Raw genomic sequence first — 72,089 nt, 5'->3', positions numbered from 1 at the left:
ACATATGAGCAGAACACAAGTTGCTTGCCTCAACACACATTACAGAGATTGCAGACAGAAAAGGAAGGTCAGGCCAGCAGAGACATGAACAAGAAACAAGCAAACACATGGAGGGCAGGCACGGTGCGAGGCGATTCAGCAGCACTACGAGCATGCCGAGGCGGCGACGTCGCCGCTGCCGACGCGCTTGGCTGCGGCTGCACCGGCGTCACCTGCACCAACAGAAGCGAGACGAGAGCTCCACCGTAAGTTCACAAGAAACTTCGAAAGCAAACAAGATCCAAGGGCAGACAGAGTGATGGGTGACCCACCTGCGGTATCGCCGGCGGGGGGCTCGCCGGCCGCAGCGTCGGTGCCGGAGCCGGCGCCAGGCCCGCGGTGCCGTTCCTCATCAGCCCCGTCGGGTACGTCTCGGTGAGCGTGGTCTGAAAGAGGCCGAAGGACTTCTCCGACGCCTTCCCGGGCTTGAGGTCCTCGTCGTACACGGCGAAGAGGTAGGTGTCGACGGACTTGCCGGGCATCCGCGGCGTGCCGACCATGGACCGGAGGTGGGAGACGAGGTTGGAGACGAAGGCGCGCGCGTTCTCCACGGAGGCGCCGGCCTCGTCGGCGCCGCCGCTGTGCGGCCACCCGGTCTCGGCCACCACCACCTCCACGTCCTTGTACCCCTTGGCGTCCAGCGCGGCGCGCACGGCGTCCACCTGCGCGTCGAACATGCTGGTATAGGTGAGCCCGGACCCGGCGTCCGGCCGCCCGGCGTTGGGCTGGAAGAGGCAGAAGGCCAGCGTGTCCGGCCTGGGGTCGTCCTGGTACGCGAAGTAGGGGTACGGGTTCACCAGGAACGGCGAGCCGGTCTTGCTGAGGAAGGCCAGCAGCGGGTCCAGCGCGGCCGACAGCTCCGGCTTGAACGCCCCCGACGACGGCGGGTCCGACGACGCCAGCACGTCCATGGCGTTCACCGTGGACACCTTGATGCCGGAGCTGGCCGGCAGCGCGTCGTAGATGTTCTGCAGCGCCGGGACCAGCTGCGAGATGAGCGCGGCGTCGCCCGAGTAGAGCACCTCGTTGCCGACGGAGATGCCGTTCACGGCGGGCGAGGAGGACGACGGGAGGTGCGCGGCGACCCAGGCGGCGGCGGCCGACGGCGAGGATGCGAAGGAGGGGATGTCGGCGTTGGCGGCGCCGAGGAGCAGCGAGATGCTCGTCCCGGCGAAGGCGGCCACCACGGCCGGGTCGGTCCTGTAGAGGCGCACCTTGCCGATGGTGGTGGACTTCAGCAGCCGCGCCGTCGACGCCGGCGGCGGCAGGTTGTCGGCGATGTCGCCGTAGTTGATGCCGATGAAGGACTGCGGCGCTGCGACACGTGTCCCACCGTTAACAACACAAGTATATATACGGAGTAGTTTTTTTTAGTAAACAACATGAGTATAGTTGGCAAAATGCACTCCTAAGGTCACTGCACAGTAAATAAACTTGTGAAGAGCACAAGAAATCCCCGCGGAATTCAAAATTTCAAATGGGTAGACTTGGAAAACAAAGTGTGTCAGGTCGGTACAGCGCTAGTACAAGTCACCCTCACAACGACACGACGAGCGAGCACGTAGGATTTTATCACGAGTGCGCGTGCATAATTGGATTTTTTTTCGAATTGTTAACAATGTTGCACGGTTGAGAGCGCAGACACCGTTGTTTTCCACAGATGTAAGTAGGTTCATTTCACTGTCACCCACATTCTTTCCCGGGCTAAAAACAGAACCATGTCGACACGAAGGGGACGGTTGAAGAACCGACGCCACTTTTGGCTGAAGAACCTACGTGAAAGAGACGTCAGTTACTAGTACTTAGTTACCCTGTGATCTGAATTCCATTCCAAGAAGTAGAAGAAGAAAAGGTACACTACCAACGATTTATTTATTTTTCTCCTTGTCAGGGCTATGATGATGCTCCAGTGGCAGTAGGAAGGAAGGAATCGAACATCTGGACATGTGCTCGACTGGCTCAAATCTCAAAAGAGCGTACAGTACTAATGATAAAAGAAAGTGAGAAGAAGCTTCCAAAGTCGAAACACCGCAACGGCGAGAAGCCGAGAACAGAACCGAATTCAGATTAGCCGAAGAAGAAAGCAAAGAACCGGATGCAGGCGTAACCGACGGAGCCGAAGATCATACCAGCATACGGGACGTGGACGAGCAGCAAGAGCCCCAGGAGGAGGAGGGCAACCAGCAGAGGCCGCGGCATGCTCGGCCCTGCCATCGCCGCTCCGGCCGCGTGGTCGACCGAGCTCTTCTTGTCCCTTCTGCCCGCTTCCTCGTACTGCTGCCGCTACCTTGTGGCCGCGCACTCGCTCACTTGGCTACACCAGCTGAAGGCTGCGGTTTAACTAGTGGTGGTGTGGCACCACCACGGATGATGTGAGTTGAGCTGATGAGTTGCTTAGCGAGGAGGAGAAAGGGAGGCGCGCTGCGCTCTTCAATAATAAGGCTGGAAAGAGAGAGAGGGGGGAGGGAGAAAGAGGGAGCAAGCAAAGCGGAAAGCCCCTCTCCCCGGCCGGCCCGCTCCTCCTCTGCTGCAAAAGAGAAAGGAAAGCTTCCAGACGGGGAAGGAAGGAAGGAGCCGAGCCGCCGGATTTGAACTACCCGACCCGAGTGGGTGAGGTGGCCCAGGGAGCGGTGCGGGGATCCGACGGCCAGGGTTGCTCCGTGGGTGGGATCGGGGATTCGGTTCAGGCTCAGGATCGAGGTGGGCGCGGTGGCCGTACATGGTGAATCGGTGATGTATCTACCTGGATGCGACCAACTCCTCGTCCTGTCCTCTGTGTTAGAGCACGATGGCAAATCCGCCCTCTCAAACGCTCATCATGTACTCCGTTAGAGCCGTGACGGGCAAATTCGGCCTTCCAAACGCCCGCGGACACGGACATTGATCGCGCGCATCATAATTCGTTATCAACATCCGTGTATCTCATATCCGGCATCATATATCCATGCTACGCATGCAACGCGTTGAAATACTGTACGTGATCAAACAACGGACAAAAAAATCGACATCAAACGGACAATGAGATGCATAAACCCACTTTACATTATCCAAAAGATCACCGCAGTTCATCGCCGCACAAGTTCAACTACTAAAAACGATAATTAGACTTAAGAGGGAGCTTCTTCACCACTTCTTCGCCGGGCCTTTCCCCTTCCGATCACCGGCGTAGCTGTAGGCGTCCGCGGCTGGTGGAAGATCTTGGTCGTCGGAGGAGGTGGAGCTGCCATCGGAGTCGGAGCCAGAGAAGAACAGGACTAACAGCCCTTTCATCCAATGGATGGCCTTATCCTGTTGCCGCTTTAGTTTGGCGACCCGAGCCGCCTTCGCCGCTATCTCCTTCGCCTCCCTCTCCGACTACTCTATGGCTAGCCGAAGGTCCGTTGCGTTCTTTCGCCGGAGGCGTTGGGCGTCTGTCTCCGCCGTCATGATCGACCAACGGTAGACCTCGGCGAGGAGCCGCTCCTCCTCGTTGGGCTCTGCCGGCATCTCGCGCCGACGGCGCACGGCCCGCTCCGCCGCTCCCCCCCCCCCCCCCCCCGCCCCTTGCCCGCTGCCTCTCGCGGCAGGCGGCGCATGCCTCCTATTCCAGAGTGTGCGTGCGGGCCGGCGGCACAGGGATTAGCACCCACCGCTGCCCGCGCGGAGGAGCGGCCGGCAAGTAAGGAGACAGTGCAGGGGCGGTGCGGACTGCGCTGTCCTGGTGGAGCTCAGCGCGGGTCGGGAGGGTCCAGCTCCGGCGTCCGCGCTGCGCTGGCGCGGGAGCTGCGGCGACGCTGCGGATCTGGAGCTGCCCCTGGTGTCCATCTTGGACCACTCCAAGGCAATGCGGGGGGCTAGCTCCTCGTGAACGTCGAGGTCGGAGCCAGAGTCGCTGCCGGAGCTGGACATTGCACCCGGGTGAATCGGAAGAGGAGAGGACGGAGGGAGTGAGTCAGCTAGGGTTCCAAACGAGGAGCCGGATGGGGTTTTTTGTGGGGCAGCCGTGGGGTCGGTGGTGGGTTGGGCCTGTTAGCTTCGACCGGCGGACGCGCCCGGGTCGCCTAATATTTGTGCTATTCCCTCCGTTCCAAAATATATGACCTGATTTTGTATTAATTTTAATACAAAGTTGGGTCATCTATTTTGTAACAGAGAAAATAGATATAAAGGGTTCCAGACAGTATGGACGTTTGGAACGAGATTGAGGCATTCGTTTGGGTTAATTTTTCTTGACCGGTTAGTGATCAGACGGGCCGTCCGGACGTTTCAGGCCGGTTAGATGGTGTTTCCGTGTAGCCTCTCCCTGATCCCCGCCGATCGTACCTGCCGCCGGGCGGCCGGCCTGTAGTCAGTGGCGTGACGCACGGGGGTTCATACCGGACGCACGCCAATGGACAACGGGTGATACAGGTCGGGACGCCAAAGTGCGTGATGAATGTGCTACGAAACTGACATTTTAGCTGTTTATTTAGGCACGAGGGATCGGATGTTCGCGCGACACGCCCAGGTGCATCCCGTCGACGAGCCGACATGCACGCGCCATTCGTCCCCGGACGTCTCAAAAGAGAAGAAGCATTGATCTCTCCCCGGTGACACGGATTAGTCCACATGGGCAGATTGTTAGATCGGGACCTACGATAATAAATGGTGATCAGCACACGCACGCGATCACCCGCAGGCCGACACCTGGTCGCCAATGCGACGCGTGAAGAGGGTTTGATTGATCGATCGATTTGTGAGGTTTTTGTTTAGATAAAAGGTGTGATCAGTGAGGAGGTGATGCAAGATGCAACTCCTGCCGATTTGGTTTCTCCGGCTTCCTTTGCCACTGGTCACACCGGAGCGCCTTTTTCTCGTCATCACGCACAATCTCAGCATTATTGTGAGGTTCAGTGTGAACCATGGACCGAGCAGAAACAGAAATTTCAGGTAGAAAGGTAGCTAAATTTGACGGGAGAGTTCTAGGGTTCTAGCCACTCTCAGACGTGCATATATGAGGCTGGCCAGAACACGACGGATACAGTTTTATACAATACAAGCAATGGTGGCTTAGGACATCTCCAAGGAAGACCGACAAATAGCTTTGATATATGTCCGTTTTTATGTTCGGACATGGTCCACGGACATGATATGAAAAAGCGTCATTCAACTCTTTTCACAAATTAATCTTTATTTCTCCGGTTGGAAGAATAGAGAGGAGAGAGGATGATGCATGTGTGGAGAGAGAAACGAGAGGAGGACCACATGTTTCTTTTTGATGGTCAAGTGGATGACGCATGTATAGCTCCTCCATGTTTGTCTCGGTTGTGCAACAAAACAGACGTCCAGACCACTTCTCGTACCGATGAGGGTCCCATTGGATGACAAAATTTGCCACAAACGGTCGGACACCACAACTCACACATATACCGGAGTTTTGAGGGCCCCCTTTGGAGATGCCCTTACAACCCAAATCCTTGACACAACAACTCAGACATTTACCGTTTTCATTCATTAAGAAGTTTTAGACATATGCCCACAAAGATGGAGAAAAAAAGACTACTCTCGCGCCATTACATTAATCAAGTGTTTCGCGTCCACTAACGCCCAAACATGGGCTTCCTCCTTGATCTTCCTAACAACCACCATTCTGGGGGTGGAGGTGTTGCGGAAAACTCTTGCGTTGCTTTTCTTCCAAATCTCCCACGATACTAGCATCATCAACAAAGTGAGAGCCGGTCTTGACATTTGCCCAAACCATTGTAGAGAAAACAAGGAGACCAGGCCAATAGACCATTGTAGCAAAACTTGGCAAAGCTATCATCCCCAACAGTCACTCTAGTGGCAGCAGCACACAGATCACGGGACTCGGGAGAGCACGAAGTTCCTATGCTAAGCCAAGTCCTCGGTGGGTCGGTCCATTAACACCAACGCCGGCGGGGGCAGAGCGCCGAAGCAAACTTCTCAAGGTTAAGAACACCTAGGTCACCGTAGTATTGACCTTGCACGCCATCACCCAGTTCACCTACCTGGACCTTGTCGTGACCCACCCAAAGATACGCATGCCCGAATTCTTCACTTTAACCGACAAAGCAGGCGGCGTGTGACGATAGTTGGCAATCGCCGTGAGCACATACTTGACAAGAACATTGCGACCCAGATTAACCACATGCTTGCCTTGCCAAGGTGAAAGCTTGCCTTGCCAAGGTGAAAGCTTGTCTGCAATCCTATCTTCGAGGTACTACAAATGGACTATTTTAGTCTAGTGACCAAAAGAGGCATCCCGGAATATCTCATTGGAAATGTGGTCCTAATGCGGGAAGGAACGAAGGACATTATCGAGGTCAACATTGTCACATCCAATAGGCACCACAGGTTACAAGATGAAAGGATCGATATGGTTGACTAGAGGGGGGGCTGAATAGGCAACTACCAATTTTTAGCTTTTCTTTACCAAATTAAAGTTTGCATCAAAGTAGGTTGTCTAGATGTGCAACTAGGTGAGCAACCTATATGATGCAATAACAACAAGCATACAAGTAAGCAAGGGGAGAAACACTAAAGAGCTTGCACAAGTAAAGGTAAGAGATAACCAAGAGTGGATCCGGTGAAGACGAGGATGTGTTACCGAAGTTCCTTCCTTTTGAGGGGAAGTACGTCTCCGTTGGAGCGGTGTGGAGGCACAATGCTCCCCAAGAAGGCACTAGGGCCACCGTATTCTCCTCACGCCCTCAAAAATGCGAGATGCCGTGATTCCACTATTGGTGCCCTTGAAGGCGGCGACCGAACCTTTACAAACAAGGTTGGGGCAATCTCCACAACTTAATCGGAGGCTCCCAACAAGACCACGAAGCTTCACCACAATGGAATATGGCTCCGAGGTGACCTCAACCGTCTAGGGTGCTCAAACACCCAAGAGTAACAAGATCCGCTAGGGATGAGTGGGGGAATCGAAAATCCCTTGGTGGAAGTGTAGATCGGAGCCTTCTCAACCACTCCCGAGCAAATCAACAAATTTGATTGGCTAGAGAGATAGATCGGGCGGAAATGAAGCTTGAAGTATTTAATGGAGCTTGAGCAATAAATGGAGCTTAGGGGAGGAAGAGGTAGGTGAGAAGGAAGAAGGGGACTTCCTTTTATAGTGGGGGAAACAATCCCGTTGCCCCCCACCAACCAGCCCCGCACAGGGCGGTACTACCGCTGAGAGGGTGCGGTACTATCGCCAGGACAGCGGTACTGCCGCCCCAGCCAGCGGTACTGCCGCGCTGAGGAGACTAGTAGGGAACAGATCCAATTCTGCGGTACTACCGCGGTGGTAGGGCGGTACTACCGCTCCAGGAACGGTACTACCGCCACTACAACCGTGACTAGTGCCGCAAAACCCGACACGAGAAAAAGACCTCTTGAATCGAGGCGGTAGGAGCCAGACTGCCCAACGGTACTACGACAGTGAGGTCAAGGGCGGTAGTACCGCTGTGGAGCGGTACTGCCGCTTGTGACCCTTCGGCCGTAGTACCGCAGGCAGTGCGGTACTACCGCTGGGGAGAGAGGGAGAAGGGATCTCTCAAAGAAGCTGAGGACCAGGCGGAGGTGCCAGGCCCCCAGCGGTACTACTGCTGTGAAGCCACGGCGGTACTACCGCTGCGGAGCGGTACTGCCGCTTGTGGCTTCTCAGCGGTACTACCGCTGGGTACGCGGTACTGCCGCTTAGACCCAGACAGGACAAGGAAGAGAGGAGAGATCTCTTCAATGGACGGGAAAAGCTCGGAGGGCGAGAAGCTGATGTGTACGTGATGATTCCACCCATGCAAAACTCCAGCGGACCCCCTCTTGATAGTACGGTGCCCTCTACGCGACTAGTCCACCGAGAAAGAAACGAACGAGCTACACCGTCTTGAAATACACTCCGAGGGGAAGAAGGCGTCTCATGCCAGGGGAGAATCTGTGAATTATTCAAAGCACAAGATTAGACCGCAAACATGTTGTTATCAATCACCAAAACTACCTTGAGAGAGATATGCCGTAACAATCTCCCCCTTTTTGGTGGATTGATGACAACTAGGGATTTGCGCAAGGAAAAGAAATGAAACGAAGAAAACTAAGAACTACAAAATATAGACGGGCTCCCCCAGAATGTGTGCACCTAGAGATGGCACGACACACAGATTCGGATCAACACTCCCCCTATATTTTATAGTGCAACAATACTAAGCACAATATATATGAGAGAAGTGAGTAAATAGGACAAGCATGCATCTCACAATAAATTACAGTACTCTGAAATGACATAAGTAATAAGGTAGCGATAGGGAGCATATGTCTTACACCATATGACTAGAACTTAGATTTCACACCAAACCAAACCAAAGAAGGAACACACAAGAAAACACAAGACGACTCAAAGCACGACACAAGAAGCAAATCCCTACACTCTCTCCCCCTTTGGCAGCGAGACACCAAAAAGGACAGAGAGAGACACTACGACTCCAGGTGATGGGAGGAGGAAGATCTCAAACATCACATCTCTGCATCTTCATCGTGGGTCGAAAACTGCTCGGCATCGGAGTCGGTCCAGTGGCAATTCTGATGAATCCAGTCCTCTTCAGTGATCTGACCCTCAGACCCACTGGCAACTGTTGCTCCCATCTGACGCATGAGCTCCTTGTGGCGCATCCTGGCATAGAATTGAGCCACCAAATCCGCATCGAAATCCTTGTTGAATTGCATGATCCTGAGAATGTTCAGCTGAGTGCACATCTGAAGAGCTTCGCCAAAGTACTCCGGGTCCTTCTCCATAGCATCAGTGTCAATGGAGCGAACATCAACAAAAAGATTCTTCTTGGCCTTGATCACATCAAAGTAGATGGCAAACTGAAAACGGTTCCAGAACAGGCGGTTGACCAAAGTGGGTTCTTGGTCCACCGCATAGGGGTTGCGGCGACGCTTCTCCCAAAACTCCTTGTTGGTCATCTCAGTCACAGTCTTCCCTTTTGGCTTGTTGGCGGCTCGCTTCGATTGCTGAGGAGGTGGAGGAACACTTGCGGTGCGGTAGCGTTTTGATGTGGCACGCCCGGGGTTGATACGGCGACCTTGCTGCTCGGAAAGATCATCACCTGGAGCCAAACACAAGAACACGCAAAACAACCAGAAAGAACGAGCATAAGCCAACAAACTCAACAAAAGATCAAGGTAAGGCAGGAAAATGATGGAAATTGGCATTCAGCGGTAGTACCGTGACCTGCTCGTGGTAGTACCGCCCCAAGCGGTAGTACCGCCCCAAAGGGAGCGGTAGTACCGCTCTAGGTCAAGCGGTAGTACCGCTCCAAGAGGAGCGGTAGTACTGCTTGAGGCGGAGAAACAGCAGTTTCATATAGCACGAGGCGGTGAAACAGCGGGTTCTTACTACCGCAGTCAGATCCGGCACTACCGGCCTACCAAATTCAAAAATAATCCTACCAAACTCTAATCGAGATAGTCTAGTTGCCTTCTCCAACCAACTCAAGCCTAGATTTAGCTAAAAATCTAGAGATGCAACCACCATTGCCCCTAAGAAACAAGAACTGAAAAAGAGACAAAATGAAAGAAGGAACGGGGGCAATACCGGCATCCATGGCAAGAGGACGAGGCGGGGATCGACTCCACCAAAGGAAATGGAGAGGGACGCCCCGGAGACGGAGATCCGCCGAAGCCCTCCCGCGGCGAGAGGAGGCTGGAGAGAGGAAGAGAAAAGAGGGGCGAAGTGAATGGGTATGGGGGAGAAGAAACCTCCTCCTGCCCCTGACTTAACCCCCTGTTCTCGTCCCCCAGCGGTAGTACCGTGCTGGGGGGCGGTAGTACCGCTTACGAGTGGTAGTACCGCGCACCACCAGCGGTAGTACCGCCCAGCACGCCACGGCAACTAAACAGACACGGCTTTAGCTCGACGAAACGACAAAAACGGCAAACACACCAGCAAACGACCAAGACACACCTCTTCACAAGAGGGCGATGGCCGAGGCCACCTATGTTTGAGTCAAAAGGTATGGCACCGCGAAGATTTTAACCTTGGGCCCATGACCAAAACTTGTCTTTTAAGCACAAGTGCCATCAACAATGGCTAAAGTGAAAGACTTGATCAATTTATGCATAATGGGGGGAGGGAGAGTTCATTGAGAGAACAACACTCCCCCTATGTCCATGCCTACACCTAAACTAGACAACAAATTGAGCGTGGTAGGGTGTGCACGGGTTCAAGCCACATTGCTCGAATCAATGATATTTAGCTCATGCCTTAACTCGCGAAATCTTGCTTCATCCAAGGGCTTCGTGAAAACATCTGCAAGGTTGTCATGAGTGTTGACATAGTTGAGCTCGATCTCTCCTCGCCTAATGTGATCCCGGATGAAGTAATACCGAATCTCAATATGCTTCGTCTTGAAGTGTTGCACTGGGTTGAGAGAAATCTTGATGGCACTTTCATTGTCACACCAAAGAGGCACTTTGTCACAAGTGACACCGTAATCCTTTAAAGTTTGCCTCATCCATAGAAGTTGTGCACAACAACTACCGGTGGCAACATACTCCGCCTCAGTGGACGAGAGAGACACACAACTTTGCTTTTTGGAAAACCAACTTACCAAAGAGCAATCAAGGAATTGGCACCCTCCGGAAGTGGACTTCCTATCCACTTTGTCTCCCACCCAATCGGAATTCGAGTACCCTACAAGCTTGAAGTTTGATCCTCTTGGATACCATAAGCCAAAGTTTGGGGTATGAGCCAAATATCGAAAGGTTCGTTTGACCGCCACATAGTGACTTTCCTTAGGTGCGGCTTGAAACCGTGCACAAATTCCCACACTCAACATGATGTCCGGTCTAGATGCACAAAGGTAAAGCAAGGAACCAATCATGGAACGATATACCTTTTGATCCACCACTTTACCATTGGGATCTAAGTCAAGTTGGCACTTGGTGGGCATTGGAGTGGAGGCCGGCTTGACGTCACTTAGCTTGAATCTCTTGAGCATGTCTTGGGTGTATTTGTATTGATTGATGAAGGTTCCTTCTCTTCTTTGCTTCACTTCGAACCCTAGAAAGAACTTCAACTCTCCCATGGAGGACATCTCGAACTTTGAGGTCATGAGAGCGGCAAATTCCTCATTGAAAGCTTTGTTAGGAGAACCAAAGATAATATCATCAACATATAATTGGCACACAAACAACTCCCCTTTGACCTTCTTAGTAAAAAGAGTGGGGTCAATTAGCCCAACTTCAAAACCACGGTCTTGTAACAACTCGGTAAGGTGGTCATACCACGCACGTGGGGCTTGTTTAAGACCATAGAGTGCCTTATCGAGTCGATACACATGATCGGGAAAGTAGGGATCCTCGAACCCGGGGGGTTGCTTGATGTAAACCAATTCATTAATGGGACCATTAAGAAAAGCACTCTTCACATCCATTTGTTGTAACTTAAAGTTATGATGAGAAGCATATGCAATCAACATGCGAATGGATTCAAGACGAGCAACGGGAGCAAAGGTTTCACCGTAGTCGATACCCTCGACTTGGGAGTAGCCTTGTGCTACCAAACGAGCCTTGTTGCGAATGATAATCCCATGGGCATCTTGCTTGTTCTTGAATATCCACTTGGTTCCAATGACATTATGGTTCCCTGTTGGCCTTGGCACCAATCTCCACACTTTGTTGCGCTCGAAGTTGTTGAGTTCTTCGTGCATGGCATTGAGCCAATCCGGATCTTCTAGCGCCTCATAGACCTTGTGGGGTTCTACACAAGAGACAAACGCGTGATGCTCACAATAATTTGGTAATTGTCTATGAGTGCTTACCCCCTTTCTTAAGCTTTCAAGCACATTCGTTATGAGATGATCCTTGGTGGAGAGCTTGGAAGCAACCTTGGCGGCACGACGCTCTAATTCCTCCTCGGTAGTGAGTTGAGGAGCGGTTACTTGATCATCTTGAGCGCCGTCATGAACTTGTTCTTGATCTTGAACTTGCTCGGGGGAGAGAACTTGACCTTGGGCATCACTTGGTGTGTCAACACCGTCTTGAGTATGATCTTGCCCTTGGTCTTGTTCATGAGGTTGAGGGCCTTCACTTTGTTCTTCGGAAGCGTGTGGGCCTTGGGTTGGTGATGGCTCCACTTGAGTGGAGCATTGTCCTTCTCCTTCGGCCACAAGGGGTTCCTCAATGGGTAGGATGAAACCAACACCCATTCTTCTTATGGCTTGAGGAGGAATTTCATCACCTACATCACAAGTGCCACTTTGCTCCACTTGGGAGCCGTTATTCTCATCAAACTCCACGTTACACGTCTCCTCAATAAGTCCCATGAATTTATTGAGGACACGGTAAGCATGAGAGTTTGTAGCATAACCAACAAATATGCCCTCATAAGCTCTAGCCTCAAATTTAGAGAACCGAACACCTTTCTTGAGAATGAAACACTTACACCCGAATACCTGGAAGTACTTGAGGTTGGGCTTGTTACCGGTGAGTATCTCATATGGGGTCTTGTTCAAGCCCTTGCGGAGGTAGAGCCGATTGGATGCATGACACGCGGTGTTGATGGCTTCGGCCCAAAAGTTGTATGGAGACTTGAACTCCTCCATCATGGTCCTTGCCGCATCCATCAACGTCCGGTTCTTCCTCTCCGCAACACCGTTTTGTTGAGGGGTGTATGGTGCGGAATATTGATGCTTGATTCCCTAATCACTAAGGAATTCATCCAAGGTGTAGTTCTTGATCTCGGTGCCGTTGTCACTTCTTATTGTCAAGATCTTTGCATTGTGTTGACGTTGTGCTACATTTGCAAAGTCAATGACGGTTTTTTGGGTCTCGCTCTTCCTCTTGAAGAAATACACCCATGTGTACCTTGAGTAGTCATCCACAATCACCAAGCAATACTTCCTACCTCCAAGACTATCGAAGGATGGGGGCCCAAAAAGATCCATGTGAAGGAGCTCCAAGGGCCTCTTTGAATAAATGATAGTCGTGGGAGGGTGAGCCTTCTCATGTAGCTTTCCTTCGATACAGGCACTGCAAGCACGATCTTTAACAAAACTAACATTCGTTAGTCCACGGACATGGCCCCCCTTGAGAAGACTTTGCAAAGATCTCATATTGACATGGGCTAAACGGCGATGCCAAAGCCATCCCACATCAACTTTAGCCATTAGGCATGTCGCGGTCTTAGTGGGTCGCTCTGAAAAGTTAATCACATATAGACCATTCTCGACATGCCCAACAAAGGCTACTTTAAGAGTCTTGCTCAACAAGAGGGCCACGATATCGATATCAAAGAAAGTGGCAAAGCCCATGATTGCAAGTTGACGAACGGAAAGTAAATTGTATGCAAGGGACTCAACAAGCATGACCTTCTCGATCGTGAGATCATGAGAGATGACCACCTTGCCAAGTCCCAATACCTTAGAGGATGAGGCGTCACCCCACTCGACATTGGTGGGCATAGATGGAACTTTATGCACGTCCACCACCAAGTCCTTGCTTCCGGTCATATGATTTGTAGCTCTGCTATCGAGCAACCATGATCCACCACCGGAAGCAAACACCTACAAGAGATCAATGCTTGGTTTTAGGTACCCATTTTGTGATGGGTCCTTTGATGTTAGTAACAAGGGTCTTAGGAACCCAAATAGACCATTCAATATACTCATGAAGAGAACCAACAAATTTGGCATAAACATGCCCATCACTTGCACGGCATAACACATAAGAAGGATTAAAATCGCCGGCTTTGTTGGGAGGGGTGGCATTGCCCTTCTTGACATTGTTCTTCTTCTTCTTCTTCTCCTCGGGGACACTCTCTCCCTCCCTCACAAAGGTTTGCATGAGGGGAGGAGGTCCTTTGGTCTTGTCATTCTTCTTCTTGTTCTTGGAGTCGGGCACGTACCCAACCCCTTCCTTGGCCACACATCCCTTTTGGTTGATCAAGAGATCGTTGAGGTTCTTCTTGCCTTGTATGCAAGTCGCAAGACCTCTCTCAAGTTGCTCCTTCAACTTAGCATTTTCCTCAACAAGATGTATATGCTCACAACACGGGTTAGTAGCATTTGCATTATCAATTAAAACCATATGAGGAAAAGTTGCTTTCTCCTTAGTTAGCTTCACTTGGAGTTGATCATGAGACTCCTTGAGACTAGCGTGAATACCCTTCAAGGCCTTGTGGGCCTTGTCAAGTATATCAAACTCCTCTTTGAGTCTAGCAAGATCAACTCCGAGTTTGGCCTTGTCGGAATTTAGCACACGAGAAACAATAAGGGCATGATCATAATCTTTCTTTAACTTGGCATGATCAACGTTGTGTGACTCCTCAAGAGCCAAACGAAGACCACACTCTTCCTCAAGAGCATTGGAAAGATCCGAAATCTCATCGGCATAGTCACGACTGTGCCCTTCCATCTTAGAGATGGTGTCTTCGTGAGCCTCGATCATGTCATTGGCCTCACCAAGTAGTTCCAAGAGAGCAACAAAGTGCTTCTTGGATTTTCCCTTGAGTTTGCCCATAAAGGCCTCAAACTCGTTAGCCTCCACATTAGCTCCCTCAAGTTCATTAATGCTATCCATGAGGTACTTGGTGGTGATGCTCTCGTTGGGTGAGTTGAAGAGAGACACCCGTGACGTTGTTGCAATGGCAACGGAGGCCATGGCAACCGACTCATCATCTTCATCATCGTCATCATCCTCATTGTACTCTTCTTGCACAACCAAAGCCTTGGGAGGAGTCTTCTTGGTGAATTTGTTCTTGTTGGGGAACGACTTGACCTTGTCCTTTCGGATGAGTTTGCCACCATTGTCTTCCCTCTTCTCATATGTGAAGGAAATATGCCCTAGAGGCAATAATAAAGTTATTATTTATTTCCTTATATCATGATAAATGTTTATTATTCATGCTAGAATTGTATTAACCAGAAACATAATACATGTGTGAATACATAGACAAACAGAGTGTCACTAGTATGCCTCTACTTGACTAGCTCGTTAATCAAAGATGGTTATGTTTCCTAACCATGGACAAAAGAGTTGTTATTTGATTAACGGGATCACATCATTAGTTGAATGATCTGATTGACATGACCCATTCCATTAGCTTAGCACCCGATCGTTTAGTATGTTGCTATTGCTTTCTTCATGACTTATACATGTTCCTATGACTATGATATTATGCAACTCTCGTTTGCCGGAGGAACACTTTGGGTGCTACCAAACGTCACAAGTAACTGGGTGATTATAAAGGAGCACTACAGGTGTCTCCAAAGGTACATGTTGGGTTGGCGTATTTCGAGATTAGGATTTGTCACTCCGATTGTCGGAGAGGTATCTCTGGGCCCTCTCGGTAATGCACATCACATAAGCCTTGCAAGCCTTACAACTAATATGTTAGTTGTGAGATGATGTATTACGGAACGAGTAAAGAGACTTACCGGTAACGAGATTGAACTAGGTATTGGATACCGACGATCGAATCTCGGGCAAGTAACATACCGATGACAAAGGGAACAACGTATGTTGTTATGCGGTCTGACCGATAAAGATCTTCGTAGAATATGTAGGAGCCAATATGGGCATCCAGGTCCCGCTATTGGTTATTGACCGGAGACATGTCTCGGTCATGTCTACATTGTTCTCGAACCCGTAGGGTCCGCACGCTTAAGGTTACGATGACAGTTATATTATGAGTTTATGCATTTTGATGTACCGAAGGTTGTTCGGAGTCCCGGATGTGATCACGGACATGACGAGGAGTCTCGAAATGGTCGAGACGTAAAGATTGATATATTGGAAGCCTATGTTTGGATATCGAAAGTGTTCCGGGTGAAATCGGGATTTTACCGGAGTACCGGGAGGTTACCGGAACCCCCCGGGAGCCATATGGGCCTTAATGGGCTTTAGTGGAAAGGAGAAAGGGGCAGCCCAAGGTGGCCGCGCGCCTCCCCCCTCCCCTAGTCCTATTAGGACTAGGAGAGGTGGCCGGCCCCCCTCTCCCTCTTTCCCTGTTGGAAATATGCCCTAGAGGCAATAATAAATTAGTTATTATTATATTTCCTTGTTCATGATAATCGTTTATTATCCATGCTAGAATTGTATGGATAGGAAACTCAGATACATGTGTGGATACATAGACAACACCATGTCCCTAGTAAGCCTCTAGTTGACTAGCTCGTTGATCAATAGATGGTTACGGTTTCCTGACCATGGACATTGGATGTCATTGATAACGGGATCACATCATTAGGGGAATGATGTGATGGACAAGATCCAATCCTAAGCATAGCACTAGATCGTGTAGTTCGTATGCTAAAGCTTTTCTAATGTCAAGTATCATTTCCTTAGACCATGAGATTGTGCAACTCCCGGATACCATAGGAGTGCTTTGGGTGTGCCAAACGTCACAACGTAACTGGGTGGCTATAAAGGTACATTACAGGTATCTCCGAAAGTGTCTGTTGGGTTGGCACGAATCGAGACTGGGATTTGTCACTCCGTGTAAATGGAGAGGTATCTCTGGGCCCACTCGGTAGGACATCATCATAATGTGCACAATGTGATCAAGAAGTTGATCACGGGATGATGTGTTACGGAACGAGTAAAGAGACTTGCCGGTAACGAGATTGAACAAGGTATCGGGATACCAACGATCGAATCTCGGGCAAGTATCGTACCGATAGACAAAGGGAATTGTATACGGGATTGATTAAGTCCTTGACATCGTGGTTCATCCGATGAGATCATCGTGGAACATGTGGGAGCCAACATGGGTATCCAGATCCCGCTGTTGGTTATTGACCGGAGAGTCATCTCGGTCATGTCTGCATGTCTCCCGAACCCGTAGGGTCTACACACTTAAGGTTCGGTGACGCTAGGGTTATAGAGATATTAGTATGCGGTAACCCGAATGTTGTTCGGAGTCCCGGATGATATCGCGGATGTCACGAGGAGTTCCGGAATGGTCCGGAGGTAAAGAATTATATATATATAGGAAGTGCTATTTCGGCCATCGGGACAAGTTTCGGGGTCACCGGTATTGTACCGGGACCACCGGAAGGGTCCCGGGGGTCCACCGGGTGGGGCCACCTGCCCCGGGGGGGCACATGGGCTGTAGGGGGTGCGCCTTGGCCTATATTGGCCAAGGGCACCAGCCCCAAGAGGCCCATGCGCCAAGAGTAGAGGAAAAGGGAGAGTCCTAAAGGGGGAAGGCACCTCCGAGGTGCCTTGGGGAGGATGGACTCCTCCCCCCCTTGGACGCACCCTTCCTTGGAGGAAGGGGCAAGGCTGTGCCCTCCCCCTCTCCCTTGGCCCTATATATAGTGGGGGGAAGGGAGGGCAACCAAACCTAAGCCCTGGCGTCTCCCTCTCCCTCCCATGGCACATCTCCCTCCTCCCGCAGCGCTTGGCGAAGCCCTGTTGGAATCCCGCTACTTCCACCACCACGCCGTCGTGCTGTTGGATCTCCATCAACCTCTCCTTCCCCCTTGATGGATCAAGAAGGAGGAGACGTCGCTGCTCCGTACGTGTGTTGAACGCGGAGGTGCCGTCCGTTCGGCGCTAGGATCATCGGTGATTTGGATCACGACGAGTACGACTCCATCAACCCCGTTCTCTTGAACGCTTCCGCGCGCGATCTACAAGGGTATGTAGATCCACTCCTCCCTCGTTGCTAGATGACTCCATAGATATATCTTGGTGACACGTAGGAAAATTTTGAATTTATGCTACGTTCCCCAACAGTGGCATCATGAGCTAGGTCTATGCGTAGTTTCTATGCACGAGTAGAACACAAAGTGGTTGTGGGCGTTGATTTTGTTCAATATGCTTGCCGTTACTAGTCCAATCTTGATTCGGTGGCATTGTGGGATGAAGCGGCCCGGACCGACCTTACACGTACTCTTACGTGAGACTGGTTCCACCGACTGACATGCACTAGTTGCATAAGGTGGCTAGCGGGTGTCTGTCTCTCCCACTTTAGTCGGATCGGATTCGATGAAAAGGGTCCTTATGAAGGGTAAATAGCAATTGGCATATCACGTTGTGGTTTTTGCGTAGGTAAGAAACGTTCTTGCTAGAAACCCATAGCAGCCACGTAAAACATCCAAACAACAATTAGAGGACGTCTAACTTGTTTTTGCAGGGTATGCTATGTGATGTGATATGGCCAAAAGGATGTGATGAATGATATATGTGATGTATGAGATTGATCATGTTCTTGTAATAGGAATCACGACTTGCATGTCGATGAGTATGACAACCGGCAGGAGCCATAGGAGTTGTCCTAATTTATTTATGACCTACGTGTCAACATAAACGTCATGTAATTACTTTACTTTATTGCTAACCGTTAGCTGTAGTAGTAGAAGTAATAGATGACGTGACAACTTCATGGAGACACGATGATGGAGATCATGATGATGGAGATCATGGTGTCATGCCGGTGACAAGATGATCATGGAGCCCAAGATGGAGATCAAAGGAGCTATATGATATTGGCCATATCATGTCACTATTTGATTGCATGTGATGTTTATCATGTTTTTGCATCTTGTTTACTTAGAACAACGGTAGTAAATAAGATGATCCCTCATTAAAATTTCAAGGTGTTCCCCCTAACTGTGCACCATTGTGACAGTTTGTTGTTTCAATGCACCACGTGATGATCGGGTGTTTGATTCAAACGTTCACATACAACGGGTGTAAGACAGATTTACACATGCAAACACTTAGGTTGACTTCACGAGCCTAGCATGTGTACAGACATGGCCTCGGAACACAGAAGACCGAAAGGTCGAGCATGAGTCGTATGGTAGATACGATCAACATGAAGATGTTCACCGCTGTTGACTAGTCCGTCTCATGTGATGATCGGACACGGCCTAGTTGACTCGGATCATGTAATCACTTAGATGACTAGAGGGATGTCTATCTGAGTGGGAGTTCATAAGATGAACTTAATTATCCTGAACATAGTCAAAAGGGATTTTGCAAATTATGTCGTAGCTCGCGCTTTAGTTCTACTGTTTAGATATGTTCCTAGAGAAAAATTAGTTGAAAGTTGATAGTAGCAATTATGCGGACTAGGTCCGTAAACTGAGGATTGTCCTCATTGCTTCTTAGAAGGCTTATGTCCTTAATGCACCGCTCAGTGTGCTGAACCTCGAACATTGTCTGTGGATGTTGCGAACATCTGACATACACGTTTTGATAATTACGTGATAGTTCAGTTAAACGGTTTAGAGTTGAGGCACCGAAGACGGTTTTTTGAAACGTCGCGAAACATATGAGATGTTTCGAGGGCTGAAATTGGAATTTCAGGCTCGTGCCCACGTCAAGAGGTATAAGACCTCCGATGATTTTCTTAGCCTGCAAACTAAGGGAGAAAAGCTCAATTGTTGAACTTGTGCTCAGATTGTCTGAGTACAACAATCGCTTGAATCGAGTGGGAGTTGATCTTCCAGATGAAATAGCGATGGTTCTCCGAAGTCATTACCACCAAGCTGCTTGAGCTTCGTGATGAACTATAATATATCAGGGACATATATGATGATCCTTGAGATATTCGCGATGTTTGACACCGCGAAAGTAGAAATCAAGAAGGAGCATCAATTGTTGATGGTTGGTGAAACCACTAGTTTCAAGAAGGGCAAGGGCAAGAAGGGATACTTCATGAAACGGCAATTCAGCTGCTTCTCTGGTGAAGAAACCCAAGGTTGAACCCAAACCCGAGACTAAGTGCTTCTGTAATAAGGGGAACAGCCACTTGAGCAGAATTACCCTAGATACTTGGTAGATGAGAAGGCTGGCAAGGTCGATAGAAGTATATTGGATATACATTGTGTTGATGTGTACTTTACTAGTACTCCTAGTAGCACCAGGGTATTAGATACCGGTTCGGTTGCTAAGTGTTAGTAACTCGAAACAAAAGGCTACGGAATAAACGGAGACTAGCTAAAGGGGAGCTGACAATATGTGTTGGAAGTGTTTCCAATGTTGATATGATCAAGCATCGCATGCTCCCTCTACCATCGAGATTGGTGTTAAACCTAAATAATTGTTATTTGGTGTTTGCGTTGAGCATAGACGTGATTGGATTATGTCTATCGCAATACGGTTATTCATTTAAGGAGAATAATCGTTACTCTGTTTATTTGAATAATACCTTCAATGGTCTTACGCCTAAAATGAATGGTTTATTGAATCTCGATCGTAGTGATACACATGTTCATGCCAAAAGATATAAGATAGTAATGATAGTACCACCTACTTGTGGCACTGCCACGTAAGTCATATCGGTATAAAACGCATGAAGAAGCTCCATGTTGATGGATCTTTGGGCTCACTCGTTTTTGAAAAGTTTGAGGCATGCGAACCATGTCTATTGGTGTATATGCATGAAGAAACTCCATGCAAATGGACCGTTTGGACTCACTTGATTTTGAATCACTTGAGACATGCAAATCATACCATATGGGCAAGATGACTAAAGCCTCGTTTTCAGTAAAATGGAACTAGAAAGCAACTTGTTGGAAGTAATACATTTTGATGTGTGCAGTCCAATGAGTGCTGAGGCATGTAGTGGATATCGTTATGTTCTTACTTCACAGATGATTTGAGTAGATGTTGAGTATATTTACTTGATGAATCACGAGTCTGAATTATTGAAAGGTTCAAGAAATTTCAGGGTGAAGTTGAAAGATCGTCGTGACAAGAGGATAAAATATCTATGATATGATCATAGAGATGAATATCTGAATTACGAGTTTGGCACAGAATTGAGACATTGTGAAAATTATTTCACAACTAATACAGCCTGGAACACCATAGTGTGATGGTGTGTCCGAACATCATAACTGCACCCTATTGGATATGATGCATACCATGATGTCTCTTATCAAATTACCACGATAGTTTATGGGTTAGGCATTAAAGACAGCCACATTCACTTTAAATAGGGCACCACGTAATTCCGATGAGATGACACCGTATGAACTATGGTTTAGAGAAACCTAAGCTGTCATTTCTTAAAAGTTTGGGGCTGCGACGCTTATGTGAAAAAATTTCAGGATGATAAGCTCGAACCCAAAGCGGATGAATGCATCTTCATAGGACACCCAAAACAGTTGGGTATACCTCCTGTCTCAGATCCGAAAGCAATAAGGGATTGTTTCTAGAATCGGGTCCTTTCTCGAGGAAAAGTTTCTCTCGAAAGAATTGAGTGGGAGGATGGTGGAGACTTGATGAGGTTATTGAACCGTCTCTTCAACTAGTGTGTGGCAGGGCACAGGAAGTTGTTCCTGTGGCACCTACACCAATTGAAGTGGAAGCTTATGATAGTGATCATGAAACTTCAGATCAAGTCACTACCAAACCTCGTGGGATGACAAGGATGCGTACTACTTCAGAGTGGTACGTGATCCTGTCTTGGAAGTCATGTTGCTAGACAACAATGAACCTACGAGCTATGGAGAAGCGATGGTGGGCCCAGATTCCGATAAATGGCTCGAGGCCATAAAATCCGAGAGAGGATCCATGTATGAAAACAAAGTGTAGACTTTGGCAGAACGGCTCGATGGTCGTAAGGCTATTGAGTGCAGATGGATTTTAAAAGGAAGACGGACAATGATGGTAAATGTCACCATTAAGAAAGCTCGACTTGTCGTTAAGATGTTTTCCGACAAGTTCAAGGAGTTGACTACGATGAGACTTTCTCACTCGTAGCGATGCTAAGAGTCTGTTGGAATTATATTAGCAATTACTGCATCATTTATGAAATCTTGCAGATAGGATATAAAAACATTGTTTCCTCGATGATTTTTGAGGAAAGGTTGTATGTGATACAACCAGAAGGTTTTGTCAATCCTGAAATATGCTAATAAGTATGCAAAGCTCCAGCAATCCTTCTGAGGACTGGAGTAAGCATCTCGGAGTTGGAATGTATGCTTTGATGGGCATAGATGGAACTTTATGCACGTCCACCACCAAGTCCTTGCTTCCGGTCATATGATTTGTAGCTCTGCTATCGAGCAACCATGATCCACCACCGGAAGCAAACACCTACAAGAGATCAATGCTTGGTTTTAGGTACCCATTTTGTGATGGGTCCTTTGATGTTAGTAACAAGGGTCTTAGGAACCCAAATAGACCATTCAATATACTCATGAAGAGAACCAACAAATTTGGCATAAACATGCCCATCACTTGCACGGCATAACACATAAGAAGGATTAAAATCGCCGGCTTTGTTGGGAGGGGTGGCATTGCCCTTCTTGACATTGTTCTTCTTCTTCTTCTTCTCCTCGGGGACACTCTCTCCCTCCCTCACAAAGGTTTGCATGAGGGGAGGAGGTCCTTTGGTCTTGTCATTCTTCTTCTTGTTCTTGGAGTCGGGCACGTACCCAACCCCTTCCTTGGCCACACATCCCTTTTGGTTGATCAAGAGATCGTTGAGGTTCTTCTTGCCTTGTATGCAAGTCGCAAGACCTCTCTCAAGTTGCTCCTTCAACTTAGCATTTTCCTCAACAAGATGTATATGCTCACAACACGGGTTAGTAGCATTTGCATTATCAATTAAAACCATATGAGGAAAAGTTGCTTTCTCCTTAGTTAGCTTCACTTGGAGTTGATCATGAGACTCCTTGAGACTAGCGTGAATACCCTTCAAGGCCTTGTGGGCCTTGTCAAGTATATCAAACTCCTCTTTGAGTCTAGCAAGATCAACTCCGAGTTTGGCCTTGTCGGAATTTAGCACACGAGAAACAATAAGGGCATGATCATAATCTTTCTTTAACTTGGCATGATCAACGTTGTGTGACTCCTCAAGAGCCAAACGAAGACCACACTCTTCCTCAAGAGCATTGGAAAGATCCGAAATCTCATCGGCATAGTCACGACTATGCCCTTCCATCTTAGAGATGGTGTCTTCGTGAGCCTCGATCATGTCATTGGCCTCACCAAGTAGTTCCAAGAGAGCAACAAAGTGCTTCTTGGATTTTCCCTTGAGTTTGCCCATAAAGGCCTCAAACTCGTTAGCCTCCACATTAGCTCCCTCAAGTTCATTAATGCTATCCATGAGGTACTTGGTGGTGATGCTCTCGTTGGGTGAGTTGAAGAGAGACACCCGTGACGTTGTTGCAATGGCAACGGAGGCCATGGCAACCGACTCATCATCTTCATCATCGTCATCATCCTCATTGTACTCTTCTTGCACAACCAAAGCCTTGGGAGGAGTCTTCTTGGTGAATTTGTTCTTGTTGGGGAACGACTTGACCTTGTCCTTTCGGATGAGTTTGCCACCATTGTCTTCCCTCTTCTCATATGTGAAGGAAATATGCCCTAGAGGCAATAATAAAGTTATTATTTATTTCCTTATATCATGATAAATGTTTATTATTCATGCTAGAATTGTATTAACCAGAAACATAATACATGTGTGAATACATAGACAAACAGAGTGTCACTAGTATGCCTCTACTTGACTAGCTCGTTAATCAAAGATGGTTATGTTTCCTAACCATGGACAAAAGAGTTGTTATTTGATTAACGGGATCACATCATTAGTTGAATGATCTGATTGACATGACCCATTCCATTAGCTTAGCACCCGATCGTTTAGTATGTTGCTATTGCTTTCTTCATGACTTATACATGTTCCTATGACTATGATATTATGCAACTCCCGTTTGCCGGAGGAACACTTTGGGTGCTACCAAACGTCACAAGTAACTGGGTGATTATAAAGGAGCACTACAGGTGTCTCCAAAGGTACATGTTGGGTTGGCGTATTTCGAGATTAGGATTTGTCACTCCGATTGTCGGAGAGGTATCTCTGGGCCCTCTCGGTAATGCACATCACATAAGCCTTGCAAGCCTTACAACTAATATGTTAGTTGTGAGATGATGTATTACGGAACGAGTAAAGAGACTTACCGGTAACGAGATTGAACTAGGTATTGGATACCGACGATCGAATCTCGGGCAAGTAACATACCGATGACAAAGGGAACAACGTATGTTGTTATGCGGTCTGACCGATAAAGATCTTCGTAGAATATGTAGGAGCCAATATGGGCATCCAGGTCCCGCTATTGGTTATTGACCGGAGACATGTCTCGGTCATGTCTACATTGTTCTCGAACCCGTAGGGTCCGCACGCTTAAGGTTACGATGACAGTTATATTATGAGTTTATGCATTTTGATGTACCGAAGGTTGTTCGGAGTCCCGGATGTGATCACGGACATGACGAGGAGTCTCGAAATGGTCGAGACGTAAAGATTGATATATTGGAAGCCTATGTTTGGATATCGAAAGTGTTCCGGGTGAAATCGGGATTTTACCGGAGTACCGGGAGGTTACCGGAACCCCCCGGGAGCCATATGGGCCTTAATGGGCTTTAGTGGAAAGGAGAAAGGGGCAGCCCAAGGTGGCCGCGCGCCTCCCCCCTCCCCTAGTCCTATTAGGACTAGGAGAGGTGGCCGGCCCCCCTCTCCCTCTTTCCCTGTTGGAAATATGCCCTAGAGGCAATAATAAATTAGTTATTATTATATTTCCTTGTTCATGATAATCGTTTATTATCCATGCTAGAATTGTATTGATAGGAAACTCAGATACATGTGTGGATACATAGACAACACCATGTCCCTAGTAAGCCTCTAGTTGACTAGCTCGTTGATCAATAGATGGTTACGGTTTCCTGACCATGGACATTGGATGTCATTGATAACGGGATCACATCATTAGGGGAATGATGTGATGGACAAGATCCAATCCTAAGCATAGCACTAGATCGTGTAGTTCGTATGCTAAAGCTTTTCTAATGTCAAGTATCATTTCCTTAGACCATGAGATTGTGCAACTCCCGGATACCATAGGAGTGCTTTGGGTGTGCCAAACGTCACAACGTAACTGGGTGGCTATAAAGGTACATTACAGGTATCTCCGAAAGTGTCTGTTGGGTTGGCACGAATCGAGACTGGGATTTGTCACTCCGTGTAAATGGAGAGGTATCTCTGGGCCCACTCGGTAGGACATCATCATAATGTGCACAATGTGATCAAGAAGTTGATCACGGGATGATGTGTTACGGAACGAGTAAAGAGACTTGCCGGTAACGAGATTGAACAAGGTATCGGGATACCAACGATCGAATCTCGGGCAAGTATCGTACCGATAGACAAAGGGAATTGTATACGGGATTGATTAAGTCCTTGACATCGTGGTTCATCCGATGAGATCATCGTGGAACATGTGGGAGCCAACATGGGTATCCAGATCCCGCTGTTGGTTATTGACCGGAGAGTCATCTCGGTCATGTCTGCATGTCTCCCGAACCCGTAGGGTCTACACACTTAAGGTTCGGTGACGCTAGGGTTATAGAGATATTAGTATGCGGTAACCCGAATGTTGTTCGGAGTCCCGGATGATATCGCGGATGTCACGAGGAGTTCCGGAATGGTCCGGAGGTAAAGAATTATATATATATAGGAAGTGCTATTTCGGCCATCGGGACAAGTTTCGGGGTCACCGGTATTGTACCGGGACCACCGGAAGGGTCCCGGGGGTCCACCGGGTGGGGCCACCTGCCCCGGGGGGGCACATGGGCTGTAGGGGGTGCGCCTTGGCCTATATTGGCCAAGGGCACCAGCCCCAAGAGGCCCATGCGCCAAGAGTAGAGGAAAAGGGAGAGTCCTAAAGGGGGAAGGCACCTCCGAGGTGCCTTGGGGAGGATGGACTCCTCCCCCCCTTGGACGCACCCTTCCTTGGAGGAAGGGGCAAGGCTGTGCCCTCCCCCTCTCCCTTGGCCCTATATATAGTGGGGGGAAGGGAGGGCAACCAAACCTAAGCCCTGGCGTCTCCCTCTCCCTCCCATGGCACATCTCCCTCCTCCCGCAGCGCTTGGCGAAGCCCTGTTGGAATCCCGCTACTTCCACCACCACGCCGTCGTGCTGTTGGATCTCCATCAACCTCTCCTTCCCCCTTGATGGATCAAGAAGGAGGAGACGTCGCTGCTCCGTACGTGTGTTGAACGCGGAGGTGCCGTCCGTTCGGCGCTAGGATCATCGGTGATTTGGATCACGACGAGTACGACTCCATCAACCCCGTTCTCTTGAACGCTTCCGCGCGCGATCTACAAGGGTATGTAGATCCACTCCTCCCTCGTTGCTAGATGACTCCATAGATATATCTTGGTGACACGTAGGAAAATTTTGAATTTATGCTACGTTCCCCAACAGTGGCATCATGAGCTAGGTCTATGCGTAGTTTCTATGCACGAGTAGAACACAAAGTGGTTGTGGGCGTTGATTTTGTTCAATATGCTTGCCGTTACTAGTCCAATCTTGATTCGGTGGCATTGTGGGATGAAGCGGCCCGGACCGACCTTACACGTACTCTTACGTGAGACTGGTTCCACCGACTGACATGCACTAGTTGCATAAGGTGGCTAGCGGGTGTCTGTCTCTCCCACTTTAGTCGGATCGGATTCGATGAAAAGGGTCCTTATGAAGGGTAAATAGCAATTGGCATATCACGTTGTGGTTTTTGCGTAGGTAAGAAACGTTCTTGCTAGAAACCCATAGCAGCCACGTAAAACATCCAAACAACAATTAGAGGACGTCTAACTTGTTTTTGCAGGGTATGCTATGTGATGTGATATGGCCAAAAGGATGTGATGAATGATATATGTGATGTATGAGATTGATCATGTTCTTGTAATAGGAATCACGACTTGCATGTCGATGAGTATGACAACCGGCAGGAGCCATAGGAGTTGTCCTAATTTATTTATGACCTACGTGTCAACATAAACGTCATGTAATTACTTTACTTTATTGCTAACCGTTAGCTGTAGTAGTAGAAGTAATAGATGACGTGACAACTTCATGGAGACACGATGATGGAGATCATGATGATGGAGATCATGGTGTCATGCCGGTGACAAGATGATCATGGAGCCCAAGATGGAGATCAAAGGAGCTATATGATATTGGCCATATCATGTCACTATTTGATTGCATGTGATGTTTATCATGTTTTTGCATCTTGTTTACTTAGAACAACGGTAGTAAATAAGATGATCCCTCATTAAAATTTCAAGGTGTTCCCCCTAACTGTGCACCATTGTGACAGTTTGTTGTTTCAATGCACCACGTGATGATCGGGTGTTTGATTCAAACGTTCACATACAACGGGTGTAAGACAGATTTACACATGCAAACACTTAGGTTGACTTCACGAGCCTAGCATGTGTACAGACATGGCCTCGGAACACAGAAGACCGAAAGGTCGAGCATGAGTCGTATGGTAGATACGATCAACATGAAGATGTTCACCGATGTTGACTAGTCCGTCTCATGTGATGATCGGACACGGCCTAGTTGACTCGGATCATGTAATCACTTAGATGACTAGAGGGATGTCTATCTGAGTGGGAGTTCATAAGATGAACTTAATTATCCTGAACATAGTCAAAAGGGATTTTGCAAATTATGTCGTAGCTCGCGCTTTAGTTCTACTGTTTAGATATGTTCCTAGAGAAAAATTAGTTGAAAGTTGATAGTAGCAATTATGCGGACTAGGTCCGTAAACTGAGGATTGTCCTCATTGCTTCTTAGAAGGCTTATGTCCTTAATGCACCGCTCAGTGTGCTGAACCTCGAACATTGTCTGTGGATGTTGCGAACATCTGACATACACGTTTTGATAACTACGTGATAGTTCAGTTAAACGGTTTAGAGTTGAGGCACCGAAGACGGTTTTTTGAAACGTCGCGAAACATATGAGATGTTTCGAGGCCTGAAATTGGAATTTCAGGCTCGTGCCCACGTCAAGAGGTATAAGACCTCCGATGATTTTCTTAGCCTGCAAACTAAGGGAGAAAAGCTCAATTGTTGAACTTGTGCTCAGATTGTCTGAGTACAACAATCGCTTGAATCGAGTGGGAGTTGATCTTCCAGATGAAATAGCGATGGTTCTCCGAAGTCATTACCACCAAGCTGCTTGAGCTTCGTGATGAACTATAATATATCAGGGACATATATGATGATCCTTGAGATATTCGCGATGTTTGACACCGCGAAAGTAGAAATCAAGAAGGAGCATCAATTGTTGATGGTTGGTGAAACCACTAGTTTCAAGAAGGGCAAGGGCAAGAAGGGATACTTCATGAAACGGCAATTCAGCTGCTTCTCTGGTGAAGAAACCCAAGGTTGAACCCAAACCCGAGACTAAGTGCTTCTGTAATAAGGGGAACAGCCACTTGAGCAGAATTACCCTAGATACTTGGTAGATGAGAAGGCTGGCAAGGTCGATAGAAGTATATTGGATATACATTGTGTTGATGTGTACTTTACTAGTACTCCTAGTAGCACCAGGGTATTAGATACCGGTTCGGTTGCTAAGTGTTAGTAACTCGAAACAAAAGGCTACGGAATAAACGGAGACTAGCTAAAGGGGAGCTGACAATATGTGTTGGAAGTGTTTCCAATGTTGATATGATCAAGCATCGCATGCTCCCTCTACCATCGAGATTGGTGTTAAACCTAAATAATTGTTATTTGGTGTTTGCGTTGAGCATAGACGTGATTGGATTATGTCTATCGCAATACGGTTATTCATTTAAGGAGAATAATCGTTACTCTGTTTATTTGAATAATACCTTCAATGGTCTTACGCCTAAAATGAATGGTTTATTGAATCTCGATCGTAGTGATACACATGTTCATGCCAAAAGATATAAGATAGTAATGATAGTACCACCTACTTGTGGCACTGCCACGTAAGTCATATCGGTATAAAACGCATGAAGAAGCTCCATGTTGATGGATCTTTGGGCTCACTCGTTTTTGAAAAGTTTGAGGCATGCGAACCATGTCTATTGGTGTATATGCATGAAGAAACTCCATGCAAATGGACCGTTTGGACTCACTTGATTTTGAATCACTTGAGACATGCAAATCATACCATATGGGCAAGATGACTAAAGCCTCGTTTTCAGTAAAATGGAACTAGAAAGCAACTTGTTGGAAGTAATACATTTTGATGTGTGCAGTCCAATGAGTGTTGAGGCATGTAGTGGATATCGTTATGTTCTTACTTCACAGATGATTTGAGTAGATGTTGAGTATATTTACTTGATGAATCACGAGTCTGAATTATTGAAAGGTTCAAGAAATTTCAGGGTGAAGTTGAAAGATCGTCGTGACAAGAGGATAAAATATCTATGATATGATCATAGAGATGAATATCTGAATTACGAGTTTGGCACAGAATTGAGACATTGTGAAAATTATTTCACAACTAATACAGCCTGGAACACCATAGTGTGATGGTGTGTCCGAACATCATAACTGCACCCTATTGGATATGATGCATACCATGATGTCTCTTATCAAATTACCACGATAGTTTATGGGTTAGGCATTAAAGACAGCCACATTCACTTTAAATAGGGCACCACGTAATTCCGATGAGATGACACCGTATGAACTATGGTTTAGAGAAACCTAAGCTGTCATTTCTTAAAAGTTTGGGGCTGCGACGCTTATGTGAAAAAATTTCAGGATGATAAGCTCGAACCCAAAGCGGATGAATGCATCTTCATAGGACACCCAAAACAGTTGGGTATACCTCCTGTCTCAGATCCGAAAGCAATAAGGGATTGTTTCTAGAATCGGGTCCTTTCTCGAGGAAAAGTTTCTCTCGAAAGAATTGAGTGGGAGGATGGTGGAGACTTGATGAGGTTATTGAACCGTCTCTTCAACTAGTGTGTGGCAGGGCACAGGAAGTTGTTCCTGTGGCACCTACACCAATTGAAGTGGAAGCTTATGATAGTGATCATGAAACTTCAGATCAAGTCACTACCAAACCTCGTGGGATGACAAGGATGCGTACTACTTCAGAGTGGTACGTGATCCTGTCTTGGAAGTCATGTTGCTAGACAACAATGAACCTACGAGCTATGGAGAAGCGATGGTGGGCCCAGATTCCGATAAATGGCTCGAGGCCATAAAATCCGAGAGAGGATCCATGTATGAAAACAAAGTGTAGACTTTGGCAGAACGGCTCGATGGTCGTAAGGCTATTGAGTGCAGATGGATTTTAAAAGGAAGACGGACAATGATGGTAAATGTCACCATTAAGAAAGCTCGACTTGTCGTTAAGATGTTTTCCGACAAGTTCAAGGAGTTGACTACGATGAGACTTTCTCACTCGTAGCGATGCTAAGAGTCTGTTGGAATTATATTAGCAATTACTGCATCATTTATGAAATCTTGCAGATAGGATATAAAAACATTGTTTCCTCGATGATTTTTGAGGAAATGTTGTATGTGATACAACCGGAAGGTTTTGTCAATCCTGAAATATGCTAATAAGTATGCAAAGCTCCAGCAATCCTTCTGAGGACTGGAGTAAGCATCTCGGAGTTGGAATGTATGCTTTGATGAGATGATCAAAGATTTTGGGTGTATACAAAGTTTATGAGAAACTTGTATTTCCAAATAAGTGAGTGGGAGCACTATAGAATTTCTGATGAGTATATGTTGTTGACATATTATGGATCAGAAATGAAGTAGAATTTCTGGAAAGCATATAGGGTTATTTGGAAAGTGTTTTTCAATGGAAAGCCTGGATTAAGCTACTTGAGCATTGAGCATCAAGATCTATAAGGATAGATCAAAACGCTTAATGGTACTTTCAAATGAGCACATACCTTGACATGATCTTGAAGGTGTTCAAGATGGATCAGTCAAAGAAGGAGTTCTTGCCTGAGTTGTAAGGTATGAAGTTAAGACTTAAAGCTCGACCATGGCAGAATAGAGAGAAAGGACGAAGGTCGTCCCCTATGCTTTAGACGTAGGCTCTACAGTATGCTATGCTGTGTACCGCACCTGAAGTGTGCCTTGCCTTGAGTCAGTCAAGGGGTACAAGAGTGATCCAAGAATGGATCACAGGACAGCGGTCAAAGTTATCCTTAGTAACTAGTGGACTAAGGAATTTTCTCGATTATGGAGGTGGTAAAAGAGTTCGACGTAAAGAGTTACGTCGATGCAAGCTTAACACCTATCTGGATAGCTCTAAGTAGAGATACCGGATACATATAATGGAGCAACAATTTAGAATAGCTCCAAGTAGAACAGTTATTTGGAATAGCTCCAAATAGAACGTGGTAGCTGCATCTAGGAGATGACATAGAGATTTGTAAAGCACACATGGATCTAAAAGGTTCAGACCCGTTGACTAAAACCTCTCTCACAAGCAACATGATCAAACCCAGAACTCATTGAGTGCTAATCACATAGTGATGTGAACTAGATTATTGACTCTAGTAAACTCTTTGGATGTTGGTTACATGGCGATGTGACCTGTGAGTGTTAATCACATGGCGATATGAACTAGATTATTGACTCTAGTGCAAGTGGGAGACTGTTGGAAATATGCCCTAGAGGCAATAATAAATTAGTTATTATTATATTTCCTTGTTCATGATAATCGTTTATTATCCATGCTAGAATTGTATTGATAGGAAACTCAGATACATGTGTGGATACATAGACAACACCATGTCCCTAGTAAGCCTCTAGTTGACTAGCTCGTTGATCAATAGATGGTTACGGTTTCCTGACCATGGACATTGGATGTCATTGATAGCGGGATCACATCATTAGGGGAATGATGTGATGGACAAGACCCAATCCTAAGCATAGCACTAGATTGTGTAGTTCGTATGCTAAAGCTTTTCTAATGTCAAGTATCATTTCCTTAGACCATGAGATTGTGCAACTCCCGGATACCGTAGGAGTGCTTTGGGTGTGCCAAACGTCACAACGTAACTGGGTGGCTATAAAGGTACATTACAGGTATCTCCGAAAGTGTCTGTTGGGTTGGCACGAATCGAGACTGGGATTTGTCACTCCGTGTAAACGGAGAGGTATCTCTGGGCCCACTCGGTAGGACATCATCATAATGTGCACAATGTGATCAAGAAGTTGATCACGGGATGATGTGTTACGGAACGAGTAAAGAGACTTGCCGGTAACGAGATTGAACAAGGTATCGGGATACCAACGATCGAATCTCGGGCAAGTATCGTACCGATAGACAAAGGGAATTTTATACGGGATTGATTAAGTCCTTGACATCGTGGTTCATCCGATGAGATCATCGTGGAACATGTGGGAGCCAACATGGGTATCCAGATCCCGCTGTTGGTTATTGACCGGAGAGTCATCTCGGTCATGTCTGCATGTCTCCCGAACCCGTAGGGTCTACACACTTAAGGTTCGGTGACGCTAGGGTTATAGAGATATTAGTATGAGGTAACCCGAATGTTGTTCGGAGTCCAGGATGAGATCCCGGACGTCACGAGGAGTTCCAGAATGGTCCGGAGGTAAAGAATTATATATATAGGAAGTGCTATTTCGGCCATCGGGACAAGTTTCGGGGTCACCGGTATTGTACCGGGACCACCGGAAGGGTCCCGGGGGTCCACCGGGTGGGGCCACCTGCCCCGGGGGGCCACATGGGTTGTAGGGGGTGCGCCTTGGCCTATATGGGCCAAGGGCACCAGCCCCAAGAGGCCCATGCGCCAAGAGTAGAGGAAAAGGAAGAGTCCTAAAGGGGGAAGGCACCTCCGAGGTGCCTTGGGGAGGATGGACTCCTCCCCCCCTTGGCCGCACCCTTCCTTGGAGGAAGGGGCAAGGCTGCGCCCTCCCCCTCTCCCTTGGCCCTATATATAGTGGGGGGAAGGGAGGGCAACCAAACCTAAGCCCTGGCGCCTCCCTCTCCCTCCCATGGCACATCTCCCTCCTCCCGCAGCGCTTGGCGAAGCCCTGTTGGAATCCCGCTACTTCCACCACCACGCCGTCGTGCTGTTGGATCTCCATCAACCTCTCCTTCCCCCTTGCTGGATCAAGAAGGAGGAGACGTCGCTGCTCCGTACGTGTGTTGAACGCGGAGGTGCCGTCCGTTCGGCGCTAGGATCATCGGTGATTTGGATCACGACGAGTACGACTCCATCAACCCCGTTCTCTTGAACGCTTCCGTGCGCGATCTACAAGGGTATGTAGATCCACTCCTCCCTCGTTGCTAGATGACTCCATAGATAGATCTTGGTGACACGTAGGAAAATTTTGAATTTATGCTACGTTCCCCAACATTCCCCCTCGGGGAATCCTAGTCCAACTAGGATTGGGGGGGAGTCCTACTCCCGGGAGGAGTAGGACTCCTCCTACGCCCACCTCCTGGCCGGCGGGCCCCTCCCCCTTGGCTCCTTTATATACTGAGGCAGAGGCACCCCAGAAACACACAAGTTGATCCACGTGATCTATTCCTTAGCCGTGTGCGGTGCCCCCTGCCACCATAATCCTCGATAATACTGTAGCGGAGTTTAGGCGAAGCCCTGCTGCTGTAGTGCATCAAGATCGTCACCACGCCGTCATGCTGACGGAACTCTTCCCCGACACTTTGCTGGATCAGAGTCCGGGGATCGTCATCGGGCTGAACGTGTGCTCGAACTCGGAGGTGCCGTAGTTTCGGTGCTTGATCGGTTGGATCGTGAAGACGTACGACTACTTCCTCTACGTCGTGTCAACGCTTCCGCAGTCGGTCTGCGTGGGTACGTAGACAACACTCTCCCCTCTCGTTGCTATGCATCACATGATCTTGCGTGTGCGTAGGAAATTTTTTGAAATTACTACGAAACCCAACAATGCGGGCATTCCGCAACGAAATGACTCACGTTGCCGCAGTTGTAGCAAGTCCTTACACGTTGCTTGCCCCTTGTGCCACTCGAGTTGTTTTTGCTAAAGTTGGGCCTCGAGTTTTTCTTGCTCCAAAATTTCCTTGAAGCAAGTGCCATGTGTTCATGATATGCATACTTCGTATCTTCGGGGTTGCTCTCCTCTTCTTCCTCTTCTTCTTCTTCCACGGTGAGCTTGGCCTTCAAAGCAAGGTTAGGCTTCTTTGCCTGTTGAGAACGGAGCACCGCATTGTCGGCGGTCTTGTCCAAAATGTTCATGGCCACAAACTCATCCAACACTTCGCTTGAGGTCAAAGTGTGGAAGTCCGGTCTTTGACGAATGATGGAGGACATGGCCTTGTGGTAGGGCATCATTGCCTTGAGGAATTTGCGCTTGATCCAATTGTCATCCATGTCCTTGCTCCCGTGATCTCGTAGTGAGACCGCGAGTTTGGTCACTCTCCGATAAAGCTCACGAGGTTCTTCATCTTCCTTCATTGCAAACTCATCGGCCTCATCTTGTACCACTTCATAGTTGGAGCGTTGAATGCTTGCGCTTCCCCGGTAGAGAGACACGACACAATGCCATGCATCTTTGGCCAAGGCGAAGGGACGAAGATGAGGTAGGTCTTCGGGTGGAATTGCATCTTGAATGATGAAGAGAGCATTCTCATTGAATTGATTGTCCGCGGCTTCTCGAGGAGTGAAGTTGCTTGGATCATGTGGATAGAAACCTTCTTCAATGATTCTCCAAAGGTTAGTGTTCACATGATTTAAATGACGTTTAAAGCGGTAAACCCAAGAATCAAAATCCTCATTTTTCACAATCTTAGGGGGAGGACCGGCATGATTCAAATGAGTGGAAGGAACCGGTCCACCATAAACAAGTGGTGGTTCCACATGGGCAAAGATGTCGGTGCCATTCTTGCCACTAGAAGAAGGAGCCTTTTCACTACTAGCTTCCCCCTTGTCGGGGATAGCATCCGACACCTTGTTGGCGGGATCACCCACTTTCAACGGTGCGGTGGATAGTTTAAGCCCGTCAAGAAATTTAGTAAACATGCTTTCAACTTCGGTCGTCATGGAGGTTTTCAATGTCTCCGAGGCCACATTGAACTCCTCACGAGAGACCGAAGTTCCCCCATCTCCCGTAGACGAGATCGGATTCACACCGGAGTGTTCCTCCACACCGTCTACGGTATCAACCATACTCTTTGGACGGTAAAGTCCTTAATAAAGAGATGAGGCTCTGATGCCAATTGAAAGGATCGATATGGTTGACTAGAGGGGAGGGGTGAATAGGCAACTACCAATTTTTAGCTTTTCTTTACCAAATTAAAGTTTGCATCAAAGTAGGTTGTCTAGATGTGCAACTAGGTGAGCAACCTATATGATGCAATAACAACAAGCATACAAGCAAGCAAGGGGAGAAACACTAAAGAGCTTGCACAAGTAAAGGTAAGAGATAACCAAGAGTGGATCCGGTGAAGACGAGGATGTGTTACCAAAGTTCCTTCCTTTTGAGGGGAAGTACGTCTCTGTTGGAGCGGTGTGGAGGCACAATGCTCCCCAAGAAGCCACTAGGGCCACCGTATTCTCCTCACGCCCTCACACAATGCGAGATGCCGTGATTCCACTATTGGTGCCCTTGAAGGCGGCGACCGAACCTTTACAAACAAGGTTGGGGCAATCTCCACAACTTAATCGGAGGCTCCCAACAAGACCACGAAGCTTAGGGGAGGAAGAGGTAGGTGAGAAGGAAGAAGGGGAGTCCCTTTTATAGTGGGGGCAACAATCCCGTTGCCCCCCACCAACCAGCCCCGCACAGGGCGGTACTACCGCTGAGAGGGGGCGGTACTGCCGCCCCAGCTAGCGGTACTGCCGCGCTGAGGATACTAGTAGGGAACAGATCCAATTCTGCGGTACTACCGCGGTGGTAGGGCGGTACTACCGCTCCAGGAACGGTACTACCGCCACTACAACCGTGACTAGTGCCGCAAAACCCGACACGAGAAAAAGACCTCTCGAATCGAGGCGGTAGGAGCCAGACTGCCCAACGGTACTACGGCAGTGGGGTCAAGGGCGGTAGTACCGCTGTGGAGTGGTACTGCCGCTTGTGACCCTTCGGCCATAGTACCGCAGGCAGTGCGGTACTACCGCTAGGGAGAGAGAGAGAGGGAGAAGGGATCTCTCAAAGAAGCTGAGGACCAGGCGGAGGTGCCAGGCCCCCAGCGGTACTACGGCTGTGGAGCCACGGCGGTACTACCGCTGCGGAGCGGTACTGCCGCTTGTGGCTTCTCAGCGGTACTACCGCTGGGTGCGCGGTACTGCCGCTTAGACCCAGACAGGACAAGGAAGAGAGGAGAGATTTGTTCAATGGACAGGAAAAGCTCGGAGGGTGAGAAGCTGATGTGTACGTGATGATTCCACCCATGCAAAACCCCAGCGGACCCCCTCTTGATAGTACGGTGCCCTCTACGCAACTAGTCCACCGAGAAAGAAACGAACGAGCTACACCGTCTTGAAATACACTCCGAGGGGAAGAAGGTGTCTCGTGCCAGGGGAGAATCTGTGAATTATTCAAAGCACAAGATTAGACCGCAAACATGTTGTCATTGATCACCAAAACTACCTTGAGAGAGATATGCCGTAACACAAGATCAGTGACCCGCCAAAGGAGTTTAACATGGAGCTCAAGAACAGTATGTCTTATTTTACTGGGGCCACGAAGATAGTCGCATCATCAGCATAGAGCGAAGCATGGTTAGTCGTCGAAAGTGAATGGGATGGAGGAGGCCTTGTGCAGTAGTTTTGGTGAGGATATGATGTAGAGGGTCAACGGCAAGCAGAAAGAGCAACGGGGAGAGTGGGTCCCCTTGCCGGAGACCACAACCATGCTTGAATGGATCGAAGCAGTCCCATTGAGGAGCACTCTCGAAGAGGCCGAAGGAAGGAGAGGGCAAACCCACTCTTTGAATCTACTTGGGAATCCATGATGCATCGACAAATCCAACAAATAGTCCCATCTCATCGAATCGCAGGCTTTGCGAATGTCAAGCAATAGTCATTGCAGAAGGGGAAAGGTAAGTATATATAGGCATAAAGTAAATAGTGGTCGTTGTCCAATTTCAAGCAGCAACCCTTAGTAAGGACAGTTCGATCAGGAATCAACGGCACATACATAGTGAATGTTGTCGGATTTCAAACAGCAACACTTAAAGGAGTAAGGACCGTTCGATCTGGAATCAACGAATACATCATCGGTTTGGCGCAAAGCGGTATGATGCACAGTTGGGTGGAAGATCGACGGCTAAGCATGACCATGATGGGACGAAGCGGTACGCGACTTATAACCAGAGAGATGGACACTTGCAGAGTTCAGGATTCAGAGACTGTTTTTGGATAAAGATGTGTGAGCTGATGCAAGATGATTTGGTTTCTTCAGTTCCTTGCCACGAGTCACACCAGATCGCCTTTCATTATCACCATCAAGCACAGTCTCAGCATTATTGTGCGTTAATAAAGCCCGGCAGTGCCACACGGACCCGAATGAAAGAAATCAGTTTTTCTGTTCTAAAGGCAGCAAATTAATATTATAAAATGCAGAGCTGTCGTGTCTTTTCTGGAATTTATTTTTTAGAAGAGCCTTTTTTTCAGATGAGAGCTGTCTTTGTCTTTTGTAAGGCACAAGGGAGGACCAGGCTTTTTTTTGCAGGGTATTTTGGGCGACTGCCGGAGGGACCCCCTTCCGTATCTACTGATGGTAGGGCCTAACATTCTTTAAGTAGGGCCCAACATTTCTTAACAGTCAAGTGTACGCTTACACTTTGCTTTTTTGCAACGGTCCACAGAAAAATAAGAAGAAAAAACACCAGAAATTAGCACAGCAACGCATACTGGGGTAGCAGTCTCATTTCCAGACTAATTCAGCACAGACTAGTAGTACCATAACAGTCTTACATAGCTACTAGGGTGGTTGCCTTGGATGAAGGCACGAGCTGAGTTACATCACAACACAGCTCGCCAAAGGATCGATCAGCTCCTAATCTAGGGGGTGCAACGCCCGGTCGTCCATAATTACTTAGGGGGGATACATCATGTTGACAAAAACATCGGCCTTAACACAGGCGACGAACAAAGCCGGAGCACCAGTACACCGAGGCGTCGGTCGTCGTTGCCAGGCCGGTGACTGGGGCGGGCGCGGGGCTCAGCTGGTGAGCGCTGAGAGCATGCCGCCGCCGGCAGCCACCACGACCTCCCAGCCAGGCCCTTTGAGGGGGAAGTGCGGGGCGGCATCAGCGGCTGCACGCGCGCCGGTGAGGTCGCTCCGGTCCATCACCTTCAGGAGGTCCTCGTCGCTGATGTCCGTCTGGATCATCCTGTCTTCCTCGGCCTGCTCGTCCCTCAGAAGCGCCAGCAGCTCCCCCTCCTACATTTTCGACAAAACAAGAACGGTAAGTATTTTCTTTTGCTGCTCGATCACTGAATAAACAGTTTCCACAAGTAGGGGGCCAGGCAGAAATATTTATATTACATCTAAGGCGTTAGGCTTCGCGGCATCTTGCTGGAACTGTCCCTTCCCGATCACTACGTGCTCTAGCTTCAACTTTCCAAAAGCTTTCTTGATGATCCGTCCCTGCAACAATGAGAAGATGAGCATCGATGCCACAAAATGTGGCCAAGCAAGGGTCCGGAGGTCAGGTCATTTGATCCGGTGGTATCGATCCATAGCAACACTGAGAAGATGAGCATCACCCATACCTCAACAGAATTGGATGTCGCCAATCGATAAACATGAACTGGCTGTGTTTGGCCAATACGGTGGCATCGATCCATAGCCTGCAAATCCATCTGAGGATTCTGCAGAACAAACCAAAAAAAGTTCAGCTCATAACAGCAAAGAAAACTATCTGAAAGCAAGCATTGTACCAAGGAGTACGGCTACAATCAGAGAAGAAATATTCAAACAAGGCATTCTAATGGACTACACAACATAAAACCAGAAGAAAAATTCATCTGGACTACTAGAAACTACAAACTTTCCAGATAGATAGAAGCGTACCCAGTCACTATCATACAGGATACAAGTATCAGCAGAAGTAAGGTTGATACCAAGCCCACCAGCACGTGTGCTGAGAATGAAGACATTCATACCACTGTTTAAGTCATTAAACGCTGCTATCTGCCAAAGAAAAAAAGAAACCAAATATAGAGTGAGATAGCAACACCCATGGAGAGGCATCAATTATCCAACAGAAAAGGTTAAGCATGTACCCAAAAAAAGCAATATACAGGAACGTGCTATGGTTTAAAACACAATTGGTTCCATAATAATAGCCAGTTTGCCTTAATTAAAGTTTACATATATCAGGGCACCGCATAGGCAAAATGACAGTAGTTGTAAACCAACTCAGGTGCTGAACTGCTGATCCTTTATAAATTATGTTTAAGCAAACAATATTTTGATGAACCGGTGTGGAACATGGTAAAGAAGGCCTATCCAGTCTTATACCAACTAGCTGCCAAATTAGTCAGCTTTATTCCTTCCTGTGAGATACTTAGCACAGATTTTTCAAACTAGTTCTAGCTAACAAATTTCCTACTTGCAGTTTTCTACATAAATTCAGGAACCAACGGGGCTGGCAGTGCCTGGTAAGCAACTCAGGTGGATGTGTTGAATTAACATGATCCTGGAATTACATATTTGTGCCCAGAACTGCTCAAATTAATTCAACAGATGTAGTCAAGCTAGATGCTAAATTACTCGTGCGCACAAACAGGAAATCAAGGTGCATGCTGTGCAGAATATTAATACTAATGAGCATTGCGCCTTCAAGATCTAGACTGGCATTTGCACGGATAACACAAGTCAACTGAATAGGGATATCCATTCTATATGGACAAGGACCGCATTGTTAAGAAAGTAAGTTGAAATAGAGATATGATTGGCAGGTTTCTATATTGTCAGCGGAGATTGTGACGTCTACTGTATTCAATGAATCAACTTAACATTACCATCAATTAGTAATCTCAGAGCACAGTTAGTCTTGATTCTAAACATAGTTAGTAGTCAAGCTAGATGCTAAATTAATCATGACATCTAATAAGCTAGATGCTAAATTAATCATGACATCTAATGTTTAGTCTTGATTCTAACTTTCTAAGCATAGTTAGTAGCAGTAGTTATCTCAGAGCACACAAGCATACATACGATAAACTGGGCCTACCAACCTGGTTCCTCCTGTCTTCCAACTTAACATTACCATCAATTCGGCAAACCTTCAGGCCTTTCTCAGACAAATAATAGTCAAGGATGTCCAAAATCTTTGTCCATTGAGAAAATATTAGGACCTACAAATATATCAATTGAACTATATTTCAGATATGAAAAATAGACGTCATGAAACATGTGCCACAAACATATCTATTGAATTGCATATGAAGACTATGGAAGAAGATAACCCCCAACCTTGTGATTTCGTTTGATGAGAGCATTCAGTAACCTGTCCAACAGCTGAAATTTGCCACACTGTTCCAGAAGCTTATCAACAGGTGGATAGAGACCTGCAAAGAGAGGAAATATATGACAATGTACATAAAGGCATAAAACAATAAATAGAGCATGCAAATACGACATGTCCAATGAGATGACGCACTGTTTGAGTCAAAAGCAGAATGGAAAAGATCAGGGTGGCCACAATTTTTTCTCAGCTGAATGAGTAGATTATTTAGCTTTGTCTTGATGCCGGGCCTCCGCAAAACTACAATATATCAGAAATGTATCAAATTAGAATACTATTTACTTCTGCGCAGATTGAACAATGTAAGTATGCAGTTAGACATGCATACCAATATCTGCGCTCTCATGCAAGTAGTCATCAAATGTCTGCTCAATCAAGTGATTCTGGATTTGCTTCTGATGTTCAGTCATGTTAGCATATATGATTATCTCTTTCTTTCGTGGAAGCATGTGTTCTACATCCTCCTTCATCCGCCTTAAAAGGAATGGGCGCAAAATGGCATGAAGCTTTGAGACAACCAGGACTCTTTTCTTTTCATCAGTTTCTTCCTCTAGTTCCTCATCAGCCTTCCCAGAAAAATCAAACCTGTAAAACAATTGCCATCAGTGGATGGCGATGGCAATATTAATACAATTATACATAAAGTACTCAGGAAGAAAAATCACTATCTGTGTAACAAAAACATCACATGTTTGTCCATATTAATTTATCCATCGGTATACATCTGAGCAAACAGAACATATTAACAGGCAACATAAAAATAGAACTCCCTCCGTCCATAAAATAAGAGCGTTTTTTACACTACACTAGTGTCAGTGTAGTGTGAAAAACGCTCTTATATTATGGGATGGAGGGAGTATAAGATAAAACTTGACCAAAAATTAATACACAAATTAACAGACATGGCATTTCAGTGTCAGGTACGCAACATAAATCAGGAAGCTAATAAATGTGTCTGCCATTGCAGATATTCATCAAATAAAGCTCCTTAGGATCTATATACCCAAATTTTATAATAAAAAACAACCGTATACAGAACTGGATAACCAGAAATGGCTGCTCTGGAGCATGAGGACTGGTAATCCCTCGTTTTTTGGGAGTAATCTTTGAGGTTAGTAATTGTTCTGGCCCGCGATGCCACCACTGTGACCAGCCATATATAGGGGCTGTTTGGTTTGAGACTAACTTTGCCTAAGGTTGCCACACCTAAGGTTAGGCAAGTTTGACCAACTCGGATGGGTGTTTGGTTCAAGCCACACTAGGGTCCCGCATCACATACACTCAAAAAGTGTGGCAAGATTCCCTTAGGCTTGCCAACTTGTGGCTCTCATTTTGAAGAACTAACCATAGGCAAGTGTGGCAACATTGTATGGCAAAGTGTGGCATGGTTAGGCCTAGAACCAAACAGCCCCATAAATTCTTCTTAATAAATGGGCAGTGCCCCTGCCAGGTTACTACAATTTAGCTTATACTGGGAAACTGATATCTCAACTAATTAAATTCAACAGTTTCGTTTGCATTGGTTGAACCACTATATGTAAGGACCAAACATTGGTACTTCCAAGAATCCTGGCAAATGAGATATATGTGCAGTTAGATACTTATATTTATTGACTGCCAGGCTAGACAAATGTTATATTGGATAATCCAGGTAACTTGTATAATTACAACAATAAAACTACAAAAGGCAAACAAAAGGCCAAGAGACAGCAATCAGTTAATGGGAAACAAAAGTAATTCAAGGATACAAAGACTAATGAATAAAAATGGCACATACAGAAATTGCAGAGTAAATGGTAGGCAATGGATCATACCATGACTCAAATTCCTCATGGGATGAGAATATATCAGGCAAAATGAAGTTCAATAGAGACCACAGCTCTGCTAGATTATTCTGAAGAGGTGTTCCAGTCAAAAGGAGCTTGTTATCCATTGGGATGCGCCTCAACTCCCTCAGTAATTTGCACTTCGTATTTTTCAAACGATGCCCCTGGAAAAAAGAATCCGGCCAACACATAAATACATGTGGAAGAGAGAACAATATACAAGGACAATAATTCAGCTCATGTGCTATTCCGTTACCTCATCTACAACAACATACTTCCACTTATAATTAGCAAGAAACTTTGCATCAAACATGGCCATCTCATATGAAGTGATTATTATTGGAAAATCAGGACCAACAGTTTTGGGCATGTGTTTTCTCCTTAGCTCTGTCCGAGCCACTTTATCTCCATGATAAATCAGACCATTTATAGATGGAGCAAACCTGAAACCAAGTGTTCCACATAAGATAGCAAGCAGACTAAGCACAGTGAATCACAACTCTGGATGCTTTACCTCGTTAGCTCGTTCAACCAGTTTGACAGGGTGGAAAGGGGAGCAATAACCATGTATGGACCATGCAGGCCATTCCCTTTAAGATGAGCAAGAAATGCAATTGTCTGGATTGTTTTGCCAAGGCCCATTTGATCAGCCAGTATCCCATTAAGCCCATTTTGCCACAGTGATATTAGCCACTTAACACCCTTTATCTGGTAAGATTTCAACTTTCCCCCAGTCAACAATGGAACAAGGTTGGCTTGCTCTCTTTCCCACTTTTCTTCTTCCGTGAGAGTGCCATCATCAGCAGAGCGATCTTCGCGAGATCTTGAAAGCATGGCTACCACTGCCGTTTTAGCCTTCTTCTGAACAATGTTTCATTTTCAGTAGTCAAACACAACATAAGGTCTAATCGATGAACATGGATTGCTTTTCCTATATATTCTTCTAACTACCGATAGAGCAGGTTATCCACTCAGAATGTTGTGTCATCTCCAGGAAAATATTAAAAATGTTATTTCAACTGAGATGAACAAGTCCATGTCAAAGTAATTTAAACCTTAAAACATTATTCTAATGTGTAAACAGGTCTAGCTATGCTGCAACAAATCTTGAATAGCCCTTTTGACTAAGATTTGTGAGCTTTTATTAAGAATGATGCTGCTAACGGAAAGGAAGTCAGGAATTTTTGATGGATGGACATTATGAAATCAAACTCCCCCCATCTAGAATCATTCAAGCAGCAACACGCCTTTTCAAAAATCTTAAATCCATTGAACAGGCAATCCAGACTACACATCATACTGCAGTAAGCGATAGTATATGACAAGCAAGACATCTGCATAATCTAGAAGACAACCAAAGTATCTATGAAGCAGAGGATGGTAATATATGAAGTCTGAACTCACGTCATTGTACTGTGGCTTAGAGTTCGCCGCTTTCCTCTTCCTGCCCCGTCCTTTCTTTTGCTCTTCCACTGGTTCCTCTTCATCTTTAATTTCAACAGCAGTCGGCTTAACCTACAGGCCACACCACCACTGTTAGCAAAGAAGGGGAAATAACTAGCAAGAAACCTAAAATGGTCATCAGCGAGTGGGAGACGCGTACATCTGTGATCTGCTCCATCTTCTCAAGGAGAAATTCAGAATAGAGCTGTGTCTGCGTCAGCAGTTCATCCAACTTGCTGAACTTTGCCTTCGGGTCAAAGGCCTGCCTTGCGGCCTCTTCTCTCTTCCGGGCCTCCTCTTCTTCCTCTAGCTTAATCCGGGCCTGATACATCTCCTCTTCCTCCTTCGTCATCACCTCTGTGATGAGAGATACATCGCCGTTCTTGGCAGCGAGGTCAATAGGCAGAGGTGAAGTCGCACCCAGATGCTCAACCGATGTCTCGTCTTTGACGGAGTTCAGTAGCTGTTCTTCAGCCTTCAGCGCCTCCGCAATGGGGTGCGCCTCGCCGCCGTTGGCCTTGAGCTCGCCCGCTTTCCCATCCTTGGATCCGGCCATTTTCTAGTTTACCACAAAATAACCAGATTCAGACTAAAGGATGGAGAACCTCAACGACCAAGATACACAAATCGCATCAAGAAAATGAAAGGAAATGTTTTTTTCAACAGGAAAAAAAAGGGGGAAATAGGAAACGGAATGCACCTAGACATCTGTATTAAATCGGAAGGTTTTAATAGCGAATCACCTCTTCCTCCAGGACGGAGATGGGAGAATCTGCGTCGGCGTCGGCGGCAGCGGCAGCGGTGGTGTTGGCGGCGGCGGCTGCCTCCCTCTTCGCCCCATTCGCCACGGCGACCACCATCTCGGCCCCGGCGGCGACAGGCGCGGACGTCGCCGACTGTCGGTGGGGCCGAGGCGTCATGCAGCAGCCCCTGCTGCGGCGGAGTCGGCGGCGAGTGGCGGTGGTCGAGGAGGGGGGGAGTGGCGGCGGCGACGACGGAGGAAGAGGGCTTCGGCAGGGTTCTGTGCGTGTTTTTACTGAGGGGGAGAAGGGTTGGGGTCCTCGCTCGCCTATATACACGCACCGCGCACGGTGCCAGAACCGCTCACTGACTTTAGGGTCCACCAGATGGTGCGACCCCACATGTCGGTGAGGAGTGTTTAGGAGGTTGCGGTGATTCGGGAAGTTGGCCCGGGGAATGGGGGCACGGGCTCCTGAACCCTGCAGAGTGGGGTGGTACGGCCGATCTGTTATACATACACCCGGTCCGGTGGACTCTGCTCGCTGAGCGGTGGGGCCGCGCTGTAGGTTTCGCGTTGGTCCACGGGGGAACCGGTCTGCACAGTTGGGAGGCGTGGGTCGTGGGGCCGACAGCGAGGGTTTCAGGCGGGAAAATGAGAGGGGGCAGAGAAACTCCAAGCCCCTGGTGGGGAGGGAGATTCACGGAACTGCCACCAGCGGCAAGCCCCCCTCGATTTGCCCGTCTCTGCCACGAGGGGCACCCCGGTAAATTCGCGCGTTGCGGGCGGCCGTTCAAAGTTTCAAAATACGGAGAGGTGGCTTGACCCACGAGATCGTGGTAATCGGCAACTGACATCTGGGCCCGTCGGGGTGCGGGCCCCGCATGCCGGAAGGTAAATCTCGGTGGGTCGCGGTGGGTTCGGGAAAGTGGCCCGGGAAACGGGAGGCTGCTGCTGCCTCGATCCCTGCGGTTTGCAGAGTGAGGGGACGGCACGAACCTACCCGTCTTTGTTTGCATAGACCCGGTCCGGTGGACCGTGTCTCGCTGTGTGGTGGGTCTGAATGTGGAGGTTCGCGTTGGTCTACGGTGGAACGGGTGAATGCGTGGTAGGGAGGCGCGGGTGGTGCGGGCCTTGTGCCGCTGCTGCGGTAGCACGGCATTGGCTGGCCGTTCAAATTGTTTGATGAAATCTTGTTTGTTTCGGTGGCCGCGCCGGAGTTATTTTTTTGACCGTTGGGGGGAGCTCGTCGGGGGCGCACCGAGGAAAGGGCTCAGAAAAGCCAGGATCTGTGGCAGGTCGGCTCGTGCTCGCCACCGTGTGGGCTTGCGGTAAAAAACAGTCCGATGTACTGTGAGTGCTCTGCTAATCCATGCTCAGGGTTCATCCGTGGAGTCCCGTGCCATGCTGCTGTCACGTGCGCGTCTTTTGTTTGTTTGAAACATCAAAACTGTATGGATCGTGGTAAGTGGTAACGCACGGGTTGCTTTGGGGTTTTTACCACGGTCGGTCGTGTCTTACCCCAAAGACCGACAGATTTTTCCGTTCAAAGAAAAACGGCATTTTCTTTTTGGCGTGCCACTGTATGGCCGTAGCTGAAACGATATGGACTCCATGAGCGACCTAGCTTTGGGATTTCCCTTCCCGGGCATCTTCAGCGTGGATCTGTAAATTTGTTTTCGTATCTGCCCGCATCTGCCTGAAGAATTGGAGTATCATCAAAGAACTAGCTATGGACAGGGATGTGTGGAAGCTTACTATCCATGTGCCAGAGCCATGAGTTGGTTGGGTTTCACCTCTAGCCTACCCCAACTTGTTTGGGACTAAAGGCTTTGTTATTGTTGTTGTTGTTGTTGTTGTTGTTGTATCTGCCTGCAGACAGGAGGATCAGTCCGCGAACACGGATGTAAAAGGTCGCCATTCAACGCTATCATGTATATGTCCGTCAGTAAATTCAAATTCAAATGTATTTTGATCCACACAGCGCGTCGGACCACACCAGCGCCGGATTGTATGCCCGATTACAACCAAAAAAAGTCGAGTATGCTTAGTTTTTACATGCCCGAATTTAAAAGAACATTAGTTTGGTAGTTCGTGCATTTCTGCCTTGCCGGACCGGCAATCCCAGTCGTCTACTCCTTGATCAAGGTGGTGTTGTCGCCGCCGTGTAGGCAGCCTGCGCGTCCTCGGAGTCCGCCGCCGCCAACTGATCTTTCTGCAGCATCTGGTGGCGGACGGATTGCACGATAATTATTGCGTCGGCATCCAATGAGTCCATATTTAAGGTCAACATCTTGGTCTCCCTGCATTGGCGGTGATCTTCACCTTCTTTTCCTCGAGTGCGGTCTTCCTTTCTTCGATCATGGTCCTCCTCTCTTCAAGTTTGAGCTACTGATCCGTCGTCTCCATCAACAGTTTGAACCTCTCCACCTTCTTCCCCTCCTTGATGTCCGAGCGCTCCTTCTCTCTCTATGATCTTCAATACAATGTTCTCCTCGATGTGTTTGGAGTTCTATCCGATGTAATATTCTTTTATAGTGTGTTTTTCGAGATCCGATGAATTATGGATTTATGATCAGATTATCTATGGATATTATTTGAGTCCTTTCTGAAATGTTTTATGCATGATTAAATCTCTTTGTATTTCTCTTCGAATTATCAGTTTGGTTTGGCCAACTAGATTGTTTTTTCTTGCAGTGGGAGAGGTGCTTAGTTTTTGGTTCAATCTTGCGGTATCCTCATCGAGTGACATAGTAGGGGTAGCGAGGCACGTATTGTATTTTTGCCATCAAGGATAAAAAATGGGGTTTTCATCATATTGCTTGAGTTTATCCCTCTACATCATGTCATCTTACTTAAGGCGTTACTCTGTTCTTATGAACTTAATACTCTAGATGCAGACAAGAGTCGGTCGATGTGTGGAGCAATAGTAGTAGATGCAGAATCGGTCTACTTGACACGGACGTGATGCCTATGTTCATGGTCATTGCCTTAGATATCATCATAACTTTACATTGTTCTATCAATTGCTCGACAGTAATTTGTTTACTCATCGTATTCTTTCATTCAAAAGAGAAGCCTCTAGTGAAACCTATGGCCCCCGGGTCTATTTTCCATCATATATTTTCAGATCTATAAACCAAAAAACCACAAAATACCTTGCTGCAATTTATTTATATTTACTTTAGTTTGCTCTTTTATTTATCTTTTATACCTATCTCTTTTAGATCTCACTCTTGTTCGTGACCGTGAAGGGATTGACAACCCTTTTTCGTGTTGTGTGTGAGTGTTTGTTAGTTTGTGCAGGTGCATAGATTGGAGACTTGCTTGTGCCTCCTACTGGATTGACACCTTGATTCTTAACTGAGGGAAATACTTATCTCTACTTTGTTGCATCACCCTTTTCTTTTCAAGGGAAAAATCAATGCAAGCTCAAGAAGTAGCAATCAACAAAACTAAGCATATCCAGCTAGTGGTCAACTTACTTGCTCGGTGATTTGTGCACCTCTAGGACACCATGCGATGAGATGCTTCAAGTGCCTGCAATACTTGGAGACGACCTCTTGGATGGCGTGCAATCGATGGTTGAGGGACTTCCATTCACGGTTGCGGATGATCACATCGGAGTAGGGCACGAAATGCTTGTGTTCATGCAAACATATGTGAATGTTCCTCCCAAAGGTTGTGCCCTTTTGCTCCGTGCCATGGATTAGATCAATGTTAGTGACCAACCATGCACCGCACAACAGCTCGTCTTCCTACATGTTGAAGCTTCCTCCTCTACCTTTCTTATTCGGATCGCCGGTTGTATCATCCAGATCATCGTCCTCGCTGTCCTCCTCCTCCTCCTCCTCCTCCTCCTCCTCCCCCTCCAACTGTTGCTCTCCGGCAGCCCAATGTTCTCGTTGTTGTGTGCCATCGCCGGTCTGGGTGTAGGATTGTTGCGTGGTTGTTTGGGTGTAGGGTGATACGTCTCCAACGTATCCATAATTTTTGATTGTTCCATGCTATTATATTATGTGTTTTGGATGTTTTATATGCTATTTTATATTATTTTTGGGACTAATTTATTAACCTAGAGCCCTGTGTTTTTTCCTTGTTTTTGAGTTTTACAGAAAAGGAATATCAAACGGAGTCCAAATAAGCTGAAAATTTACGGTGATTTTCTATGGACCAGAAGAAGCCCACGGAACATCAGAGTTGGACCAGAAGCTTCATGAGGAAGCGGCAAGGGTGGAGGGCGCGCCCCCTGCCTTGGCGCTGCCTCATGGACCCCCCTGACTTGTTCCCAACGCGAAAAATTCCTATAAATACCAAAAACCCCAGAAAGAAACCTAGATCAAGAGTTCCGCCCGCAAGCCTCTGTAGCCAAAAAACAATCGGGAGCCCGTTCCGGCACCCTATCGGAGGGGGAAACCATCACCGGTGGCTATCTTCATCATCTCGGCGGTCTCCATGACGAGGAGGGAGTAGTTCACTCTCGGGGTTGAGGGTATGTACCAGTAGCTATGTGTTTGATCTCTCTCTCTCTTTCTCTCTCTCTTTCTCTCTCTCTCTCTCTCGTGTTCTTGATTTGGCAAGATCTTGATGTACCGCGAGCTTTGTTACTATAGTTGAATCATATGGTGTTTCTCCCCCTCTACCTTCTTGTGATGAATTGAGTTTTACCTTTGAGGTTTCACTATTATCGAATTGAATACTTTTATGGATTTCAGAACACTTGATGTATGTCTTGCGTGGGATACCCGTGGTGACAATGGGGTGTTCTATTGATTCAGTTGATGTATGTTTTGGCACTCAACTCGAGGATTCCCGAGGTGACATTGGGGTAATCTATGCATAGGGGTTGATGCACATTTTCGTCCTTGTTTCTCCGGTAGAAATCTTGGGGCACGCTTTGAGGTTCTTTATGTTGGATTGAATATTATGAATCTAAAGTTGTTTGATGCATATCGTATAATTGACCCACGGATACTTGTGGTGACATTGGAGTATCTAGGTGACATTAGCGTTGTTTGTGACACTTATAGGAATAGCTCAATGGATTGATCGAAAAGAATAACTTTGAGGTAGTTTCCTACCCTACAAGCAATTTCATCTTATGTTCTCTGCTATAGGAACTTTGGAGTGACTTTTGTCGCACGTTGAGGGATTGCCATATGATTTAGTTATGTTATCATTGTTTCCAAGCATTGCAATACCGTTTTCGCTCACTTTTGTTACTAGTTACCTTGATGTTTTTATATTTTTAGATTACAAAAACCTATATCTACCATCCATATTACACTTGTATCACCATCTCTTCGCCGAACTAGTGCACCTATGCAATTAATCATTGTATTGGGTGTGTTGGGGACACAAAAGACTCTTTGTTATTTGGTTGCAGGGTTGTTTGAGAGAGACCATCTTCATCCTACGCCTCCCACGGATTGATAAACCTTAGGTCATCCACTTGAGGGAAATTTGCTACCGTCCTACAAAACTCTGCGCTTGGAGGCCCAACACGAGTCTACAAGAAGAAAGATTGCGTAGTAGACATCATAGACTACTGCTGGTAGTTGCCAGACTGGGTGGGATCCGAGTCTTACACCTACTTATCCTCATAGCCCCCTCCTCCTCCCTCGCCTCCGTCGTGGATGATGTCGAGCATCTCCCTGTCCGTGTCGTCGTACGCCGGCTCGCCGCTCTAGGCATTGCAGTGAACGCCACCCATCTGCGCCCCGCCCATCGTCCGCACTCGGATGAGCTGCGGTGAAGAATACTCGGAGAAGAGCGGAGTTGCATTAACGTCGACGATGTAAGGCACCGTACCAGCAGGGATTCCGAGCTGCTTGGTGGTGTAGTGATACGTCCATTTTGCATCATGTTTTCTTACTATTATTTACAATGTTTTTATCCATAATAATGCTTTTTGGAGTAATTCTAATGCCTTTTCTCCCATAATTTGCAAGGTACACGCAAAGATGGAGAATTCCGGCAGTTGGAAATCTGGACCTAAAAAAGCTACGTCAGGCTACCTATTCTGCACAACTCCAAATGGGCTGAAACTTGATGGGGATTTTTTATGGATTATTTAAGAAATATTTAAGAAATATTGGAGCCAATAAACACCAGAGGGGGGCCACCAGGTGGGCATAACCCACCTGGGCGCGCCCTGGTGTATTGTGCCCTCCTCGGCCCACCTCTGGTGCCCATCTTCTGCTATATAAGTGGTTTTGACCTAGGAAAAAATAGAAAAATACTTTCGGGACGGAGCGCCGCTGTATCGAGGCGGAACTTGGGCAGGAGCACTTTTGCCCTCCGGTGGAGCGATTCCACCGGGGGAACTTCCCTCCCGGAGGGCGAAATCATCGTCATCATCATCACCAACAACTCTCCCATCTTGGGGAGGGCAATCTCAATCAACATCTTCACTAGCACCATCTCATCTCAAATGCTAGTTCATCTCTTGTATTCAATCTTGTTACCAGAACTATAGATTGTTGCTAGGGGGTGACTAGTAGTGTTGATTACATCTTGTAGTTGATTACTATATGGTTTATTTGGTGGAAGATTATATGTTCAGATCCATTATGCATATTAATACCCCTCTAATCATGAGCATGCTTGTTGATTGTGAGTAGTTACTTTTGTTCTTGAGGTCATGGGATAAATCATGTTGCAAGTAATCATGTGAATTTGATATGTGTTCGATATTTTGATGGTATGTATGTTGTAATTCCCTTAGTGGTGTCATGTGAACGTCTACTACATGACACTTCACCATATTTGGGCCTAAGGGAATGCATTGTGGAGTAGCAATTAGATGGTGGGTTGCGAGAGTGACAGAAACTTAAACCCCAGTTTATGCACTACTCTGTAAGGGGCTGATTGGATCCTGGAGTTTAATGCTATGGTTAGGATTTATCCTTAATACTTTTCTCATAGTTGGGGATGCTTGCGGGAGGGTTAATCATAAGTAGGAGGTTTGTTCAAGTAAGAACAACACCTAAGCACCAGTCCACCCACATATCAAATTATCAAAGTAGCGAACACAAATCAAACCAACATGATGAACGTAACTAGATGAAATTCCCGTGTACCCTCAAGAACGCTTTGCTTATCATAAGAGACCGTTTTGGCCTGTCCTTTGCCTAAAAAGGATTGAGCTACCTTGCTGCATACTTGTTACTATTATCGTTACTTACTCGTTACAAATTATCTCGCTATCAAACTACTCTGCTACTTACAATTTCAGCACTTGCAGACATTACCCTACTGAAAACTACTTGTCATTTCCTTCTGCTCCTCGTTGGGTTCGACACTCTTACTTATCGAAAAGAGCTACAATTGACCCCCTATACTTGTGGGTCATCAGGGTTATTTTCTGGCGCCGTTGCCGGGGAGTGAAGCGCCTTTGGTAAGTGGAATTCGGTAAGGAAACATTTATATAGTGTGCTAAAATTTATTGTCACTTGTTACTATGGAAAACAATCTTTTGAGGGGTTTGTTCGGGGTATCTTCACCCCATCCAGAACCACAATTAACTGCCCCTCAACCTACTGCACCTACTGAAAATGTTGAATATGAAATTCCTTCAGGTATGATAGAACAACTGCTAGCTAATCCTTATGCAGGAGATGGAACCGAACATTCTGATATGCACTTGATACATGTAGAACACATTTGTGGATTGTTTAAGCTTGCAGGTTTACCCAGGGATGAGGTGATGAAAAAGGTTTTCCCTTTATGTTTGAAGGGAAAGGCATTGGAATGGTATAGGCTATGCGATGATATTGGATCATGGAATTGGAATCATTTAAAATTGGAATTTCACCAACAAATTTATCATATGCATCTAGTTCATCGTGATCGGAATTATACATATAATTTTTGGCCTCGTGAAGGAGAAAGTATCGGTCTATCTTGGGGGAGTCTTAAGTCAATATTATATTCATGCCCCAATCGTGAGCTCTCAAGAGAAATTATTATTCAGAACTTTTATGCTCGGTTTTCTCGTAATGATCAAACCATGTTGGATACTTCTTGTGCTGGTTCTTTTATGAAGAAAACTATTGAATTCTGGTGGATCTTTCGGAAAGAATTAAATGCAACTTTGAAGATTGGGAACTTGACGAAGGTAAAGAGTCAGGTATAAAGCTTAAGTATGGCTGTGTTAAATCTTTTATGGATACCGATGCTTATAAAAAGTTTAGCACTAAATATGGACTTGACTCTGAGATAGTAGCCTCCTTTTGTGAATCATTTTCTACTCATGTTTAACTCCCTAAAGAGGAATGGCTTAAATATCACCCACCTATTAAAGAAGAAATTAAGGAACCGGTACCAGTTAAAGAAGAAACTATACTCTATAATGTTGATCCAGTTGTTCCTACTGCTTATTTTGAGAAACCCCCTTTTCCAGTTAGGATAAAGGAACATGCTAAAATTGCAACTGTGGTTAACAAAAGCTCTGTCAGAACACCTAAACCAGATGAACAAATTAGAATTGAACCTAATATTGCTATGGTTAAAGATCTCTTTGAAGAAGATGTGGATGGGCATGTTATTTACTTCAATAAAGAAGCTGCTAGAGTTGCTAAACCTGATGAAAAAGATAAACATAGACCAGTTGTTGGCGTGCCTGTCAACTCAGTTAAAATAGGAAATCACTGTTATCATGGTCAGAGTTAGAAGACATAAATGTTACTATTAAACTTGCTAATAGAGACACCATATCACCTTGTGGGATTATTAGAGATGTTGAAGTCTTGTGTGGGAAAATAAAATATCCTACTGATTTTCTTGTTCTTGGTACCCCGCAAGATGACTTCTGTCCCATTATCTTTGGTAGACCTTTCTTGAACACAGTTAATGCTAAGATAGATTGCCAGAAACAAACTGTGGGTGTTAGCTTTGGTGATGAGTCTCATGAGTTTAATTTTTCCAAGTTTAGTAGAAATCATCATGAAAAAGAATTGCCTAGTAAGGATGAATTAATTGGTCTTGCTTCTATTGTCGTGCCACCTACTGATCCTTTAGAACAATACTTGCTAGACCATGAAAATGATTTACATATGCATGAAAGAAATGAAATAGATAATATTTTCTTTGAACAACGTCCTCTACTTAAACACAATTTGCCTATTGAAACTCTAGGAGGTCCTCCTCCACCTAAAGGTGATCCTGTGTTTGAATTAAAACAATTGCCAGACACTTTGAAATATGCCTATCTTGATGAAAAGAAAATATATCATGTTATTATCAGTGCTAACCTTTCAGAACATGAAGAAGAAAGATTATTGAAAGTTCTAAGGAAGCACCGATCTGCTATTGCATATACTCTTGATGATTTAAAGGGCATTAGTCCCACTCTATGTCAGCGCAAAATTAATATGGAACCTGATGCTAAACCAGTTGTTGATCACCAACGTTGGTTAAATCCAAAAATGAAAGAGGTGGTAAGATCAGAAATATTAGAACTTCTGGAAGCAGGTATAATCTATCCTATAGCTGATAGTAGATGGGTAAGTCATGTTCATTGTGTCCCTAAGAAGGGAGGTATTACTGTTGTTCCTAATGATAAGAATGAACTTATTTCACAAAGAATTTTTATAGGCTATAGAATGGTAATTGATTTTAGAAAATTAAATAAAGCTACTAGAAAAGATCGTTACCCTTTGCCTTTTATTGATCAAATGCTTGAAAGATTATCTAAGCACACACACTTTTGCTTCCTTGATGGATACTCTGGCTTTTCACAAATACATGTTTCTCAACCTGATCAAGAAAATACCACTTTTACTTGTCCTTTTGGAACCTATGCTTATAGACGTATGCCTTTTGGTTTATGTAATGCACCTGCTACCTTTCAAAGATGCATGATGGCTATATTCTCTGACTTTTGTGAAAAGATTGTTGAGGTTTTCATGGATGACTTTTCTGTTTATGGGAAGTCTTTTGATGATTGTTTAAGCAATCTTGATCGAGTTTTGCAGAGATGTGAACAAACAAATCTTGTCTTGAATTGGGAGAAGTGCCACTTTATGGTTAATGAAGGCATTATCTTGGGTCATATAATTTCTGAAAAAGGTATTGAAGTGGACCAAGCTAAAGTTGATGCAATTGAGAAAATGCCATGTCCCAAGGACATGAAAGGTATTCATAGTTTCCTAGGTCATGCTGGTTTCTATAGGAGGTTTATTAAAGACTTCTCTAAAATTTCTAGGCCCTCACTAATCTTTTGCAAAAGGATATCCCTTTTTTTGATGATGATTGTTTAGAAGCCTTTGAAACACTCAAGAAAGCCTTAATTACTGCACTTATTTGTCCAACCACCTGATTGGAACTTGCGTTTTAAAATTATGTGTGATGCCAGTGATTATGTTGTTGGTGTTGTTCTAGGACAAAGAGTTGTTAAGAAATTGAATGTTATTCATTATGCAAGTAAAACTCTAGACAGTGCTCAAAGAAATTATGCTACTACTGAAAAAGAATTCTTAGCAGTGGTGTTTGCTTGTGACAAGTTTAGACCTTATATTTTTGATTCCAAAGTAACTGCACACCGACCATGCTGCTATTAAATATCTCATGGAAAAGAAAGATGCTAAACCTAGACTTATTCGTTGGGTTCTCTTGTTACAAGAATTTGATTTGCATATTACTGATAGAAAAGGAGCTGAGAACCCAGTAGCTGATAACTTGTCTAGGCTTGAAAATGTGCTTGATGACCCACTACCTATTGATGATAGTTTTCATGATGAGCAATTAGCTGCAATAAATGTTACTAATAGTACTCCTTGGTATGCTGACTATGCTAATTACATTGTTGCTAAGTATTTACCACCTAGCTTTACATACCAACAAAAGAAAAAAATCTTCTATGATTTAAGACATTACTTTTGGGATGACCCACATCTTTATAAAGAAGGAGTAGATGATATTATTAGACATTGTGTACCTGAGCATGAATAGGGACAAATCCTACGGAAATGTCACTCCGAACCATATGGAGGGCATCATGCTGGAGATAGAACTGCTCATAAGGTATTGCAATCTGGATTTTATTGGCCTACTCTCTTCAAGGATGCTCGTATGTATGTCTCATCTTGTGATGAATGCCAAAGAATAGGTAATATTGGTAAGCGTCAAGAAATGCCTATGAACTATTCTCTTGTTGTTGAACCATTTGATGTTTGGGGATTTGATTACATGGGACCTTTTCCTTCCTCTAATGGGTATACACATATTCTGGTTGCTGTTGATTATGTTACTAAATGAGTAGAAGCTATTCCAACTAGTAGTGCTGATCACAACACCTCTATTAAAATGCTTAAGGAAGTTATTTTCCCAAGGTTTGGAGTCCCTAGATATTTAATGACTGATGGTGGTTCACACTTTATTCGTGGTGCTTTTCGTAAGATGCTTGCTAAGTATGATGTTAACCATAGAATTGCATCACCTTATCATACTCAATCTAGTGGTCAAGTTGAACTTAGCAATAGAGAAATAAAATTAATTTTGCAAAAGACTATTAATAGCTCCAGGAAGAACTGGTCTAAGAAATTAGATGATGCACTATGGGCTTATAGAACAGCATATAAAAATCCTATTGGTATGTCTCCTTATAAAATGGTTTACGGAAAGGCTTGTCATTTGCCTCTTGAGTTAGAACATAAAGCATATTGGGCAGTTAAAGAACTCAACTATGATTTCAAACTTGCGGGTGATATGTCTCCAATGTATCTATAATTTTTGATTGTTCCATGCTATTATATTATCTGTTTTGGATGTTTAATGGGCTTTATTATGCACTTTTTTGGGACTAACCTACTAACCGGAGGCCCAGCGCAAATTACTGTTTTTTTTGCCTATTTCAGTGTTTCGCAGAAAAGGAAATCAAACGGAGTCCAAACAGAATGAAACCTTCGCGAGGATCGTTTTTGGAACAAACGCAATCCAGGAGACTTGGAGTGGACGTCAAGGAAGCAACGAGGCGGCCATGAGGTAGGAGGGCGCGCCCAGGGGGGTAGGCGCGCCCCCACCCTCGTGGGCCCCTTGTGGCTCCATCGAACTACTTCCTTCGCCTATATATACTCGTATACCCTGAAAACATCCAGGAGCACCACGAAACCCAATTTCCACCGCCAAAACCTTCTATACCCGTGAGATCCCATCTTGGGGCCTTTTCCGGCGCTCCGCCGGAGAGGGAATCGATCATGGAGGGCTTCTACATCAACACCATAGCCTCTCTGATGATGTGTGAGTAGTTTACCACAGACCTTCGGGTCCATAGTTATTAGCTAGATGGCTTCTTCTCTCTCTTTGGATCTCAATACAAAGTTCTCCACGATTCTCTTGGAGATCTATTTGATGTAATACTTTTTGCGGTGTGTTTATCGAGATCCGATGAATTGTGGGTTTATGATCAAGATTATCTATGAACAATATTTGATTCTTCTCTGAATTCTTTTATGCGTGATTTAATATCTTTGCAAGTCTCTTCAAATTATCGGTTTAGTTTGGCCTACTAGATTGATCTTTCTTGCAATGGGAGAAGTGCTTAGCTTTGGGTTCAATCTTGCGGTGTCCTTTCCAAGTGACAGCAGGGGCAGCAAGGCACGTATTGTATTGTTGCCATCGAGGATAAAAAGATGGGGTTTATATCATATTTCTTGAGTTTATCCCTCTACATCATGTCATCTTGCTTAATGCGTTACTCTGTTCTTATGAACTTAATACTCCAGATGCATGCTGGATAGCGGTCGATGTGTGGAGTAATAGTAGTAGATGCAGAATCGTTTCGGTCTACTTGTCACAGATGTGATGCCTATATACATGATCATGCCTAGATATTCTCATAACTATGCGATTTTCTATCAATTGCTCGACAGTAATTTGTTCACCCACCGTAGAATTTGCTATCTTGAGAGAAGCCACTAGTGATACCTATGGCCTCCGGGTCTATCTTCCATCATATTAATCTCCCGCCTACGTGCTATTTCTGTCGTTGTTTATTTTGCATTCTTTACTTTCCAATCTATACCATAAAAATACCAAGAATATTTATCTATTTATCTCTATTAGATCTCACTTTTGCAAGTGGCCGTGAAGGGATTGACAACCCCTTTATCGCGTTGGTTGCAAGGTTCTTAATTGTTTGTGCAGGTACGAGGGATTTGCTTGTAGCCTCCTACTGGATTGATACCTTGGTTCTAAAAAAACCGAGGGAAATACTTATGCTACTTTGCTGCATCACCCTTTCCTCTTCAAGGGAATACCAACGCATGCTCAAGAGGTAGCAAGAAGGATTTCTGGCACCGTTGCCGGGGAGGTTTACATCAAGTCAAGTCAAGAGTTGATCTCCTAGCAACTAGCCAATTTCTGGCGCCGTTGCCGGGGAGATCAACGCTCAAGTCAAGACATACCAAGTACCCATCACAAACTCTTATCCCTCGCATTACATTATTTGCCATTTGCCTCTCATTTTCCTCTCCCCCACTTCACCTTTGCCGTTTTATTCGCCTTCTTTTTCGTTTGCCTTTTTCTCGCCAGATCTATTGTTTGCTTATGTTACCATGTGCCTTCTATTTGCTTGCATCTTTGCTTGCTAAAAATCTATTGATATGGATCCACTTAAAGTGTTCTACTTGGATCATCTTCGATCCTTGTGCGCTCGTACTGAAACCCCAACTAGCCTCGTTGATGGGAAATCTTTAGATGAGCATGCTCATTTTGTGCATCACCGTTTGTCTGAAAAAGGGAGATTCTTATGGGATCAAATAAACAGATTGCTGTGTTATGCTTGGCATCTTTGTGAAATTTATGATTTTACTTGTTGCTCTAAGAACCCTAAAAAACACCTTTCCTTACCTATGTGAGTTTAATGAAAATGAAATCTTATCTTCTTATGCAAAGGGTGTTTATAGTTACTATGATATCGAACAAATTGAAGAATTTGTTGCTTTTAAGGGTGCTTATGAAGTTGCTTCTTTGATTGAAAAGTATGATATTACTCTCTACGAATCTAAATTTTTTGACATACTTAAATATTGCTATGAAAATTATGCTCATAATGTCTATGTCAAAGAATTTATTGAGAGAATGACCGTTGCTTTGGAAGAAAATAATGATATGCATGAATCTATAGATAATGATGATTCCGATGATTTGATTGAAATATCCCTTGATGAACATGATGCTTGCTATTCTTGTGGCCATGATGCCAATATTTATGAAGATGAATTTGCTATAGTTCCTTATGTTAAACATGAGATCGTTGCTATTGCACCCATACTTGGTAGTTCCTTCGATGAAAGGCTTGATTGCAATGATGTTACTATAAATTCTCTTGATGTCAATTGTGCTAATAATATGCAAAACCCTAAGCTTGGGGATACTAGTTTTGCTATGTCTACTACTTGTTGCAATGATCATGATTGGGGTGATTCTTCTTATGATCTTGAAAATTTATTTAAGCCCCATGATGAATATGAGATTGATCATAGTATTTGCAATAATATTGAAAGTGGGTTTGGAAGAGTGTCAACTTTAGATCCCACATATTTGGCGAATGTTCAATCTTATGGTATTTTGTATAAAAGTGGGTTTGGAGAGGTCATGACTTTAGTTAATGATAATCTCACTATTTTGGAAGAGTGTCAACTTTGCATGCATGTGGATCATCTAGATAATATGTTATGTGATAGAGATATTGTTGAATTTGAATATGATCTTACATGTAATTATTGTGAGAGAGGAAAATATGGTTGTAGAAGTTTTTGTGTCACTAAATTACCTATCTTCATGTTGAGATTGCTATCGTCACTTTCTTCTTCCTTGCATATGCTAGTTTTTGCTTGCCTTGCAAATTTGTTTGCTTATAATATGCCTATGCACAGGAAGTATGTTAGACTTAGATGTGTTTGTCACGTGTTTTATGATGCTCTCTTTGCGCTTATTTACTTTTCCGTTGCTACTGTTACAATCACTATAAAACCCAAAAATATTACTTTTGCTACCATTACCGTTACTTCCATATTACTTTGCTACTAAATACTTTGCTGCAGATACTAAGTTATCCAGGTGTGGTTGAATTGGCAACTCAACTGCTAATACTTGAGAATATTCTTTGGCTCCCCTTGTGCCGAATCAATAAATTTGGGTTCAATACTCTACCCTCGAAAACTGTTGTGATCCCCTATACTTGTGGGTTATCAAGACTATTTTCTGGCGCCGTTGCCTGGGAGCATAGCTCTATTATTTGAGTCACTTGGGATTTATATCTGCTGCTCATTATGAAGAACTTGAAAGACGCTAAAACAACAATTTATCCCTCAACTACGAGGGGAGGTAAGGAACAGCCATCTAGCTCTGCACTTGATTCACCTTCTGTTTTGAGTAAGCTTGTGACACCTAAACCTGCTTCTGCTATTCGTTCTGATATGTCGCATGTTATTGATGATGCCACTTCTGCTATGCATGGTACTTATGATGAAACTACTTCTATGCTTGATACTACTGTGCCACTTGGTGAATTTCTTGATGAACAAATTGCTAGGGCTAGAGAGAAAGAAATTATTGAAACTGATTATATTGATGAAAGTGATGATGAAGCCTTGCCTGTTATTCCTGAGGGTTATGTTTTTGAAAAAGAGGCTACTTTAGCTATTTTAGCTTACAAGGATAGATATGAACTCAAGAGGTTATTAGCTAAATGGAATCAGCAATCTCTTAATGCTAGAATGAAACCTGACCCTACTTTTGCTACTTCACCTATCTGTGTTACTAATAAGGATTATGAATTCTCTGTTGATCCTGATATAATTACTTTGGTTGAATCTGATCCTTTTCATGGCTATGAAGCTGAAACTGTTGTGGCACATCTTACTAAATTAAATGATATAGCCACCCTGTTCACTAATGATGAGAGATCTCGCTATCTTTATATCCTTAAAATATTTCCGTTCTCATTAAAGGGTGATGCTAAGATATGGTTTAATTCTCTTGATCCTGGTTGTGTGCGTAGTCCCCAGGATATGATTTATTACTTCTCTGCTAAATATTTCCCTGCTCATAAGAAACAAGCTGCTTTAAGGGATATATATAACTTTGTGCAAATTGAAGAAGAGAGTCTCCCACAAGCTTGGGGGAGGCTTCTCAAGTTACTTAATGCTTTGCCTGATCATCCTCTTAAGAAAAATGAAATACTTGATATCTTTTATAATGGACTAACCGATGCTTCCAGAGATTACCTGGATAGTTGTGCTGGTTCTGTTTTCAAGGAAAGAACACCGGATGAAGCTGAAATTCTATTGAATAATATGTTGACAAATGAAAATAATTGGACACTTCCTGAGCCAGCTCCTGAGCCTATCCCTAAACCAACTCCGAAGAAGAGGGGTGTTCTATTTCTTAGTCCTGAAGATATGCAAGAGGAAAAGAAATCTATGAAAGAAAAAGGTATTAAAGCTGAAGATGTTAAGAATTTACCTCCTATTGAAGAAATACATGGTCTTGATAACCCGACACAGGTAGTAAAGGTAAATTCTCTCTATAGATTTGATGAAGGTGATATTCCTCACTATAAGTCTGCTAGACAATGCTTAGAAGAGTTTGATAATTTTATTGTCAAACAAGAAAACTTTAATGCTTATTTTGGTAGACAATTGAAATACAATTCAAATATGCTTAAACATTTGGGTAATTACATGGCTAATGTTAAAGGTGAACTTAAACTCATTAGTAAACATGCTTCTATGGTTACAACTCAAGTAGAACAAGTACTTAAAGCTCAAAATGATTTGCTCAATGAATTGAATAGTAAGAGAAATGATTATGCTGTTAGAGTGGCTACTAGAACTGGTAGAATGACTCAGGAACCTTTGTATCCTGAAGGCCACCCTAAGATAATTGAACAAGATTCTCAGAGAAATAATATTGATGCACCTAGTCCTTGTACAAAGAAGAAAAAGAAAAATGATAGGACTTTGCATGCTTCTAGTGAACCTATTGATGAACCACCTGAGAATCCAAATGATATTTCTATTTCTGATGCTGAAACACAATCTGGTAATGAACATGAACCTAATGAAAATGCTAATGATGATGCTCAACCTAGTAATGATAATGATGTAGAAATTGAACCAGCTGTTGATCTTGATAACCCACAATCAAAGAATCAACGTTATGATAAAAGAGACTTTGTTGCTAGGAAACACGGTAAATAAAGAGAACCTTGGGTTCAGAAACCCATGCCTTTTCCTCCCAAACCATCCAAGAAAAAGGATGATGAGGATTTTGAGCGCTTTGCTGAAATGATTAGACCTATCTTTTTGCGTATGCGATTAATTGATATGCTCAAAATGAATCCTTATGCTAAGTACATGAAAGATATTGTTACAAATAAAAGAAAGATACCGGAAGCTGAGATTTCCACCATGCTTGCTAATTATACTTTTAAAGGTGGAATACCAAAGAAACTTGGAGATCCAGGCGTACCAACTATACCATGCTCCATTAAAATAAATTATGTTAAAACTGCTTTATGTGATCTTGGAGCCGGTGTTAGTGTTATGCCTCTCTCTTTATATCGTAGACTTGATTTGAATAAGTTGACACCTACTGAAATATCTTTGCTAATGGCCGATAAATCAACTGCTATACCTGTCGGTATTTGTGAGGATGTGCCTGTTGTGGTTGCAAACGTTACTATTTTAACGGACTTTGTTATTCTTGATATTCCCGAGGACGATAGTATGTCTATTATTCTTGGAAGACCTTTTCTGAATACTGCAGGGGCTGTTATTGATTGCAACAAAGGCAATGTCACTTTTCATGTTAATGGTAATGAGCATACGGTACACTTTCCGAGGAAACAACCTCAAGTTCATAGTATCAACTCTATTGGAAAAATTCCATCAATTATCTTTGGAGGCTTTGAATTTCCTCTTCCTACTGTCAAGGAGAAATATGATATTCTTATTATTGGGGATGTGCATATCCCCGTTGAGGTAACATAGTGTTATTCGAAATTTCCCCGGTTCCATGTTATTCGGAATGAGTTCGTAACAAGACTTGATCAACCTTGTTAGTGGATTCCTTTTGATGAGCATGAGATGGATGAAACTAGAAGGCACAACCTTCTGTACCCTCTCTCTACTTTTTGTTATTTAGTTAAAATAAAGTAAAATAGTATTTTTCTGTCTTTTTTCTGATTTATCCGTGCAATATAAAAATACCCCGAAAATAAAAGTTCTCCAAATGCCCTGAAAATGAAATATGATTTTTTCTAGAATATTTGAGAATATCTGGAACTGAGAACACAGCAGAGGGATCAACCACCTGGCCACGAGGGTGGAGGGCGCGCCCTATCCCCCGGGCGCGCCCCCTGCCTCGTGGGCCCACGGTGGCTCCCCTCCACTTATTCCTGCACCCACACACTTCTTCTTCCTCCTAAAAAAATCACCATCCAGCTCAAGCACAAGTTCTAGCTCATTTTGCTGCGATTTTTGATCTCCTTGCTCAAAGCACCTCTCACAAAATTGCTTGGGGGGATTGTTCCTCGGTATGTGACTCCTCCATTGGTCCAATTAGTTTTTGTTCTAGTGCTTTATTCATTGCAAATTTGTGCTGCCTAGGTGACCATGTTCTTGAGCTTGCATGCCAAATTTATATGGTTCCAAGTAGTTCTAATGCTTGATATAGGCCCTAGGCACTTGTAGGAGTAGTTGCTACCAATTTTGTTTAGCTTGGTTCACTTTTATTTGAAGTTACTAAAAATTTCAGAAATTTTTCAGAGGAAGAAATATGCTTAGGAAAATGTTCTAAGGTGGTTCTTCAAGGAAGCAAGGACCCAGGCTTGCAATGCGTGATGCTGACGATGTGCCACCAAGGGACGCTCCAGTGCGGCCCTGTGAATGGCCTTCAGAAAACTTTATGGATCGAGCGGGAATCAAGGAAGAATTTAACGCATATTTGCGTAACGCTAATCTTGTGAGCTTCGAGGCAGAAAAATGCCGCCAGTACCACTATCTCACTAGTTCCTTTGTGAGGAGGTTTGAATTTTCATCCTCACGTAATTCTCCAACTGTCCTGTTTGATCTTTATGAGAAATCTTATACCATGGACTTAGAGGATTTTACCACTGCTTGCAAACTTCCACAATGGGGTAGTGCTAGTGAACCTCGCAAATCTGAATTTAGAAATTTTCTTGCTAGTATAACTGTGGGGGAATCTAGAGATATAGCACAAGCTACCATAGGAAGCATTCATTTTCCCGCTGTACATTATTTTGCTCTCTTCATAGGTAGGTGCATAAATGGTAAAGATGAAGCATGTCATATGTGTGTCCCTGACCTTAGTATTCTTAGGAGTGCTGTGTTAGGAGACAAATCTTATAATTTGGGAGCCATTGTTGCACGTAGGTTGCATCATAATAGATTTAATGGAGATTTCTTTGGAGGAATTTATGCAACCCGCTTAGCTGATTTTCTTGGTGTGGACGTTCGTGAGGATGATATTGAATTACCTCCTGCTTACCTAGACTTTAATGCTATGGTTCACCACCAGTTTGTTGAGAGGACTGAGTCACCTATCCAGTATCGCTTAATCTTTGACAGACGGTGTGCTGTCCGTATTACTCTCCCTGCTCCTGCCTTCTTTGATTATCAGGCAAAAGGAAGATATGTTATTACCAGAGAGGAGGCAGATGAGTACGAGAGGAGGGCAGAGGCAGCTCGCCGCCACGCTGCAGCTCAGGAGGCGATAGCCGCTGCATCGCAGTACGACCCCGGCTACAACTACATATATCCGCCAGGCCATCCTTGGCAATAAACCAACTTAGGCCAAAAGCCTAAGCTTGGGGGAGTACGTATTTCCCACCGATATTACATTTATGTTTACACACTCATTGCTAGATGTCGGTGCTCATACTCTTTCACTGTAATATCCATGATAGTTTATTTTCTTTTTCTTGCTTTCTTCTTGTGTGTTTGATAAACCTTAAGAAAAACCAAAAAAATTAGTAATAGCTTCTAGCTAGTTTACTTTCTTGCTGTAGTAGTAACTAAAAGAAAAACCCCAAAATATTTCCCGTTCTTCTTTTGCTTGTTGGGAGCTTTCCTGTGTAAACAATTTTATTTCTTTTCTTTGGGGGTCGATAGGAGAAGACCATAATTAAATTGTTGAAGTGGCTCTTATATGCATTATTGTTGATTTAACCAAGAGCCCATATTGCCTTGTCCTCTCCTGTTTATTGAATGCTCGCAGATTCCAGCTTAGTCCAATGCATGTGCACTCTTATTATTATTCACTTCGTTCGGTCGTGCAAGTGAAAGGCAATTATGATGATATATGATGGACTGGTTGAGATGAGAAAAGCTTATATGAACTCGACTTCTCTTGTTTTTGTAAATATGATTAGTTCATCGTTCCCGATTCAGCTTATTATGAATAAACATGTTTGCAATGACAATTAGAGATTATAGTTGCTTATGCCATGCTTGATTAGCTATGAGTTATAATGGTTTACCTTGCGTGCCAACATGCTATTAAAATGGTTGTGATGTGGTATAGTGGGGTGGTATCCTCCTTTGAATGATTTAAGTGACTCAACTTGGCACATGTTCACACATGTAGTTGAAACAAAATCAACATAGCCTTCACGATATTTATGTTCATGGTGGATTATATCCTACTCATGCTTGCACTCAATGTTCATTAATTTTAATGCATGTTCATGACTGTTGTCGCTCTCTAGTTGGTCACTTCCCAGTCTTTTGCTAGCCTTCACTTGTACTAAGTGGGAATACTGCTTGTGCATCCAATCCCTTAAACCCCAAAGGTATTCCATATGAGTCCACCATACCTTCCTATATGCGGTATCTACCTGCCGTTCCAAGTAAATTTGTATGTGCCAAACTCTAAACCTTCAAATGAAATTCTGTTTTGTATGCTCTAATAGCTCATGTATCAACTAGGGCTGTCTGTATCTTCCATGCTAGGCGGGTTATTCTTAAGAGGAGTGGACTCCGCTCCTCACTCACGAGAAAATGGCTGGTCACCAGGATGCCCAGTCCCATGCTTTATGCAAACTAAATCAAATTAATTGCAAACAAAACTCCCCCGGGGCTGTTGCTAGTTGGAGGCACTCGTTGTTTCGATCAAGCCATGGATTGATTCTTGTTGGTGGAGGGGGAGTATAAACTTTACCATTCTGTTTGGGAACCGCCTATAATGTGTGTAGCATGGAAGATATCGCCATCTCTTGGTTGTTATGTTGACAGTGAAAGTATACCGCTCAAAATATTATTTATCTCTATTTTAAAATCGAGCTCTGGCACCGCTACAAATCCGTGCTTCCCTCTGCGAAGGGCCTATCTATTTACTTTCATGTTGAGTCATCACCCTCTTATTAAAAAGCACTAGCTGGAGAGCACAGCTGTCATTTGCATCCATTACTATTAATTTATATTGGGTATGACTATGATTGGATCTCTTTTACCATGAATTACAATGTCTAGTCAGTCCTTGATCTTTAAAGGTGCTCTGCATTTATGTTTTGCGGTCTCAGAAAGGGCTAGTGAGATACCATCTTGTTATACCATATCATGATTATTTCGAGAAAGTGTTGTCATCCGAGATTATTATTATGGCTCGCTAGTTGATTATGCTATTGATATGAGTAAACATGAGACCTAAGAGTTATTGCAAATGTGGTTAGTCATAATCTTTGCTGAAAACTTGAATGTTGGCTTTACATATTTACAACAACAAGAGCAAACAGAGTTTGTAAAACCTTTTTCTTTATCACTTTCAGTTTATCAACTGAATTGCTTGAGGACAAGCAAAGGTTTAAGCTTGGGAGAGTTGATACGTCTCCGTCGTATCTACTTTTCCAAACACTTTTGCCCTTGTTTTGGACTCTAACTTGCATGATTTGAATGGAACTAACCCGGACTGACGCTGTTTTCAGCAGAATTTCCATGGTGTTATTTATGTGCAGAAACAAAAGTTCTCGGAATGACCTGAAACTCCACGGAACATCTATTTGGAAAATAAGAAAAATACCAGAAGAAAAATCCACGTCAGGGGGCCCACACCCTGTCCACGAGGTAGGGGGCGACGCTCCACCGACCTCAACTCAAACTCCATATATTCACTTTCGGGGAGAAAAAAATGAGAGAGAAGGATTCATCGCGTTTTACGATACGGAGCCGCCGCCAAGACCTAAAACCTCTTGGGAGGGCTGATCTGGAGTCCATTTGGGGCTCCGGAGAGGGGAATCCATCGCCGTCGACATCATCAACCATCCTCCATCACCAATTTCATGATGCTCACCGATGTGCGTGAGTAATTCCATCATAGGCTTGCTGGACGGTGATGGGTTGGATGAGATCTATCATGTAATCGAGTTAGTTTTGTTAGGGTTTGATCCCTAGTATCCACTATGTTCTGAGATTGATGTTGCTATGACTTTGCTATGCTTAATGCTTGTCACTAGGGCCTGAGTGCCATGATTTCAGATCTGAACCTATTATGTTTTCGTGAATATATGTGAGTTCTTGATCCTATCTTGCAAGTCTATAGTCACCTACTATGTGTTATGATTCGGCAACCCCGAATTGACAATAATCGGGACCACTCCCGGTGATGACCATAGTTTGAGGAGTTCATGTATTCACTATGTGCTAATGCTTTGTTCCGGTACTCTATTAAAAGGAGGCCTTAATATCCCTTAGTTTCCATTAGGACCCCGCTGCCACGGGAGGGTAGGGCAAAAGATGTCATGCAAGTTCTTTTCCATAAGCACGTATGACTATATTCGGAATACATGCCTACATTACGTTGATGAATTGGAGCTAGTTCTGTGTCACCCTATGTTATGATTGTTACATGATGAACCGCATCCGGCATAATTCTCCATCACCGATCCAATGCCTATGAGCTTTTCACATACTGTTCTTCGCTTATTTACTTTTTTGTTGCTACTGTTACAATCACTACAAAACCCAAAAATATTACTTTTGCTACCATTACCGTTAGTTCCATATTACTTTGCTACTAAATACTTTGCTGCAGATACTAAGTTATCCAGGTGTGGTTGAATTAACAACTCAACTGCTAATACTTGAGAATATTCTTTGGCTCCCCTTGTGTCGAATCAATAAATTTGAGTTGAATACTCTACCCTCGAAAACTGTTGCGATCCCCTGTACTTGTGGGTTATCACTAACCTACTAACCGGAGGCCCAGTGCAAATTGCTGTTTTTTTGCCCATTTCAGTGTTTCGCAGAAAAGGAATATCAAACGGAATGAAACCTTCGCGAGGATCGTTTTTGGAACAAACGCAATCCAGGAGACTTGGAGTAGACGTCAAGGAAGCAACGAGGCAGCCACGAGGTAGGAGGGCACGCTCAGGGGGGTAGGCGCGCCCCCACCCTCGTGGGCCCTTCATGGCTCCACCGACCTACTTCCTTCGCCTATATATACTCTTATACCCTGAAAACATCTAGGAGCACCACGAAGCCCTATTTCCACCGCGGCAACCTTCTGTACCCGTGAGATCCCATCTTGGGGCCTTTTCCAGCACTCCGCCGGAGGGGGAATCGATCACGGAGGGCTTCTACATCAACACCATAGCCTCTCCTTGAGGGCCATCTATTTTGTACCTCCTTTCTTTCCTAGTTGTACATATTAGTGCTTTTTCCTTTATTTTCTTAGATTACTATAGCCTCTCTTGTATAGCTTTTTCTTTCTTTCTCTTTGTTCCCCCCCTTGAGGAACTTTGTACTTATTCTTTTTCCTTTTATAATAAAATGATGTGGGGTGTAAGCCCTGCAATCTACCAGGTCAAAAAAACACCATAGCCTCTCCGATGATGTGTGAGTAGTTTACCACAGACCTTCGGGTCCATAGTTATTAGCTAGATGGCTTATTCTCTCTCTTTGGATCTCAATACAAAGTTCTCCTCGATTCTCTTGGAGATCTATTTGATGTAATACTTTTTGCGATGTGTTTTTCGAGATCCGATGAATTGTGGGTTTATGATCAAGATTATCTATGAACAATATTTTATTCTTCTCTGAATTCTTTTATGCATGATTTAATATCTTTGCAAGTCTCTTCGAATTATCGGTTTAGTTTGGCCTAATAGATTGATCTTTCTTGCAATGGGAGAAGTGCTTAGCTTTGGGTTCAATCTTGCGGTGTCCTTTCCTAGTGACAGCAGGGGCAGCAAGGCACGTATTGTATTGTTGCCATCGAGGATAAAAAGATGGGGTCTACATCATGTCATCTTGCTTAATGCATTACTCTATTCTTATGAACTTAATACTCTAGATGCATGCTGGATAGCGGTCGATGTGTGGAGTAATAGTAGTAGATGCAGAATCGTTTCGGCCTACTTGTCACGGATGTGATGCCTATATACATGGTCATGCCTAGATATTCTCATAACTCTGTGCTTTTCTATCAATTGCTCGACAGTAATTTGTTCACCCACCGTAGAATTTGCTATCTTGAGAGAAGCCACTAGTGAAACCTATGGCCTCTGAGTCTATCTTCCATCATATTAATCTCCCGCCTACGTGCTATTTCTGTCGCTGTTTATTTTGCATTCTTTACTTTCCAATCTATACCATAAAAATACCAAGAATATTTATCTATTTATCTCTATTAGATCTCACTTTTGCAAGTGGCCATGAAGGGATTGACAACCCCTTTATCGCGTTGGTTGCAAGGTTCTTAATTGTTTGTGCAGGTACGAGGGATTTGCGTGTAGCCCCCTACTGGATTGATACCTTGGTTCTCAAAAACCGAGGGAAATACTTACGCTACTTTGGTGCATCACCCTTTCCTCTTCAAGGGAAAACCAACACATGTTCAAGAGGTAGCAGCGGGTGAAAAGAGGTTATTTGATATAAGCTCATTAGATGAATGGAGAACCCAAGCTTATGAAAATGCAAAGTTATTCAAAGAAAAAGTTAAAAGGTGGCATGACAAAAGAATTCAAAAATGTGATTTTAAAGTTGGAGAATATGTCCTTTTGTACAATTCTCGTTTTAGATTCTTTGCAGGCAAACTCCTCTCCAAATGGGAAGGCCCCTATGTCGCCGAGGAGGTTTACCGGTCCGGAGCCATCAAAATAAATAATTTCGAAGGTACTAACCCGAAGGTTGACAATGGACAACGAATAAAGCATTATATCCTAGGTACGCCTATTAATGTTGAAAGCAATATTATCCAAACTTTGACACCGGAAGAGTACATAAAAGAGTCCTTCCGGAACACTCCAGAATCATAAAAATAAGGAGGTACGTGATACGGTAAGTAAACAGACTCTGAAAAATCTGCAAAAATATTTTCTATCAATTTTGGAATATTTTAGAATTTTTGAAATAAAGAAACTTCCATGAAGCGTCCCCTGGTGGGCACAAGACACCACCTCCCGTACTCTGTTTTTCTTCTGTATGCTTGCCTTGCAAGATAAAAATTCTATATATATTTCCCTAACCTGTTAACCACAGTATCGCGGAGAAAATCCTCTGTTCTCTTTTCTTGCTGTTTTTGGTCAGATTTATCAAGCTAGGCATCATGTCTTCCTGCTCCTCTAACCACATGAAAGAAGATGCTTGGCGGATGAAGATCGAGATGAAGTGGGAGGAGCCTATGGACACCGCCAAGGGAGAACTGAGTATCGGGTATGGGCACTCCCCTTGGCTTGTGCCAAGCTTGGGGGAGGTGCCCTGGTATCGTATCATCCCACCATCTTTTTGCTTTTACCTATTTTAGTTCAACCTTTTGCTTTAGATGAAATAAAGATTAGTTCAATCCTTTTCTCTTCGAGAGTTTGCTTAGTGATATGTCATTGTCATCTTGTGCAAGTTATATAATAAAGTTAGTTTGCATTTTTACTTTCTTTACTTTCATGCTGCAAATAAAGAAAGGAAAAGAGAAAAGAAATAAATCAATAAGATCATATACTAATCCTATGGTAGGTGACAGCACCACATAAGGAAAAGTATAAGTAAGAAAATTTTATTAGAGATTGACAAACATAGCATTGGTCAGTGAGGCAACTCATGAAAGAATTCATAAGGGAAGGGAAGATTCACATATAAATATACTATCCTAGAAATCTTTTGTGATTGTGAGCCCTCATCAAAATATTATATGCCAAAATTGTTGACGTTGGACATGGAAGACAACGTAATGGTTTATGTATGTTTATATTCACATAGAAGTCATATTGTCATAGATCCTTCAACATGTGATGCTTGCCCCCTATCTTTGCTAGCCAAAAATTCTGCACTAAGTAGAGATACTACTTGTGCATCCAAAAACCCTTAAACCCAAATATTTTTCAAGTGTCCACCATACCTACCTAGGGATTGAACAAGATCCCTCAAGTAAGTTGTCATCGGTGCAAAAAGGCAACAAAAATTGTCTCTAAATATGTGAGATTTTTTAGTGTAAGAGAAAATTGAGCGTTGCACGAACTTGGATGACAACGAATAAAAGCGACAGACTGCATAATAAAGGTTGTCATCTTAAGGGGCAATGTAACGTGACGTTCTTTTGCACTAAGGGGTTGAGCATGCAAACAAGTAAGCGCATGGCAACCTCTGCTTCCCTCAGCGAAGGGCCTACCTTTTACTTTTATGTATTTACTTTTATGCAAAGAGTCAAAGTTTTCCTTCTATTCCTTTTATTTTTCTCTTTTGGCAAGCATCGTGTGGTGAGGAAAGATCTAGGCACATATGTCCAGTTGAATATAGATAGCATGAGTTATTATGGTTGACATCACCCTTGAGGTGAGTATGTTGGGAGGCGAAAACTATAAGCCCCTATCTTTCTATGTGTCCGGTTGAAACGTTTTTTCTCATGGCTACAAAGTGAGTGTTAGCAATCACGGAAGACTATATGATGGTTGAGTATGTGGACTTGCCTAAAGGCTCCGAAACGTGACCCTTCCTGAAAAGATGATGAATTGTAGTTGCAAAGTTGACTGAGAACATACTTTGTTGATTTCTAATAGAGGTTTTGCTTTATACTTCGATTGTGTGATGAACTGGTACTTATTCATAGGAAGTGTATGATAAAGTTTTATGTTTAAATTTGTTGCTGTTATAATAATCAACATGATGCTTCTATGTCTATATTTTGTTTTTATCGACACCTCTCTCTCAAAGCATGTGGACATGTTTTTCGATTTTGGTTTTCGCTTGAGGACAAGCGAGATCTAAGCTTGGGGGAGCTGATACATCACTGGTACGCGTCGGTCCTAAACAAACGGTTTTTAACCCCTTTCCGCGACGGCATTTGGAACCGTCGCCAAGTGAGTGTGGGCGATAGGGGGTCTTTCCCACACGACCCAGAAACTGTCGGGGATAGGGAGCCTTGATGCATACAGTTTTCCCTATATAACCGTTTCCGATATCTCGAATATCCCAAACTCTTCATCCTAGCTACTCGTTTGTGCTCGCAATGCCATCGCAGTCGGAGTTTTGTGGTTCTGCCTAAAACCAGGCAGATTCCAGGCACGGGAGTTTTCTAGGCAGATTCTAGGCACGGGAGTTTTACGATGCCTAGCACATCACAAACAGTTCATGATTATAAACCATGCACGATGGGTAGACAATCACACACATTTAGTTTTCCCGCACTGTATGTGATAGTGTCTGACATCACACACGCTTTGCAAACGGCAACTGTGTGCATGCTTGCACATGTTTCCTCTCCGTGAACCGTCTCGGATTATGGTGTATATCGCAAACGTTTGTGTTTTACCAACCGTGTGTGCCGTAATGAACTGCAAAACGTAATTTCTCCCTAATTT

The 72,089-nt window shown here is 44.8% G+C and overlaps 2 protein-coding genes and 1 long non-coding RNA gene across 3 annotated transcripts in view; all 3 read right to left on the bottom strand.

Annotated features, from left to right (window-relative positions):
* The window catches only part of LOC125550465 (glucan endo-1,3-beta-glucosidase 7), a 2,672-nt gene extending 57 nt beyond the window's left edge, over positions 1–2,615 (bottom strand). The window contains exons 1-3 of the mRNA XM_048713463.2: positions 2,169–2,615; positions 312–1,354; positions 1–212 (exon numbers count right to left, since the gene is read on the bottom strand). The exon at positions 1–212 is cut by the window's left edge and continues 57 nt beyond it. Coding sequence (XP_048569420.2) covers positions 69–212; positions 312–1,354; positions 2,169–2,253 — 1,272 coding nt within the window. The 5' untranslated portion in view covers positions 2,254–2,615 and the 3' untranslated portion in view covers positions 1–68. The remainder of the gene's footprint in view (positions 213–311; positions 1,355–2,168) is intronic.
* LOC147974635 (uncharacterized) lies at positions 1,481–2,162 on the bottom strand. The gene is made up of 2 exons (XR_015600208.1): positions 1,901–2,162; positions 1,481–1,811 (listed from the first exon to the last, which is right to left on the bottom strand). It is a non-coding gene; the product is annotated as an uncharacterized LOC147974635 (long non-coding RNA).
* Positions 2,616–37,621: 35,006 nt separating the features above from the next.
* Positions 37,622–44,569, bottom strand: LOC125529073 (chromatin remodeling protein DDM1). Its single transcript, XM_087517635.1, has 14 exons — positions 44,277–44,569; positions 43,694–44,092; positions 43,495–43,605; positions 42,605–42,951; positions 42,347–42,533; positions 42,079–42,254; positions 40,593–40,849; positions 40,400–40,504; positions 40,213–40,307; positions 39,975–40,094; positions 38,806–38,925; positions 38,505–38,603; positions 38,278–38,379; positions 37,622–38,172 (listed from the first exon to the last, which is right to left on the bottom strand). The coding sequence occupies exons 1-14, from the start codon at positions 44,451–44,453 to the stop codon at positions 37,951–37,953; spliced, it is 2,517 nt and encodes an 838-aa protein (XP_087373761.1). The 5' UTR covers positions 44,454–44,569; the 3' UTR covers positions 37,622–37,950.
* Positions 44,570–72,089: the final 27,520 nt, after the last annotated feature.

The sequence above is a fragment of the Triticum urartu genome, chromosome 4A, assembly GCF_056163025.1.
Source record: "Triticum urartu cultivar PI428250 chromosome 4A, HENAU_Tu73, whole genome shotgun sequence".
Lineage (NCBI taxonomy): Eukaryota > Viridiplantae > Streptophyta > Magnoliopsida > Poales > Poaceae > Triticum > Triticum urartu.
This window is presented reverse-complemented; position numbering and strand designations above follow the sequence as displayed.

What these genes read in the sequence shown, in the direction of transcription:
- LOC125529073 (XM_087517635.1), bottom strand. Translation starts at nt 44,453, where the DNA reads ATGACGCCTCGGCCCCACCGACAGTCGGCGACGTCCGCGCCTGTCGCC. An exon ending in TGGTTGAACGAGCTAACGAG is followed by an intron (nt 42,534 to 42,604) that starts GTAAAGCATCCA and finishes ACTTGGTTTCAG; the next exon opens with GTTTGCTCCATCTATAAATG. An exon ending in TCATCAAACGAAATCACAAG is followed by an intron (nt 40,095 to 40,212) that starts GTTGGGGGTTAT and finishes ATATATTTGTAG; the next exon opens with GTCCTAATATTTTCTCAATG.